Genomic DNA, 72089 nt, shown 5'->3' on the forward strand with positions numbered 1-72089 from the left:
TTGAAAAGTCAGCGAGCTCAGACAAAAGTTTTCCTGATCACGTTTTTTTTGCTCCTAATCCTGATCTGCTCTTAATACTGAGTTTCTACATAATACAGCTGCACAGTGTTGCTACAGTGATCTGACTCTCAATAAATATAACAGTACTAAATATTCGGACAGCTCGAGCAGCTCTACTTTAAAATGACAATTCATTATATTATATTATATTTTTCATATTAATGTGTTCATTTGTGTGGACGTTAAATTTTATTCATTGTTTTATTTTCTTAATCCCATTAATAAATAATGTTTGGGGCTTGACTAACTTTCTCGCGGGCATTATTATGTATTCCTATGAATAAACCTGGGGTTGTTTTATTTTTTCTGCCGACGCTGTTTCCGGTCGTCTCTCGGTACCTCGGTCCTCTTCACACAGTCGGGTGACAGCTGGGCAGCGCTCAGACGCCGCTCTGAGCGCCCTGTGAGCTCCCACAGACCCTGGTTGTGTTGGTGCTGACTCCGCCGTTAGTTTTACTGAGCTGCGTAGACATGGAGCCTCCGGACTTCGAAGCCATGAACTTCACGGTGGAGCAGGTGGCGCCGGCGTACCCGCTGTGTGAGGCGTGGAGGGACGGCTCGGAGGGCTCCGTGTTCCACCTCGCCAATATCTTCCTCTTCCTCGGCTTCATGGGGGGCAGCGGCTTTTACGGACTCCTGTACCTGTTCACCTTCCTGACTCTGGGCTTCTTCTGCTCCACTCTGTGGGCATGGTCGGACTCCTGCACCACGGACTCTTTCCTGTGGAGTTTCGCGCTCTTCGGTGTGAGTTTGGGACAAGTCCTGCACGTGTCCTACCGGCTGAGGAGCCTCTCCTTCGACAAGGACTTCCAGGATCTTTACCACTGCATGTTTAAGAAGCTGAGGGTGTCGCTCACACACTACGGGAAGATAGTGGCCTGCTGTGACGGGGAGATCCACACCCTAGAAAAGAACCACTGCTTCGCCATAGAGGGAAAAACCAACATTGACAAGCTGTCGGTGCTCCTGTCGGGCAGGTGAGTACATCAGCCCTGATACTGTCTCACACCAGACTGCATGGAATTAGTTTTAGTTAAGGATAAAAAAAAATAAATGAATAAAACATAGAATAAGTAAAACTCAGGGCAGTATTACAGTAATTTTTGGGCCAAATTCTGTCAATGAACCATTGACTAACAAGGAGCCTCCAGGTGAAGACACGTGGACAAGTTGAATATAAGACACATTTTAAACATTACGTGTATGAATATAATTAATCTGAATGGAAACTGCTGTTATCAATTTTGTTTCTCTTTATATTATGTCAGTAATGTAGGGTAATTGTGCACCAGATCATTCATATATATGTGTATATATAGATATAGATATAGAGATAGATATACTGCACATGCATACATGTGTTGTCCCTATACCACAACTGTAACAACATAATAGCTGAGACAGGTGGTCAGTGAAGGTAACTGGCCCCAGTGACCTACCTATTGTTATTTATGGGTTCAGTACATTGTTTCAGCCCTTTGACATATATGCAGGACCTCAGTAAACATAGATCTACATACAGAAGTGGGCAAAAGTGTTGGTACCCTCAGACCTCACTGAAACAATGCTCATGGTTTGGTTTGGTTTGCCATAGAATACAACAAAGACACTGTGGAAAAATGCTTAAAATGGCCAAAAATAATCTGTACCTGGTAGAAGTGGTAATAAATGGATTGGATTGGATTGGATGGAGGATTCCAGTATCAAGGTGCAGCAGTGTCTGAATGAAAGAAGACCCAGGAAGAGCCCACTTTAGAAAGAGAAACATGAAAAACTGGAGTTAAAATGCATGTTGACAAGCCACGGTGTTTCTGGGGGGATTGCTCTTTGGAGAGATGAAACTAAATGAGATCTTTTTGGAAAGTTACATCTGCTGTGTGCCCACAGAAGGAAAAATGAAGCTTTCAGAGTAAAGAACAGTTAGGTAATGGAGTTGCTTTGGGTTCTTAGAATCTGTGCAGGACACAATGAAATCAGGAGATTATCAAGGAGCAAAACACCCTGTCCAGTGTCAGAGTGCTCTGTCTGACTTACAGGTCGTGGCTCCTGCAACAGGAGAATGAATCAAAACTTTACATCTAAATGCTGTGGGTCCTGATCTTCTATGAAAATGATCATCTATGGAAAGAGCTGAAACTCAAAGCTGGGAGAAGGTACCATCAAACCTGAGAGGGCGGTTTGCATAGGAAGAGTTTGGCCAAACTACCAGCTGAGAAGTGCAGGAGTCTCGTTAAGAGCTACACAAGAGTTTGATTTTAGTTATGGTTTCAAAAGGATGTGCTACAAAATACTAAGTGAAGGGTCCCAATGTTTTTGTCCATGCCATTTTCGTCTGTTGTATCATTTAAAGTAATATGTTCCAGTGAAAATCAGAAGCAGCTTGTCAGTTCTGTTAAATATGGAACACAGAACAGCGGATGCCACTTACTTTTGTCAGTTTCAGCTTATTCCAGAGAAAATTGTGTTTTTCCCTTTTTTAAGTGGGACGTAGCAATAATTTTGGCCTCATCTTTACATGTTAACTTGTAGTGCATCAGATCTATCCATTTATGTTACAGCGTTTTCCCACTGGAAAGTTTAATAATTGCTGTTCATTCGTTCTCCCACAGAATCCGAGTAACAGTTAATGGAGAGTTTCTACATTATATCTACCCTTTCCAGTTTCTGGACTCACCTGAGTGGGACTCTCTCAGACCATCGGAGGAGGGTGTTTTCCAGGTTCATTTTAACTCATACACCTGCAAAAAAAAAAAAAAAAAAAATCAGGCATTAATAATTCAGGAAAGTCAATTCACTAATTCACCTGTGTAATCCCTTTAACCCCAAGCTTAGGTCCACAAATACTCATGACCCCAACAAACATGTCTTATAAGTCTACCAGGATCCTGGTATTGTGAATAGCTGGGTCACTAGAATGACTCAAAGGGGAATTTAACCTATTGTTAATCTGTAATTTCACTATTATGAAAAATTAAATGTCTGTTTGTGTCCAGGAACTATTAAGAACACATGTGAGCCACACTATTGCAGTGGGTGACACACACACACACACTGCAGTTTATTTTGACTGAATCCCACATGCACCATCCTGCTGCCCCAAATATTCACTAGCGCACCAAATGTTCATCACTGTTTGCTCCTGTTTGAGTAACATTTGGTAAAAAACAAAAAAAACCCCAACAGTGTCCAGTGGTTTTAGAAAAAGCTGTTTTAAAAATTAAAGGATGATGAGCTGTTGTTAAAGATTTGCCCCCTGCAGTAGGAACCAGTGGACTGAGAGCTACAGACCGTATGGAAATCAAAAAGTATTCACTGACAAACACATTGTTAGTTTTTTTTTGTGTTTTTTTTTTAAAGGGATTTGATGACAGAGATTGAAATCTGATTTAATTTACTCTTAGATGTAGATGATTAAAAAGTTAATTTAACTGGAATATTTGTCCTAAATTTATCTTTATAGTTTCTGTTTGCAGATCTCAGCACCAGCTTTTTTGATCATAACTGATAGAAATGATGGGTATAACTATAAGATAAGACCTACGTTGTAATAAACTGTAATTATCCTTTAATTTACAGACATGAAAACCAGTTTACGTCCTTTCAGCCTCTTTTCTCTGATAAGTGTTTTCCTCTCGGCAGGTGACCCTCCGTGCTGATGAGCCCTGCAGATATGTGGCGTGGAGGAGGAAGAAACTCTATCTGCTTTTTGCCAAGCATCGCTACATAGCTAAGATCTTTGCCCTGGTTGTGCGCAACGACATAGCGGAGAAGGTGTACTCCCTTAATGACAAGGCTTTCGACAGGTCCGGGCACCGCTATGATCTCCGCTTACCAAGTTACTGCCACATGCCAGGGACTGAATTAGAAAGGGCAGATGTCCTCCTGCAAGTGCCGGGGCAGAGTGGAAGGACTGCCTGAACACACACACACGCACACGTACACACACACACACACTTACACTCCTCTCCAGGCCTTAAACACTTGGAACTGACTCACTACATGTAGGAATTTGGGAATAGAGTCTCAGAGCCTGAGACATCTGAAAGGCTGCTTCACAGCAACAAGACCAATGTTACTTACTCCTTTAAAACACACAGTCCCATCCATCAGATGCTTTGGGCTTCGTAGCGCTGCTTTATGTGCTATGTTTTAGCTCTGTATCAGACTCAGTGTTCAAGTAACCTTGACAAATGATGCTTTACTCAAAAGCTCTGAGTCTAATGATTCTATCTGTGCAAAGCAGTTTAGCATCTCCACATATCTGCAACAACTGCTGACAAAGAATGTGCAAAAAAATACCCAAGGCTGGAAACACTGCTATATCACGTGTGTAACTTTGGTTCATTCTGACTTGTTTGGCTGTAAAGTTGGTTGTAATGTTCTCAACCGGTTCAACTGGAGAGGAACTTTAATGCTTTATTAACCCAAAACCACTGAAGCCAGAGGAAGCCTGAAAATGCAGCGTGTGAGCAGCTTTGATTGAAAATGAATGGGATCCATCTCAGGGACGTGGCGTCCAGGTCTCTTAATACATTGATGGTTCACAGTCACTGTGACTGGCTGTTGTTTGCCAAGAAATATCTCAGTCTGAGAAAGAAACAGGACACACTCATTACTGTGGCCGTACCCCACCACAGTCTCAGATCTTCAAAGTTAAATCTGATTCCTTCAGTCGAGTGTGCACTGATGAGACCAGCTGCTCTTCACTTTGTATCAGACAGATTTGTGGACCTGCAGTAAAATCCTATCTAGTTTCTGGTTTCCACTCCTTTGGTTTTACAGATCTAGCATTAAATTGTCACTTTAGTACAGTTAAACACAGCACAGTGTATTAAGCCTACATTACAGGCAAAGCCATGTAGGCAGTTTTAACCAGCAACAAAAAACACTTATGGCAACTAATATTATGATAATGTGTCTTGTTAATTTGTTTCTATAGCTTCAATTATACCCTGAAGTAGAACAGAGGAAACTCAGCAGACAGACAGGCAGGCAGACAGACAGAGACAGACAGACAGACAGACAGGCAGACAGACAGGCAGGCAGACTGTTTTCAGGTCTAAATTTTCTCATGCAGTCAAGCAGCATTAAAACAAATTAAAAATCTAAAGCTTTGACTGAGGAGCTGATTTGTCTGTATAACTTAGGAGAAACTGTGCAAGTTTATCTGTATGTTTGTGTGTGTGTGTGTGTGTGTGTGTGTGTGTGTGTGTGTAGGAAAGTGGTTTTAGTGCATGACACTTAAGATTGTTCTGTTCAGCTAAGGTTAAAGTGAACCTAAAGTCAAATATTTGTCCACTTAATTTTTAGATTCATGGTTTAATGGAAAGCAGATTCTGTGTTGGATGTATAGGTGTATTATGAATGTATAAAGTGAATTAAGTAGGAGGTGCTTATGTCTTAACCATAAAAGATTCTGTATTGTGTAACACTGACAGATTATATCAGTGACTGTGATCAGAGTAGATGTAAATAGGGTAATGGTGTCTTTACTTTACTGTAAAAATAAATTATACTTTGTTAAACCGTGTAGATTTTTCTTAGGCTTCTTGCACACACACACAGAGCAGTGTAAACAATATGATACAGGCGGTCTGGCTACAATATAATACATAGTAAACTGACCATGAAATTTATAGTACTTTGAAATAATTTTAATTCAAGGTGCTATAGCTCTTTTATTAATGCTTTCCACCACATCTCAGCCTCTACAGTCTACTGGTTGGATTTTTCTCCGTTGTCATAGAGACGGCTTTGTATATGGGCCTTGAGTTAAGTTTGATAATAAAATAAATGTATGTGTAACTGTAAGTTTTATTTAAAATGTGATTTGTAGTTTCAATCTAATTCCAGCAGAACTAAAAAAACATTTTTGTTTGTGAATAATATTTAATAATATTTACGTCTCGTCTTTTACACGAACATCAGATAAATCAGTACATTTGGCTGAAGACAACAAGAGGATGATATGCAATGAATTACTGGTAAATTATTGGCAAATTATTACCAGTGGGGTTTGAGGGACAGGTTTTTGGTCCACACCATAGACTGTATAAGACAGGTCCACACCAGCTCGTTACGGTGGCCGAGAAAGGCCAAGCAAATGCAAACGTCGCAACACAAATGCAAAAGCCTCACAAAGTTAAGTCACAACTTACTTTCTGGCTACGTGAACATGGACCGTATAAATGAATGGTGGGGGTTAATGTGTGCTCCGTCTCCCCCTGCCGGAGCGCTCGGTCACTGCAGCTACACTCTCCGCTCTCCTCCGCTCCTTCTTGCCTATTTTAGTCTCTGGCTGTCAGCCGTGTGGAATGTGCGACGCACATTGTGCAGACCCCCCCACCCCACCTCCCCGGATCTGAGGGGTCCAGTCCGCAGTCACCAGCAGCGTCTCAAGCCTTTCACCGAAATCATTCCTCCTCCTGCGCTGGACGGACACACACTCGCATTTTAAGCGGCAGCAGCTGAATCGGTGAGTGAGCAGGCGATTTCCTCTGCGATACTTTGGACGAGCAGTTAGAAAAGTTGTAGCTGTGAGAAATGATCTGAAAGTATGAGCACAGCTATTTTTACATCTGAGGGGGGGAAAAAGCAGCAGCAGGTACTGTTACAGCGGGAGAATATTAAGTCCTTCAGCTGGGAGTTTTTTTTTTTTTAAAACAGAATTTAAAAAGATAATTTCTTTGAGAACGTGCTTCAGTTAATCTTCTGAGGAGAACAGATACAGTCAGATGTTTACACAGCAGCTTCCATGTCCAAGCCCACTGTGAGATGTATGACAGGATGTACAGTGACACTGGACATAAACTGTTCTTTGCCAATACAGGTTGTTTTTTTTTTTTTTGATATATTATTCAGTGTAAATACAGTTTTCATATCTGCAAGGTCAGACAGACTTACAAAGTTAGTTAGATTTCTCCAAAAACTCCCACCATCAAATTCAGTTGCAAAACTATACAAGTTCATTCTAAGTCCAAAAAAAAGCTGACAAGTCTGTTATTTAAGGTATTTATCTTAGTGCAGCCCAGACATTAAGGAAGTGCAAGAACAATACTATAAATTAAGAAAACACTGTGACCTATTTAACACAATAATAACACACCTGTAACAGAGCAGCATGGGCCACAGTCAGCACACACACACACACACAGAGCAGAGTGTGTGCAGGCAGAGGGCTTGAATTAAACACTAAAAACAGCCAAACCAAAACCACTATGCAAAGAAACAACTTAGGTACACATTAGATGACATACACCATTGTATTTCCACAAATCCTGAACTGAAATTGCCTTTTTTTTGGCACAACTTTTTGTCTGTCATAATATTACAGCATCTGCTATACTACATGTGTGTGTCTTGTTAATTAAAGCTCCTGCTAAAACAGGTAACCCTGGACTATTGAACATAAGGACGTCATATTATTTACAAATTAAAACTGGCAACGCACAAAATAATGATTCCCAAATTGGCATCAAAGATGGTGGTGGCAGTAATATCTACATAAAAAAAACTCCAATTCATTCCATTCAGCTAATTAAAAGGAAAATTTGTTTGTATCTGGTTTTACTTCCTCTACAAATATATAACACAATAAAGATTTTGCCGATCTTGCTTATTTATATAATGTGACTTTGCGGCTGGAGGGAAACTAATTGCCAACTCTCAAATCTGGATAATTCCTTTCTGTTCTGCAGACGTTGCATGAATGCAGCCAAAGTTAGCAACTAGCTGGTGAACACTGTGGACCAGTTTAATGCTTAGAGGCCAGATATGTCTTGTTGGAGACCAAAACCAGAGCTAAACGTAGAGAGCATATTGGATTTAAAGTCATCAGGTGGACAACACAACTCCAAATGAATGATAATGCTGATCGTGTGAATAGGCAGCCCATTTGCTGACATGTTTGCCACAACAGCTTTGTTAGGTGATGATATGTCTGATGGTGAGTTTTCAGCTTGTTGTGCCAATGAATGCTGCTTCAAGTCACGTAAATTAAGAAACACACGAAATAAAAAAACTGGGTTTGTAGCAGGATAAAGATTTTTTTTGTGAAAACATCTTCACATCTTTGCTAACAGCATGTTACCTATAAACCCAGAACAATTCCTCCAATAAACATGTTCTCTCAGCTCGCCCTTGTCTGCAAGGTGACCCCGCTGAAGGATGTCCTCTACCTCGGATCACCCCCTCCTCCTCTACACCACAGTGCCCTCCTTTCTCTCAGCCACTCCAGGAATCCTGGCCGAGCCCAATGCTACCTTGTGCCAGGAGTGGGAGCAGGCCCACCACATCATCTTCCATCTGGGGAACCTGTCCCTGCTGCTGGGCCTGGTCATCCCGACCACCCTGGGTCTGCACATGATCCTGCTGCGCCTCCTCCTGATGACAGGTCAGTCCACAGTGCCCCCTGCTGGTGGCATTCCTGTGGTCATAACTCTGTGGCTGGGAATATAAGAGAATAATAAGAACAGCCTCAACAGGGGTTTTTACTGTAATCAAACCTGCAATCAAACGTGTCAGAGCATCGGGAAATTATTGCCACAGGCGTGTTGAGGTTTTGGTTTAGTTTGGGTTCAGAGGTGGATTTTTTTTTAAAAGCTGTTCTGCACAAAGAGAGAATCTCTTCAACAGAGCCGAGGCCCTAAAAGGCTCTCATAATGGCAGATAAAGGAAGGAGAGAATGGCAGATGGAAAAAGCACTTCCAACATGTTTATCTTCGGCTTGGAGAGAGAGTGGAGACAGGAAGCAGCAGGATTTATGGGAAATGCGGTTGTAATTTTGACAGTTCATTTATTTATATTGCCCTTTGGCACAAGCGAGTCTCGGAGGGTTTTACAGAGAAAAAGAAACAGAGTGAGGAGGAAGAGTAAACTAACAGAGCTACAGCACTGAGCCTTGTAAGGTCACTTTAAAACATCTTTTTAAATCATTTTTGATTATCGAAGACCACACAGGTCTTAGTTATAGCAATAAAAAACAAGCAAATATAAAATAAATAAATCAATTAAAATATTAATTAAATGAAGTTTTTAATATTAATTAAACTTTAAAAATAAATACGTTTTAAGCTGCAGTTGAATTAAATATTTGAATTTTTATTCCAGTTGAACAGTGTGGAGAAGGCTTCGAATCAGCGTTTTGAAAAGTTAATGTACAGAATATATCAGGCACTAAAACCATAGATGAAATTGTTTGACAGTTTTCAGGCAAACAGTGATCAGTGATCAGTCTTAAATAACTGACACATACACTGTCATTTATGAAAGTGACTCAAACTTAACATATTAAGTGATTGTTTGAATTGTTTAATTGTCTAAATCCACTTTGTTCTACGTCTTCCACCCTGACAGGATGTGCTCTCTTCATTGCGTGGGCCACCCTGTACAGGTGCAACCTGGATGTGATGGTTTGGAATGTGGTTTTCCTGGTGGTCAACTTCATGCACTTCTTCTTCCTCCTGTACAAACGAAGGCCTGTGAGTTCTACAGCAACAGCCACATTCTCCCTCATTCACATTCATCAGTCACTTCACATTCAGGCCATTGGAGTGTTTGACTAAATTGAAATACTGAACCTGAAAAAAGCTGTTTATTTATGCTGAGGCTTGGCAGTGAGTTTTTTCCTTCGCCGTCTCTGTCAGGAAGCAGCATATCCTCCTGGGTTCGGTCCTGCTTTATGCTAATAAGATGCAGGTTTGATGAAATCCATGGGTGCCACAGGGGGATTGAATGGAAGTAAGGGGGGCCTCCAGCAAACTGATAGAATCAGAGCAGGACATTTCATAATGAGACAGGAGACCTGTCCTCCTCAGACGCTGCTTCTTTACTGATTCACCTACTGGTTTCAACGTAATTCTCCCATAGACCACCGCAGCTTTACTCAAGTGCCGTTTTGATGTTACATTTCCACCGGAAAGACGAGTCTGTGGCTGTAGCTCTGCTCTCTGCTCTGTCAGATTAAGATCGACAGGGAGCTGCGGTCGGTCTACAAGCGGATGTTTGAGCCCCTCCATGTGCAGGAGGCTTTGTTCCAGAGGCTCACGGGACAGTTCTGCACCATCCAGACGCTGAAGAAAGGCCAGGCCTACGCCGCTGAGGACAAGACCTCTGTGGACGAACGCCTCAGCATTCTGCTCAAAGGAAAGTATGTGAGAAGGAGCTATGTCAAAATTAGAGAGTGTACCTTTACAATAATCTAAGTTGTTAGCATTAACATATAGTAAATTGGAAATACTGAATACATAAGCACAAGAGACGGCTACTTGCTCATGTAATATAAAATATATCAGCCTTCAAACATCCATTTAGGTTTATATATAATATATCCTAGTATCAAATAGCACTGAAAAATCAGTTCATTCTTTTGAAAACTTCTGGGACTGAATTTGGGATTTTTGGAGTAATTCTGATGATGAAGTTGAGACTTTTACATTAATTTAGAAAGTGAATGTGGAACAGTGTGAATATAGTTAAGAGCTGAGACATTTGGAATAAATTTGACTATACAAAATATGACTAACAAAATTACTATAGTAATTTCAGCACCTACTGTCCCTTAGAGGATCTAAGGCTTAAAATCACAATCAATGCTTTTTTTTGTTTTTAAGATTAATCCGATTAATTTTGACTAATCTATAGTTTCTCTATGACAGGATGAAGGTTTCATACAGGGGCCATTTCCTCCACAACATCTACACCAATTCATTCATTGACTCTCCAGAGTTCAGGTCCACTGAGATGCACAGAGGAGAGAAGTTCCAGGTAACATGAAAATCAAATGAAATAAAAGATGTGAACAAACCCCATTTGTGCCAGCACTGCTTAACTGAGTTAAGAAAAAATCAGTTAAGAAGAAATAAAACCTGCTGCTCCTTCTCCTTCAGGGTTAGCTCATACTCACCTTATTTTCTTGAAAAACTAATTTGCCAGTGTGTTTGAGTGACAGGTGACCATCATGGCGGAGGAGAACTGTAAGTTCTTGTGTTGGTCTCGAGAGAGGCTCACCTTCTTCCTGGAGTCGGACACTTTCCTCAGTGAGGTGTTCAGGTACCTCATTGGCAAAGACATCACCAATAAACTGTACTCGCTGAACGACCCCACGCTCAGCGACAAGGTGGGTCAAACTCTGCTGTCAGATTCTAAAGTTATTTTTTGGATGATTTTAGTTATTAACACTTTAGCACCATAATGTATGATGGCTGTGACAGTTCTTATTGTACGGATGGTGTGGATGATGATGGTGGTGGATCATGATCCCCAGGCGGTGAAGAAGATGGACCGTCAGCCCAGCCTGTGCTCTCAGCTGTCCATGATGCAGATGAGGAACAGCATGGCGAGCACCAACGACACGGATGATGTCCTTAACCAGATCCTGCGAGGAGGATCGGCTGGATCATCGCTCCGTAAGTCCCATCATCACTCAACATGACTGAAGCTGTTTCAGTTTTTCTGATGGGATAACATCAGTTATTAACAAGTGGCCAACTATTACAAAAACAATAACCTGAAAAACACAGGAAATAAGTACTCACTAAATGAACCCATGTCTGAGTGGAAGAGGAAAAAGTCTGTCCCCTACCACAGTGTCATTGGAGAGAGTCTGACAAAAGATTCTGTTGAGTTGCATTATGGGAAGTTGGGATATCTCAGCTTCTGCTGCATGGACAATTCATTTTTCACTCTCTCTCTCTGTCTCTCGCGAGTCCCTCACCTTCGTGGTAGCCTGTTCAGCTGTACCTGTAATCTGAATTTTGTCAGTGTGAATAAACATGAATGTAGCTAACAAGGTATGTTCAAACATGTTTGATGTCTCAAGAAGTTTTCATGTTTTAAGATAATTAACAGTTATGTAAAAAAATAAAATAACCCCATGCTGGCCTTGGCTGCATTTATCTAAAAATATCCTCTTCTTCCTTCAACAGCCCACATTTGTTGAACTCAAGTGACATCACTCATTCATATTCTCTATAAAACAGAGTGAAAGCATCACTTGCATTAGGGGCGGGGGGGGGGGGGGGGGGGGGTGCTCCAGAAAACCAAATATTTGTATCTGTGCTAGCCTGCGCACAGACTAAAAGCATCTGCAGTGGAGTGTTGCACTTCAAAATGCTTTGAGTCCAGAAGAGCACCTCCATTTCTGTTCTGCAGAAGGGCTCTCAGAGTTCTAATGCACCAACTGCTGGTGGTAATGGAAACACATTCACAGGCCTTTTTCTGGTTTCAGAGTATCTGCTTGTGCACTTATCCTCTGCTGGGGTCTGGAGGGTGTATGTCTCGCTCTCTCTGTGTTTGTGTGTGTGTGTGTACCTCCTCCTCTAGAGTAAATTGTTGTGAAAGGTTTTGTCCTCTGTGACATGTGACCACATTTATTTCATCCCTAACTGCATATATGCCAGTTATATATAAAAACATCTAACTGATTCAGCTGTATATAATATCTCTTTTTAGAAAAATCACCTGGCACCAAGACCTCAAAGATGAATCCCATCGAAGAAGGTATGGAGGATGACGTTTTCCAGGAATCTGCTCCCTCTGAGTCTCACCGTATGCCCAGCACGTCCACCACGGAGGAGGTGTAGCCTGCAGGAGAGGAACACACATCATCGGATGGATATTATGTAGGTCTGTTTAATAACCTGACTCCTAGAGCCTGACTGAACACCGACATGGCTGCTACTAAAAGACATGTGAAAGATATGTGTGCGGTCATTTAGAAAGAGTCTGTCCACCACAGAGCACTGACAGGTTTTATTTTAATGCTGTAAAATGTCACAAAAACCTTTTCAAAAGTTAATGTGTTTATTAAAACTAAAAAATATTAGCATTCACACACACACACACAAAAAAAAAAACATCTGGTGCAGCAGGTCAAGCAAGGGTCCATGTCGCTGGGGGTGTTTGACAGTGTGTTAATACAAAGGAGAATTCTGACTTGAGACCAATAAAACAGAAAGTGACAGTGCAGCGATGTATGACCTTTTACTCCACGGCAGGTTTGTACAACTCTGGAAAGGTCACCACGGCGGCAATGATGTCCGCAGTGTCTGGGTAAACAGCAGAACCTAACAACGCTTCACGGTAAACAAGAAGCTTCTTCCCGTGGTCGTCTTCAGTCCGATCGTCCACTTACGTGATTGGCCAACGCAGCACCTTGCCCAACGACAATCACATGTATTGCAGAAAAAAACTGAACCACATTTTTGAGGGAGCCTCTGTATGGTGGCAGGCACTGGTGAATGAGAGGTCAGCATTATCTCGTCCTTATCAGTCGCTGAGGGGAGCAACTAAAAAAAAGGGGAATGCTGACTTGGCTCGTGACAGAAGTTTGACTTGTTGTGCAACGTTATTGATTCTCTCACACATACACACAACATGCTGACATTACAGAAGTTGTGGGAATGGTTTCATACAGTTATATGAATGGTTATATTACATTACAGCCTGTGGTAACTTCTCACCAGCCAAACCCCAAACAGTCAGTCATCGCTCATCACACTCACTCACTCACTGGTGGTTATTGCCACATGGTTATATTACAAAGTGTGCACCATTCCTGTTAAATGGTCTTGTGCAGATGGACTCTTCGTCATTGTGTCTGCATTTATTCATTGTAACAGTGAAACAACAGTGCCATCATGAGGTCTAAATGGAAATTACAACATTTTGTAACATTACAATTACAACTGACTTATTGAACAGCCTAGCTCAGTGTGTAGCTCACCTTTAGGAGTGTTGAGGAAGAGACACTACTGCCCTCTCATTTACCACTAAGTTATTAAATCATTTGTTGGCCTCGACACAGACAGAGGCTCCTCTGATTTCTCAGTGGTCTGAATTTTTCTCACGCTTCCTGCACCACACTGGGATAACTTGTGGGCCCTTCACATTACATTTAATTATTTGCTCTATTGTTTATATAAAAATATTAATTAGTGCTGCTTTTAATTCTTAAATTTCAGTATTAGAATTGGTCTCAAATTCTAATATCAGTATCTGTATCAGTCGGGCTCAAACAACTACTTCTAACTTCTGACTATACAGCACAGTCCTGCCATCCAGGACAGATCACGCTCAAAACAGAATCATGTAAATTTTCGTTCATTTGTTTTTGGAAAACATAACTCTGTCAGTCTCTTGTCTTTGTGTGATATGATCATTGATGCAAATCCATTTTTATTATGCTTTTAATACATTTATGCACAAGCATTTTTCTGTTTTAGCCATAAGCTCATAAGTGTCACAACGTTCACCACAGAATTTTTGTTAGTGAGGATTTTCTTTGTAGAAATTATTTTATTTAACAATGTATTCTTTTTATGATGTTTGAAACTGAACACAGTTCACTGTGTGTGTTTAATAAACTATTGGTGTGAAATGTCTCGTCTTAATACTGTTTGCTGTTTGACGTATGTTACAGCTTTGGATTCTGGTCTACCCCACTGAGCTGAATTGTCAAAGTCAGGGTAAAGGTATCACAGTCTAGTATTTGTAGGATTGGAGCGCCACCCCGTGGACATAATGCGCCAACCATGCTTGGTTCATTACAGTGAAGTCAGTAAAACTGTAAACTATTAACCATCGAACCAAACTGATAAGTCTTTTTTTTTATTATTTAGTTCTGGAGACTTATGTTAGAAAAGAAAACTCTATCAAAGGTGTGACAAGCCTCAGTTCCTCCTAAATGTCTGGAAACAAGACAGGGACTTTTTATTTGTTTCCAACTAGGAATCAGTAATGAATCAAAGTCTATACTTAAGTATAGGGTCTGTGTCTAAGATCTCTGAACAATGTACTACTAAGGTAATTAAGCAGCAGCAGTTTATAAAAAATTTTTTTTTTAATAATTTCTTTGCATAAATGACATCAGTTTGATGTATGATAAAGGAAGCATCTGCATGGATTTATGAATATAAACAGTATGATAATTCATCTAAATCTGATCTGTTTCAGTTGTTGCTGTGAGACTAGCAGGGTGGTCTTGCTGAGTCATGGCAAAGGGAACTTTGTATCAAAAATGCTATATTGTTAGAAGACGTCCACTTGATCGGACTCTAATAACTGAAAGCTGCACATTAGCTTCATCTGAATTTTATAGTATAATATTTTGCACACAACGTGGTTCCTCATCACTTAGGCTACAATGGAAATGCATTAGAAAAAGATCTCAGTTGGAAATGTCTCTTGCATTGTTTGTGTGTGTGTTTCCTTGTACTGCTTCTTCACAGAGTGCTACATCTGTCCTGCTTCAGTTAGCATCATGAGCAACAGTGAAACCACTCTTTATACCGTTTCAGTTGTCTGACAACAGAAGCAGAAAACTAATAGAGTGAGAGCAGTTAAACAGTTTGTGTGTGTACATTAAAACACAAAGGTTGGTTAGATATGCTTAGCATGGGTGTTACTAACAAGATGGTAGAGCTTATCCACAACAACTGACAGAAAATTGAACTGACATCTTTTCCACAAGGTTATCATCACCATCATTAGGTTTTATAAATCAGAGATGAAAACTGACAGTGAAAATAATTTACATTTCAACTTTTAGGGAGTGCTACTGGCCTTCAGAGTTCTGTGGTCACTTCCCACAGTTCCTTGCAAGCAGGCTACAGCATGCTAAAACTCCGGACTTGCCCTTTAAGCGCCATAACCTGTGAAACTGCATCACCCACACTGCACAGGGCTCGAACGTCATCATAAGAGGAAGTACCAGAGACTGGGGGGCAGTCGTTTTAGGTGAATGAGCAGAGCAGAGTGGCAGTAAAAAAAAAAAAAAAGGAATGAGTGTACTGTAAACCCCTGTCAGAGAGACGGTTCCCCTTCTGCCAGCGCCCATGGACGACGCCCAGGAACAGCACAAACCACGTTAGGAACAAATAAACCCGACGGGTGAGGCTTTGTTCCCGAGGTTCACCCCGGTGGACCGTTCACCTATGATGGAACGGGCGATGGAGCAGCTCAACGTACAGCTCAACCGGCTGACCCGTTCCCTCCGCCGGGCCAGGACCGTGGAACTACCGGAAGGTAACGATACGGAGTGCTAACGGCTTTTACGCTACAACAGCGCGAGCCGAACACACGCACAGATCTTCACGTGCCATTCCAGTGACAGAGTGAGGTGTCAGAGCGCCCTGGCACGGCCTCTGTCACACACACAGTGGTGTTAGTCCACAGACTGGGTACAGACGTGTCAGGTTAACACACCTTGTTTGTACTGAGTCTGTGACTTGACAGTGTGACATACAGGAGGTTAGTTATCCGGTCTGACCCCTGACAGCAGGAACTGTTTTTTGTTTTGTTTTTTAAATGATTGCGAAACGTGTGCCTCTGTTATTCTTTTTACTGTGGTCTTATTATGACTCATTTGATACCAGGACCTGGGGATATCTGGTACAACTGAGCCACTGAAACGGATGAAAGATTCATATAAGCATGTGCAAATCCATGTTAGTTTGTGTAAAGATAAATTAGGGAATTATGTAGCATAAACAAATATAAATATGCTATGAATAATTCCTCTGTGAATTGGATACAGTTTTTGTCAGCATGTTTACATTAACTTATGAAACTATAGCTTTTAACTTAACATCAGGCACAATGAGAACATCAAACTCAGACCGCCCTCTCTGATCCTCCACTTCCTGTTGTTGCTTACAAAAAGCAGAATTCAACCCATACCTCTGGAATGTACCCATGCCTCTTCGCCGTGTTGTTTCTAACAACAAACTTACACCAACAATCACACATAACATCTCCGGTGTTATTTTCGGAGACCTTAACAACAGAGCCATCGTTACACAAGGTGCACACAATGGCAAATGACACTGATCAGTCCTCTCATTCCACTGTTCACGTACACAAGTCACATCATGGATACAGAACTTTAGAATGGAAGTGATGTGCTTGTATGTATGTATGATCATGAATGTACATGTGCATATGTGTGTGTGTATAATCCTGTTTCACAGCACACATATTATCATGTCATAGTATGAAAAGCACAGGTGTGAAAACATTACCAGTGGTTCTGTTCATGTGTCCCAGGTAAGATACCAGGAGCCTGGTATGAAGCAGCTACATCGAATGAAACCATCATTCATTATTATTTACATCTGTGCTTTTCTTTCTTTTTTTTTTTTTTTTAACGCACAGCATTACTGTAAAGAAACAATGTACCAGACAACATGGAATAACTGTGTGCTGTTTTGAAGAAATTCACTTGTAGTGACTCAGCTGCTCTAAAAAAAAAGAAAAAAAAAGAAAGGCTTTATAGGAAATGTGGTCCACTGCCAATGACCATTTTAGGAACAGTCAGTAATGTGCTATTACACACAATGTCTTTGGTTACATCTACTGGCAGTTTGTAGGAACTGCAGAATAAGAAAGCCACAGTCCAGCTCCACCTCCAGATCAGTCTCTCTACAGAGACTTTCTTCCACCAGGCTTTCTTCAGGCTTTTTTTTTTTAATTTAATTTATCAGTTAATTGCATCTGTGGAAAGTAAAAAGAAACAAAAAAAAAACGCTTTGACACGACCTGGGGATCACATCACCCACTCTTCTGATCAGGGGGTGACTCCCCCTCTCCCTCCAGAGCCACAGTCGCCCCAAAACTTTTGTCAAGTTTTGTCTGATAGTTTTATTCGTTTTCTCCCTCCACAGACAATGAGACTGCAGTGTACACACTTATGCCAATGGTCATGGCTGACCAGCACAGGCAAGTATTGTGGCATATTTACGTTTGCTTTTTTCATTCTGTCACCACTGCAGAGGTGTTTGTGAGTGCGTGTTGCTGTCTCCAGAAGAAATGATTTACTTCTTCCATCCTGTTTCTAAAAGGTCAGTGTCAGAGTTGCTGCTCAACTCCAAGTTTGATGTGAACTACGCGTTTGGACGGGTGAAGAGAAGTCTGTTGCACATCGCTGCCAAGTAAGATATTGTTCCTGCTGTTCTTATTTAAGAGTGAGAACACCCTTGGATTCTGTTAGGACTCTTCCTGCCGTCCAGCATATTTAAAAAATTGTTATAAAACAATGTAGTGGGAGAGTCGTGGGAGTGGCAGATGTGTTGAGGTGTCCTTGTGCCTGTGTAGTGTGTGATGACAGAGGGGTTCATAGATCTATACTGGCCAATATTAGCTTATTGCAGATATAACAGCATCAATATATCTGCAATAAGTCTTGTATAGTTTTGTATAGAACCCAGCAGCAACATGTTGTTTTCACACTTAACTATATTGTGAGAACACTCTGAAGTCCATGTGCTCCTCTGTGTTCACACATTGAGCTATATATAAAACTACACACCTGCTCACTCAGCTATTCAGATCATCCAGACTTATGTCCCAGAGTCAAGTTCAACTCAGTGATTAAAGGGTCAGTTCATCCAAATTGTGAAACATAGGTCTGATAATTGTGCTTTTTAAGTAGTAAATAGTAGTTAGCTAGTAACTTAGTAGTTCCAATGAAAACTGCCTTTAAATGAGGTCTATAAATTATCCATGGCAACGGTGACACTGTTTGGTGTGACCAGCCACACACTGAGTAGTATGTGTGTCTGCTCTCTCTGTACAGCTGTGGGTCAGTGGAGTGTCTGGTTCTGCTGCTGAAGAGAGGAGCCAACCCAAACTACCAGGACATCTCAGGCTGTACCCCTCTGCACCTCGCTGCTAGGAATGGGTATGAGCCACATACTACAATTTAATATCTGTTTACATGCTGGTGATGTGTTCAGCTCTAATTCAACACGGTCCATTGAGTTTGCACAGTTATTTGCTGATTCTTCTGATTTTGGTCATGTGTCATTGACCAATCAGCTTAAACTTAAAGCTGCCCTGAGGATTTTGAGAGTTTTTGAAGTATTTTATATTGAGTATTGTTTTTCTTTGTTTCTTATTGTTTTTCTGTTTTCTATGTCTTCTTCTTCCCTGGCTGTTGTTGGCTCATTGCTGAATTTCTTTGCCAACTGTAGATCAGTGGAAAAGTGCAAAATCATTGGCAGGAACATGGAACAACCATTTGCATGTGCACTTGCATAAGCAACTGCATGCGTGTGGATCAGGCAAAGAAAACAGGGCCACACATATATACAACTGCTCCACAGTGCTAGTTGAGGAAGAAAATCATCATCAGCTGCTTAGCTTGTCTGAGAGCTGTTGTGGCCTCAGATGTTACCGTTAGCTATGTTCCATTTTCCTTCTGGTCATTTTTATGCAGCTTTATGTAGGATTTCCAAAACCTGAAATGTCTGTGTTCATCATCAGTGACGAGAAAATAAAATAAAATCGTACATCTTGCGAACTGGTCAGTTATAAAATGGTAGTGCAGTGCAGAGCGTCTCTCCTGTTGTGCTGCTGTCATGAACACTCATGCACACTGGACGGCTGCAGAGGAGGTTATACCAGCCTCTTGATGTTAAGCTGAGTTCTCTAGGTTTTAAATTCTAAAAAAGAGTTCGAGTGAGTCGACTGACAAAATGTGAGTGGACTCTAGTGAAATGTTGCGACGACACTGATGCTAAACACCTTCCTCCACTGTTTCCTCAGACAGAAGAAGTGTATGGGCAAGCTATTGGAATATAACGCTGATGTCAACATCTGCAACAATGAGGGACTGACTGCTGTGAGTGGACTGTAATCCTCTGACTGGTTCATGTTGTGCTGAATGTTTTAAAATCACTGGATTCATCAAATGATTGTGGTGTTGTCTATGTGACTGCTGGGTAATTAACTCCTGTGGTCAGTATAGTGATGATGTCCATGTGAACCTCTGCTGCAGATCCACTGGCTGGCAGTGAATGGACGGACAGAGCTCCTACACGATCTGGTCCAGCATGTGTCCAACGTGGATGTGGAGGACGCCATGGGCCAGACAGCTCTACATGTAGCCTGTCAGAACGGACACAAAACTGTGAGCCAATTAGAACATTTATATATATATATAATATATTAAAAATATTACATGTATTTTCAGTCTTGCTAATTAGATCATGGGCATCAAGCCACTTTAATCCAGGTGGGTGTCAGGAGACGATCACATCCTTGTCAGTTCACTGCACCTGCAGAGGCCCTGCATGTAGTTAGTGTTTTCACCCATTAAATACATACATGTCACATTGTTTACAGTGATGCAGCCTTATGGTTAAGTATCTTACTGTGACGGTTATCATTAGCCAGTGAAAGCAGAGGGTGCATCCAAATGGACTGTGCTCACAGGTCGTGGATGTAGCTACCGTCAGAGCTTGTCCTTATGTGAAAAAGACAGAATTCAAAATCACACCTTTCAAATGCAGTGCAACATAATGCAAAAATATTAAGTAGAAACACTTCCCACTTCCATTGTGACCTGTGATTTTTGCTGTTTGGCAGAATGTTTTTTTTCCCTCAGTGTCAACGAACACGCCTTGATTCAAGTATAACTCTGTTTTCTGGTACAACGTCTTGTCTTATTTTTGTAGTTTCATATATCACTTTTAGTCTAGTAAAATCTCAGGAATTACTTTGATCAGCACAGTATCATCATAACTGATAACACAATTTATAGCTTAAACCAGGAAAATAAGACTTAGTTTGTAATAATTATCCTTTAAGAGCTATTCCCCAAAATAATCCTGGTAAATCTTAAAACCATTATTTAAATCCTTGTACTTGAATGTTGTTGATTGTTGTTGACACCTACCTGATTTTGTTTTCTTCTTGTTATTCAGGATGTCAGTGAAATATTTCCCAGCATGTGATGTGAGTGTGTGTTGTGTCCTCTCAGACGGTGTTGTGCCTTCTGGACAGTGGAGCTGACATCAACCGGCCAAACGTCTCAGGAGCCACGCCTCTTTACTTTGCTTGCAGGTGTTGTCATCAGTGATTCACCTCAGCTCTTCTACACGTCCTCTTAATTCTTGGGGAGAGGAAATGGCTAATTTAGGAAATGGCTTAGTTTAGCAAACAGGAGCTTTTCTTTTCACAGTTATTAATATTCTAAAATACCCACGTTTACCTTTGGATACCTGAGTGCCAGTATTTGACGGTCCATTACTCCAGCTGTATTGAAACTTGTCTTTCTCCCGTAGCCACGGCCAAAGGGACACAGCACAGATCCTGCTCTCTCGAGGTGCCAAATACCTCGCTGACAAGAATGGAATCACTCCTCTGGACCTCTGCGTGCAGGTGAGCGTTTCACCACCTTTTAAGCTTTCTTTTTCTTTCCTCCTTTTCCTCTTTGCGTTGTGTTTCTTCAGTTTATGCTGAAATTCTGTGGTTCCTGTTCCTCCTGTGTGCTTTCAGGGTGGGTACGGGGAGACCTGTGAGATCCTCATCCAGCACCACGGCAGACTGTTCCAGACCCTCATCCAGATGACACAGAATGATGACATTAAAGAAAACATGGTAAAGCCAGTTTGTCTCTGCATGCATTGATAAGACCTGTGCATACACTTCTATTAAGTGTGTGTGTGTGTGTGTGTGTAGCTCAGGCAGGTTCTGGAGCATGTCTCTCAGCAGAGTGACAGTCATTACCAAAGGATCTTAACCAGTCTTGCTGAAGTGGCCACCACTAATGGACACAAGCTTCTCAGGTACAGTTCTACATGTTTAATTCAGTATTTGCTTTGCTTCCTTTTGCTTATTTCTTTTATGTTGCACACGTTGATCTTATTATGTAGAACGTTTTCAGGACTATACATTTTCCACTGCAATTTTAATTGTACTTATTTAACTGTACTTAGTTTTATAAGTAGGAATCATTTGGGGAATCTCACTTACTTTCTTTCTGAGAATGAGATGTTCAGATTCAGGCGGCTCCTCCATCATATCAAACTGCCTCTTTCTCTGACTTAGTTGGGAAAGATCTTCTCCTGTTGATTCACTCACAGAAAAACCTGACACATGGAAGCAGTCACAAACAGAAAACACTGTCTTATCTGTGTCAGTAAGTTATGTATTTATTACAAATTGATTGTTGAGTAGTTGTCTTTCCTTTTCCCCCTGACCTCCCTCAGCCTGTCCAGCAGTTTCGAGGCTCAAATGAAGAGTCTGCTGAGAATCGTTCGCATTTTCTGCCATGTGTTCCGTCTGGGGCCGTCATCACCTAACAACGGCAACGACATGGGCTACAACGGCAACAAGACGCCTCGCAGCCAGGTCTTTAAGGTTAGTAGGAGGTCTACACACACACACACACAGACACACACACACACACACACACACACGCTGTGCATGCTGTGCATTGTTATTGAGAGCTGGATCTTAATGAATAGGAACCATGTGTGCATCTGTATGCGTGTTTGCATGTGTGAGCATCTAATTTTAGGGAAGGTGTAGTCTTTACATTTATTATTGCTTAACCTCTGAATCAGTCATTTTTGAAAATGAAAAGAATGATGATTAAAAAAAAAGTTAAAAGGACAAGCAGCTCTCAGACATCCATTTCAGACGTCACTCCTGATGGGATTTAAATTATAGCAGGAACAGCCAGTTCTCTAAAAACAGTAATAGGTAATTTTGGCTGCAGTTATTACTGGTGAGGGGGTGAGAAATTACCCACATTCACACAGTGGATAGGATTAAAACCACTGACCAGGGCAGGTCATAATAAAATCAGCCCACCTCCCATAGAGAAAGATATCCTGTCTGAATCTAATCTGCAGCCAATAACTCATAATGACAAAGTGAGTTTTTTTGCAAATTTCTTAAAAATGAAAAAGTGAAATCTCTCACTTGCTAAAGCATTCCGGCCCTTTCTGTTGTTCTCCAAATTATGGTCAGTTGTACCCTGATAGAAAAGTACTGAGAGCCTTAATTCAGGACCTTGTAGAAGCTCCTTTGACAGTAATTACAGCTTCACATTTTCTTGGTTAAGTCTCTGCAGGCTTTGCACATCTGGATTTGGCTTATCCCATTCTTCCAGGCAGATCCTCTCAAGCTCTGCCATTGTCAGGTCTCTTCAGAAATGTTCTAGGGGGTTTAAGTCTGGACTTTGGCTGGGCCGCTCATGGACAGTCAGATACTTATCCCAAAGCTGCTCCAGCATTGTTTTGGCTGTGTGTTTCAGGTCATTGTCATGTTGCCCCAGTCTTAGTTCTCCTGAACTCTGGAGCAAGTTTTCTTCAAGGACCTCTCTGTATTTGGCTGCATTCATCCTTCCCTCGGTTCTGACCAGTCTCTGTGTCCCTGCTGCTGCCACCACCATTCTTTGCCACAGGGTTTTTCTTCATGCTCTCACAGTCTTTTAAATGTCATTTGGCAAACTCCAAATGGTGGTGGGGCTGTTGACAGGTTTTGATCTGACGAATCAGGACCAGATTATTGCTGCACACCAGATGTTGGATTTCCTCCTTAGTGCGTCCTTGTTCGATATAAGTCCCATTACAGAGTAGATCATGACAGTGTGAGCCAATGAAAATACTGATTACTGCAGCATTACTGCAACTGCAAGAGGGCTCCAGGTTCGAACCGCCGGCTGGGCTCTTCTGTGCGTAGTTTGCATGTTCTCCCTGTGCCTGCGGGGGATTTCTTCGGGTACTCTGGCTTCCTCCCACAATCCCAAAAACATGCTCATTAGGTTAATTGGTGTGTGCGTGTAGGCTCCAGCTCCCCCACGACCCTGACCACCGGTTGCAGATGTGTGTGAGACTGACGGAGGTGGACAGGCTCCTTATCTTAGATGTGAACCATGGACGCTTTAATCATTTGCAATAAATCATAACCCTCGACATGTGAAATGCATTGACGTGTTCAGGTTTGGGAAATAGGATCTATGTGAACCCTGCAATCCCATAATAAGTCTTACTTGCTATTGTCAAGGTAGCTGAGCTTTTAAATGTCATCTCCCACAGAACGAAAATTTGATAGATGATTTACTCTGATATTTAATGTTCCATTTAAAATGATTGGCAGTGTTAGATCTGTGGGTTTGGACGAAGTTATGGTTTGGTGACATAGATATAATCTTCTATTACAGTACATGTAATTTTGCTTTGCAGTGCACATAGCTATACAATAAGCCATGTGATATTGTTATCTATAATTATATGTAAGCTACTGTACCTAGCTATGTAGATATAACACATTCAACTAAAAAACTGTTTCTTGTTAAAATGACTACATGAGACTTTGTTGCTGGCTAAACCAGCAAAAACATAGCTGACAAACCAAGGTCCTGTAAAGCTAATATTACAGCTGTGCTGTTCAGTGGTCTGCAACACTGCCTGCAGTCACCTGACACAACGAAAGGATCAGTGACTTAAGCATAGAGCTAAATCTCTGATGGTATAACAAACGTCATAGTATATATTTCAGTATCGTCCAGCCCTACAGCAGATCTTCATCCTCTTGGGGCTGGTACTCTGTGATTGTTTGATTTGCATTAACACCACTCTGGGTGATTTCACTTGCAAATACACACAGAGAGAACAAACTAGATACTGTAGATTTTGGGCTGTCAACCTAACCTAAGTTTGCACATCCATTTGCTAACTGTTAGGACTAAATAAAACCAAATTGAGTCCTCCTTTTTTGCTGCGGGTGTGGAACATTTGATGATTCTATAAATAACTTTTCTAAAAATGATTTTAGCACCTGAGTGGATTCTGCTCTTGTATAAACCAGGCCTATTTTTATATTTTATTTGATGTGTTCACCCAAGTAAGAGAAACACATTTAGCCATGCAGATCAATGTGATTCTGTTTGGCTTTGGATGTCTGTCTTTCAGATTTCTGCCTCCATCCATACACAGAAAAGATGAAGTTGATGAGTTTTCATAGAGACGATTTCACAGAGAGTAGTTGGAGTGAACCTCGAGCTGTGGATTATACAGGGAAACCACAACACTGTTTCTAAAAATAGATGTTACTGCTGATTTTCAGTGTTATGAACTATACAAACAGTACTCTGCTCACCTCCATTGTATTGATGTGGAGCCAAAAATAATCAGAGACGATCAGAGACGGATGTCCCATATAGATACTTAGACATATAAAAACATAAAGCTTTTGCTACAAAAGGTAAGTAAAGACATAAGCATTTTTGTAATCTGGATGAATTGGAGCATTAAAAGCAAACCTCTGTTCTGTGTATCCTCAGGTCCTTAACAGTCCTGATAAAGTTCCTTTGTATTTCTTCCAAATTCATCTTAATTCAGTTGCAGATAATGTTAAGATGGTTCTAAAGCCTTGAGTGAAGCTTTATAAAAACCTGCAGAGAATTTTGTAATGTCTTTATGGATCACTCTCACCTCCTGTCTGTCTCTCTGCAGCCATTGGAGTTGCTGTGGCACTCCCTGGACGAGTGGCTGGTGCTCATCTCCACCGAGCTGGAGAGGAACAGGAAGAACCCATCTTCCTCCTCCTCCAGCAGCGAGATAGCCTCCCTGCTTCTCAAACAACGGGAGGTTGACCACTCCGGCTCCACACCAAAGCTTCCCTCCTTGCTGGACCCGCAGATCGTCATGGAGACAGAGGTGTACGCTGACGGGGAGGACGTCATCTCCATGACAGCCAACCGGCTCAGTGCTGTGATCCAGGCCTTCTATATGTGCTGCTCCTGTCAGATGCCACAAGGGTCTGTGCTTAGCTTTCATCTGTTAGCTGTCGTAACTGAATACACAGAGAAGCATCATTTAATATAGATAGCATTAAATATTAGCTGCTACCACACTACTACTGTTGTTTCTGCTGTCACTGCTCCTACTGCACTGCAGCTACCACAGTTTTACTGCAGGTACTATTACTTTTACCACACATACCACTGGTGTTGCTGGCATTACTACCACCACTACTACAGCTGCTCTAATGCTGACAATAGTATTACTACAACAGCTACTAGTGTCACTACCTGTCAGTTCTACACTGCTGTTACTAATATGAAGCCAAGTCCATTTTATTGACATAGCGCCAAATCATAACAGAGGTTATCTTTGCAGTGTATATGCAATGTGATCTGATGTCAGATCTCTGTTCACTCTCTCTTTCTGTTTTTCATCCATTATCTATACCGCTTATCCTCTTAAGTAACGGTGATGGGGGGGTAGGGGGCTGGAACCAATCCCAGCAGACACTGGGTGAGAGGCAAGGTACACCCTGAGCAGGTCCCCAGTCTGTCACAGGGCTGACAAACAACAAAGAGACAGCCATTCACGCTCACATTCACACCTGTGGACAACTTAGAGTCACCAGTGAACCTAATCTGCATGTCTTTGGGCTGTTGGAGGAAGCTGGAGAACCCAGAGGGAACCCACACAGGCACAGGGAGAACATGCAGACTCCACACAGAAAAGCCCTGACTGGCAGATTTGAACCCAGAACCTTCTTGCTGTGAGGCTACAGTGCTCATATTGTATTTCCTAAGCTCCTTACTCTCTGAGTCTAACACTTTGTCAACACTGGCCTTGTAGCAAAAGCAGTGCAACAACAGCCGCAGCCTTCAGTCCTGTGTCAGTGCCACTCTGGATGTGTTCAGCCACATCACAGTTGTTGCCTTAGATGCGTTTTGGCAGCGCTTACAGCTCAAAACACAATCATTGTTGTTACACGCAGGTTGCAATGAAGTGAAACTCATTGTTTCTGTTACCCAGCAGGTAGGAAAAGCTGCACTGACTAAAACAGAAGCAAATCTGTTGCATCAAATGTAAGTGAGGTGATGAGTGAAAAAGGCAGCTGAGTGACAGCCTGGATTCCCCTGGTGAGAGTTGTCACACCTTAATCCCTGCTGTGCTGAACTTGGAGTATCCTTGTGAGCAGTGATGAGAACAGATAAATGCCGCAGTTGCAAATATCTCCATATATAATGTGGAAAACTAGTATTAATAGTACTACCACCACTGCTTCCCATAGACAACCAGTGTAACGTGACTCAGTGCTGCAGTGATCATGTAATCTGTCACCGATCAGAATCCTTCCTGATAGTATTGCAAGATGGATGGATGGATGGATGGAGGAGTCTAAACATCTAAATTGCCTAAAACTTTTGAAGAGTAATGTATATCAGGCTAATCCAAGGTGTCTCTGTGTCTCTCTCAGTACTTAGTTTGTAGAAAGTTGAGACAGCTCCCACTGTGACCAGCCATGTCACATCTACCTCCTGTTTTCTTCCACATTTATCTCTCTTTGTTTAAACCCTTCCACGGGTTAATAATTAAATGCAATTAGATCGTTAAAGATGCTTAATCAACAGCCTGTAATTAACATATCTGCTTAAATGTAGCTGACTTTCTTTCTGTTTTTGTTGTACTTGCGCTTTTCTCTCTGTTTTCCATCAGCATTATGGATAAGTGGGGTCTTCTGTAATGGTCCAGCATCATTTTCAGTGTAGACATTTTTCCATTTCAGACAGAAACAAGTTCTAATCGTAAAAAAAAACAAAAACAGATGCTGTTGCTGAGATGTTGCTGCTGTCCCCCTTCCCTTTTCTTTTCTCACTCCATCTCCCTCACTCTTCACCCTCTCTCTCTCTCTTTCCTTACCCAGAATGACGTCCCCTCGTTTCATTGAGTTTGTCTGCAAGCATGACAATGTGCTCAAGTGTTTTGTAACCAGGTGAGTCAGTGTGGCCCCTCTGCCATACATTAACCTCCTCACACAGTTCCTAGAGACTGGGTATTGATCCAGCACCTTTTTTCCTCTTCATTTATTTGCACTTTCTCTCTTTGCTCCCTCTCACTTCCTCCTTTCTTGTTCCCTGTCTCTGCTCATCCCACTGCGACGCCCTCTTTCCCAGGAACCCAAAGATCATCTTTAACCACTTCCACTTCCTCCTGGAGTGTCCAGAGTTAATGTCACGCTTCATGCACATTATTAAAGGACAGGTAAGACATGATGCATGGACACTAAGTGATTCCTTTAAGATTTTAGCTGTTACTCATTCTGCGTTGTGCCTTTGGACTCATATTAGCTCAGTGTCCTCCTCTAGAACATGGTCAGCAACAATACTCAGACAGACCCAGAAGTCACTCTCTGACACCTCAAGGTTTGATGTGTTGTTCATTCCACATCAAACCATTCATTCATTATTTTAAGGGCTCATCAACAAAAATGTGCTCACATAGGCAGGGGCACAATGTACGTACACTCTCCTTGCTACACAGACAGGGACGCACAACAGAGCACAAACATGCAAAACATTCTTACAACTTGGCAGATCTGCCATTATAATGGCAGTCCACCAAAGTGCAAGCACACCTGGCTTTTAAAGGGAATGGGAGACGGTACTTACACTCTTACACCCAAAACACACCCTTGCTTAATTTAACGACTAAGTACAAACCTGTATTTTGTCACAGTTTTTTTTCAAAGCTTACTTTGTGTTCACTTCTGTCTCATTTTTTTTTAAATGGTTGTCAACAAACATTTTTCATTATAATTTTTGTTTACTAAATGAACCCAAATTATAATTACATTTTTTATCACAAGCCTTACTGCTCAGTGTACTACGTCAAGCTAATCGAGAGTGACCCAGTATTAAAATTCTCCCATCAGCAAATTACACTGTGCCTCCAAAAGTACTTAGCTTATTTTTCTTTATTTTCTACTTTGGCAAGTGACTCTCTAAGTTCCTCTGTGTCTTTATGTTTGTGTCTTCAGGGACTTTACGGAAAGTGACTTTGAAAGACCTGTGTCTTCACTTCAGGATCATTTAACAGTGTTACAACCACGGCGATAACGCTTAAGTTCCATTTACACGGCTTCATAAATTTTAAGTGCTGCTCTGAGTTGTGTGTTGTTCATTCACTCTTCGGTATTCATATTTGAACGGCAGCGTTTGTGCCTCGTTACTCATGGATTGTGGCTTGCCTGGGAGTAGGCTCTTGTTTTAATTGCAGACTTTAACATGGCGAATCTGATTTCATCTTCTGATTCTTCTCTTCGTATGCCCCGCAGCCCCAGGAGGAAAAGCCTTTCTCTCTCTCTCTCTCTCTCTCTCTCTCTCTCTCTCTCTCTTCCGCACTCGTCCTTCGCTCTACCTCCAGTTCTTAGAGAACAAAGGCATATATTATGCAAATAGACCTCAGCTTCGTCTTTGTGTTACAGATGAGTATTTCAGCACTGAAGGCTTTCTGAGCCATCAGTTGAGGCTGAGAAATCCACAGTCTGAGCATTGAAAGCGCAGCGAAGTGGTAATTAGTTTAAGATAAGTGCTGTGCAATGTGGGAATGAAGTCTTGTTTTCCCTCTCAGCCCTTTAAGGATCGCTGCGAGTGGTTCTACGAGCATCTGCTGGCCGGCCAGCCAGACTCAGACATGGTTCATCGTCCGGTCAATGAGAACGACATCCTGCTCATCCACAGAGGTACAAACTATCCTCACCACCAAAGACTGTTTATGTATAAAGAGAAGATCACGCCAAGATCAAGTCCATACACACCTGTAATTTACTCTCCACAAATCCAGAAGAAGAAGAAGGAGTTTCTGAAGGTTGATATGTGCCAGTTGTTGGTACAGTGTAGACATTTTGTGTCACTTTAACATTAATGCCAGAACTGACACCAAAAATCCTCACGGAAAACCTTAGACTTACATCTGCTTCATGCAGGATGAGTTTTATTTTAAGCACTGCATTAAAAAATGCAGGTAAGGCTATGAAAAGCGTCTCACCTACCCTTTCCCATTCAAGTCTAAGGGAAAGTGGTCTCAGACTTTCTTCTCTAAGATAGTGCTCTGTTGGCAGCACCACTGTGCCAAAGCAGTGGTCTAATGGAGATGAATGAGGTCTTTTATGCAGTGTAAATATCGGTCTAAACAACTGAAGGCCTTTTAATCCGTAAGAGTTCATTCCTGGTTGGTTCTGGCAACACCTGCAGTTACTGGTGGTACTAAATAGAGCGGCAATTACAGAACATAGACACATTGAAAGGCTGTTGCTGAAAAGACACCAAGCATAGCTCCAACCCTGACGACTGCATTTCCCATCAGCCCTCATCTTCTTCTTCTCCGTTCAAGTTTTGTTGTGCACTCTACTAATTCAGTTTTTCGGTCTCACTGACAGACTCCATATTCAGGAGCAGCTGTGAGATGGTTTCCAAGTCCACGAACGAGAAGCTCAAACAGGGCATTGCTGTTCGCTTCCATGGCGAGGAGGGGATGGTGGGTTTCAGCTGCCGGCTGATGGACCAGCAGTACTCCAGTTCCATGTAGCTGTGTTGTGGATTGTGCTGAACTTTTCTGTGTGTTTCAGGGTCAGGGTGTGGTTCGGGAGTGGTTCGACATCCTGTCCAATGAGATCATCAACCCAGACTATGCTCTGTTCACTCAGTCAGCTGATGGTACGTGAAGTTTTCCTTACTGTGATAGCATTCGGTGCGGCAGGCAGACCTTGATCATGTGTAATGAAGGGGTGTGTTTGTGTGTGTGTGATCTACAGGTACCACTTTTCAGCCCAACAGTAACTCCTCTGTGAACCCAGACCATCTGAACTACTTCCGGTTTGCAGGTCAGATCCTGGGTTTGGCTCTGTACCACCGACAGCTGGTGAACATCTACTTTACGCGCTCCTTCTACAAACACATACTGGGTAAGAGAACACAGGCGTATGTGTTCCATCAGGTTTAGAATAATATAACCTCCTGGTTCCAGTGATCATGAATTTCCATACTATGTTCAATATCCGTGTGTCTTCCGTGTGTTTTCCAGGTATCCCTGTGAACTACCAGGATGTATCGTCCATCGATCCAGAGTATGCTAAGAACCTGCAGTGGATCCTGGACAACGACATCAGTGATCTGGGTCTGGAGCTCACCTTCTCTGTAGAGACGGACGTGTTCGGGGCGATGGAGGAAGTGCCACTCAAACCTGGAGGGACCAGCATTCTGGTCACCCAGGACAACAAGGTGAGTCACCACAATCGCAGTCAGAGTGAAAGGACAAAGCTCAGTACTTGGTGGTAATGCTTCATTTTACACATTTAAGTAAAATAGAGACACACTTTTTCAAACTAATTGCGCTCTCACTACACGGCCTGTCCTTTCAATGTGCCGTCAACATGCAGTGTCTTGTATCACAGCTCAAAGTTAAGTGTGTCCTGTGGGTTCTGTACTTGGTGATCAGGGGCCTCAACTGTTGCATACGCACAAAATGGGGCCTGAAAGAGGCACACGCCACTTCCCAAGCAAAAGTTTTGTGCAGAGTTGACAATGCCAGAAGGAGCATAACCCTGTATGACTGGGATCAAGTAGATGGGTGCAGACCCCAGAAGTCACTCTGTAGGCAAACATCAGTGACGTGAATATGAATCGGGTAGCCAGTGGAGGTCAATAGGCAGAGGAGTGATGTGCCCTTTTAGGCTGAATGGAAAACCAGACCCACCACCACATTCTGGACCATCTGTAAGGGTTTCCTTGGAGATGCGCTAGAAGGTCATTGCAGTGGTCAAAGCAAGAGATAGCCATGGCCTGTGCCAAGAGTTGGGTTACGTACTGAGTTAAGTAAGGCCTGGTTTTTCCTTATATTGTATAGTGCACAGCTGCATGAAAGAGAGACAGACACAACTTGGTCAGAGAAGGATAGCTGGTCATCAGATATGACACTCAGGTTTCTTGCGACCTTGGCTGGAGAGAGAGATGAAGAAGAACTTTAAATGGATGACAAAAAAGGACCTTTTTTTCACTGGTTCTTAAGTCGTAAACACGGGAAAGGAAACAGCTTAGATCAGACTTGTCTCTCAGGGCTTCTGAAGCTTTAGCTTAGATAAACATGTTAAATCAATGGTTCAGTCGTTTTTTTCTACATCTAAGAGACATTTCAAAGATTAGACCACTTCTGTCAGCCAAAAATCTGGAAAATGTTGTCCATGCCTTCATTACCAGTCGACTCAACTGTAGTTCCCTGCTGACTATAAATCCGTCTCCTGCTAACATCTCATCCAAAACTCAGCTGCTAGAATTTTAGCTGGTGCAAAGAAACATGATTGCATTCCCCCGACCGTGGCTTCCCTACTCTGGCCACCTGTTGCTCTTGGAATTGAGTACAAAATTTTACTGCATAATTCTAAAGCTCAGAGAGATCTTGGCCATAGTTATATTTCTGACCTTTTGTTGTCCTATGTCCCCCTATAGTCCCCTGAGCTCCTCAAATGCCTTTCTTCTCATTGTACCAAGGTCCAGACTCAGACACAAAGGTGGTAGAGCTATTGCAGTTAAAGCTCCTAGACTTTGGAATGACTTGCCTGAGGAGATCCAAGCTGCACACTCCGTTTCGTCTTTTAAATCTCTTTTTACAAATCCATTTTTTTTTAGAACTGCTTATCAGTGAATACATTGTTGGTGTTTTATTTAACAGGATTTTCATTCAGTTGCTGTTTTGTTCATTTTTAATCTTCTGTGTTCTTATTTGTGCCCAGCTTTTATTGCTTTCATTGTAAAGCACTTGGTGTTATTTTTATGGTGTCATGCTGCAGCAGTGTGGCTGAAAGGGGCCTTAGCGACAGTTGCACTTCATCCATAGTTGATCTTGTATGATCAACTGGTCTGTCTCCTCCAGGTTTTTGCCTGGAAGAGTCCTAATTAGAGAGCGCAGTGCCGGAGGGTTCCTGGAGATGGCACTGTCTTGTAAAGCAGAGGAGCAGAGAGGAGACCTGTGTATGTCTGTTTCATTGTCCATCAGTATTTTTGAGGATTTTGATCGTTGTGCATGTATGTGTGTGTGTGTCCTCCCTCAGGCCGAGTACGTACAGCTGGTAACGGAGCTGAGGATGACACGAGCCATCCAGCCTCAGATAAACGCCTTCCTGCAAGGATTCCACACTTTCATCCCGCCCTCACTCATCCAGCTTTTCGACGAATACGAATTGGTTAGTCGTCCTTCTCTGACCTTCTGGTCTCTCTCTGTCTTTCCTCCTCCTCCTCTCTTCCATCTTCTTTCACAGTTGGTATTCTCCTTGTTCCCCTGTGCCTGCCAGCCCGCTCGGCTCTGATGCAGGGATTGATTAGCCATGTCTGGGGTGGGGTGGTGGTGGTGGGGGGGGGGGGGGTCACCTTGAAGCTCCTCCCTCTTCTCCAACTCCATTAGGGGGGTCTTTTTTTCTGTGTGTCGGCAGATTTCATGTCCTCACTCCTGCGAGGATCGATAGTGTAGCACGATGATTATCCCGCCCTGGATTTGTTGGACATACCTTGGTCATGCTGTCATTGGAGGGCACCTGGCAACGGAAGAGCCTGTTTAGTGTTTTCACAGCACAGCAGTTTTTTCATTCTCACTCTGATCAGCTGCTTTCAGCAGTATGAATTTACGTAAAGATGCTCTAATTTTTTAGCCATGGTACAACTGCCTCCTTATCAAATCAGTTTAGCAAAGGCTTGAAGGCGTGAAGGAGAGATAACATATTTCAAGGTTAGGAAAAGACAGACCTCCTACCTGTCTGCGGGGGGTGTGTATGGGGGGGTCATTCTCACTAGAAAATTTACATCTGCCAGTGGATTGGTTTTGATCACAGAGAGTCTTGAAGCCAAAGGAATAGATAATTGTGTCCTTCTACGCAGTTCTTTTGTTTTCACATTTTTTAACCTCTTGTAGTTTGTCATGGTTTTGTCAACTGATGAGTATAATACAGTAAATTTAGACCGAAATATGAGTTGGAATTTCATCGTCGGTGTGACAATCACTAACTGGAGCACAGAAGACTTGTTCAAATTTATCTTATACCCTGAGATCGCACTGATTTTATGGATAATTTTTAGTGCTCCTGGCAATGTCTGTGGCACAGCGAGCAGAAATAATGATAAATCTTGTCATGTCATCTTCACCTCCATATGTCTCACCTCTTCAGAATTTTTTTTTTTTTTTACGGGTGGAATAAAACCTTTCATTGCATCCATAATACCTCATATCCCTAACAGTATTGCCATTCATTCTAACAAATTGAGTAAAAGCAGATTTAAACTGGGCGTATAAAAAGTAAAGTATTCAAACATCAATCAAGGAATGACTCCATGCAAAATTTGGGCTTACCTATCCATACTTGGATCAAGAGTGGAGTTCATGTTGCCCCTAAAACTATTATACAATCTGCAACCACACTGTGGCAGAATGCCGAGTCATACCAACCAAAATTACCTTGAAACAAGCAGTTCTGCTAGTCATGATATTCCCTGTTTTGATGATATGAAACTGAAGAAATTTTTGCACGTTAAAAAAGTCACATCCCCCTTTTGTTTTATCGGCAACAGAAGAGGCAACTTTGTATTTCTGATTTGCCAGTTAATTTATATCTTTTGACATTATCTGTGTTTGTTTAAACAAAACTATATCAACCTTTCCACTGTCAAGCTGATAAACTGCTGATGATTTTATAATCAGTCTACATTCCATGAAATAACGGAAGAAGAAACTGAGATTCCAAATCTCATTTCTAGACATTTCTTAAAGAGAAAAATGAAAAATGGCCCTTGAGGACCACCACCACCCAGAGTTAGTTTTATCACCATCGTGTAGAAATCTCTTCCATGCGATGCTGATGAAACTTTTTGAGTTTTATCCCCAGACTTGATGATCATCCAGGCTGGTTATGCCATTCTATTACAATCAGTCATGTGTGCGAGCATCCTCAGTTCATCAAATGATGCTTTCCTTTTCCGTTGCTCTGCTGGTCTGAAAAAAAGTTGATTTTATATCCTCTGTATTTCAGCCCCTCTGAGCATCTCCTTTTACATCTGTAAGACAAATACTGCTCCATCTCGCTTCAGAGCTGTTCACCCTTGGCATCATACGTCTCAGCCCTTTGTTTTGCCCATTTCTGTGTGTAATAGCAACCACGGGTGATTGCCCTAGTTCTTAGTGGCCAAAACGTTCGTATAACATGTCATTCACCAAGTCTCCCCTTTTCCATTCCTTCAAGCAGTCTGAGTATCCTCAAATTGAACTTTGTACTGTTGTTCTCAAGGGCTTCAGTTTTCTGGTTTAACATTTTTATGTCCTCCAGCAGTGTTTTTTTTTTTCCAGTTTGGTCAGTCTTATTTCAGTCTCACTGGCAGTCGCCTCAAGATCTTCCACTTTGGACATAAGGGGCATTACCTGTAGTTGAAACGTTGCTAGGATTTTCTTTGTTAGGCTTCAGGCTGGATTCAAGGCTGAGACACCAACTGGAAATGTTCAGATCATGCCATCAGACGTTGTTTTGGCTCTGTATCTACAGAAAAAAAGCTGTTATCATGACGTATTTCTTTCCCTCCTTGTTTCTTTTCTGCAGCCAAGGGCATACTTATTTAAAGGTTCTATTTTTCTCATGCAAGGACATCATTTATGTTATGTTCTTGCACCCTCATGTCAGTGGGAATAAAAAACCAACAATGAATGTATCCTACTAATAAGTACTGCATGTGGATCCACATCCCTCTGGGCCATAGAACCCTACTGTTGTCCAGAAATGATTAAAAAGTCATCAGTGGGCCACACTGTTTCACTGGGTGACACATTACTTCATTACAGTGAACACACACACACACACGCACAACTCAGTCTCACATACATTGTCCTGGTGCCCCAAATACGCATCCTGATCAGATGCCCAAACCACCTTATCTGGCTCCTTTAGATGTGGAGGAGCAGCAGCTCTACTCCTCACTCCCTCTGCATGTCTGAGCTCCTTACCCTATCTATGAGGGTGAGCCTAGCCACTTTACGGAGTAAACTCATTTTGGCTGCTCATATTCACGATCTCATTCTTTCAGTCACTACCCAAAACTTATGACCATAAGTGAGGGTTGGAGAATAGACCGAGCCTTCCGGCTCAGGTCCATCACCTGCATTACTGCTGATGCTGCACTAATTGGACTTAAACTCCTTCACTTGAGGGAGCAACTCACTCCCAACCCAAAGGGAGTAATCCACCATTTTCGTGCAGAGAATGATGGGCTCATGGCCTCAGTCCATGAAAATCACAAACAGGATCGGTGACATGGGACAACCCTGGCTGAGTTCAACACCAACTGGAAATGTGCTTGACTTGTGGAGAACACAGACACGACTCTCACTCCAGTTCTGTAAGGACCGGATGGCTCATGATAATGGCCCCCACGAGAACCTTGGTCGTTGTCCACGAACAACATGTAGGTTGGATGGGAAAACTCCTATTGGTGGTTTTCTGGGCACATGTAATTGGCAGGAGACCTCGGGGTATACCCAGAACATGCTGGAGAGTCTGCATAGCTCATCTGGCCTGGGAAGGTCTTGGATCCCCCTGGAGGACCTGGAATACATCACTGGTGAGAGGGACGTCCAGACTACCGTCCTCAACCTGCTGCCACTGTGACCCAACTTTGGAAAAGGGGCAGAAAATGGATGGATGGATAAATGGATGATCCAACTTTATAAATATTCTTTCTTAGTCAGTGTCAGTGCAACAATTCAGTGTTTCTGCTGTCATTTACAATTATAGCTTCAGTCACAGCAGCTCAGCTCAGATTGCACAGCATTCCTGGCCTCAGGTTACCTTACATAAAAATGATCCAGATGAATTCTGCACAGTGAGATTTACAGGTTTTAAATGTGAGAAGAAGAGAGCACTGGTATAAGATCAGTCCTCAGGACTGGTGGAAATTCTTAGTTGAGGTATCAAGATCAGTATCGTGAGGGAAAAGGTCAGATCTGTGCATCCCTAACAATCAGAGCAGGTAAAGAGTTTTCCATGGAAAAAACTGTATGGCAATCAAACTGCATTGTATTTACCCCATCAAATGAAGGCGGCTTTGGTTTATTAACCATAAAACTGGTTGATTTATGTGATAACAAAACAGCTAATAGCGTGAGTTAGTACCTATTTTCTCCTCTTGTAAGAGTCTAACTCTCAATTTGTGTGTGTGTGTGTGTGTGTGCAGGAGCTCCTGCTGTCAGGGATGCCAGAGATCGATGTGCAGGATTGGTGCAGGAACACTGAGTACACCAGTGGCTACGACCCTCAGGAGCCAGTCATCCAGGTGGGCTATTCCTCTGCCAGGCTGACGTGGACTGAATCCTTTAAGACTAGACAATTAAGTTGCACTTGAATCATCTGAGTTTTTAGTAACGTTGATGTTTACCAGGTAGGTTTTTGAAACTTTAGGCACAAAATGCATTTTTTGGATTAGTTTGAAAAGAATTCAAGAAAAGCAACATTTACCAAGCAATGACAAGCAGGAGTATCCTTTTTGTAAACTATGTCTAATTTTCAGTACAGATTCTGTTCCAAGCCTCTGACAGCAGGTAAAACATCAGGTTGCCTCCTTTCTCCTTCCTCAGTCTTTATCTCTGCGTATACATAGTTATAGAGCCAGATGTGCCCACAGGTTGGATCTTTACCACTTGACACTGACACTCATAGCTCTTGCTCATCAAGCGATGCTTCATTTTTAAAACTGTGAATTCTAAAATGTACCAGAGTCTACATATAAAATTGAATTGGATTTAAAACTCCAGTTTATAATCCTCCTTCATGCTTCTGTTGTCTATTTTCTGTATGAAGTAAATATGTAATTCAGCTCAGCACTTTGAAGGTTTGAGCATCATTTTACATTTTGAACACAGTTAAAAACAACCAAATATGACGGCAGCTTCTGATCAGATGCTCCCAACTTATAGAGCAAATACCACAACATTCAAAATAACTAATATCCTTGGAAAAATGATTAGGGTGATGTGGAAGCAGATGGGTAATTGGGGTGATATAGTTCCCCTCAGTGTCAGGACCGGTTTTATTCTACCACAGGTCAGACAGGCACTTTCCAACAACTTCTTTGCAGACAAACAAAACAACCTCGCCCTCTGGGTTATCTGATTGTGTCTCGTCGCTAGCCATCAGCTAATCTGTCTGCAAATCTGTCTGCATTTTTTTTTCAGTGGTTCTGGGAGGTGGTGAAGAGCCTGTCTCAGGAGGAACGGGTTCTTCTGCTTCAGTTTGTCACTGGAAGGTTTGTCTGCTAGATTTACACTATAGTTATTGATGTTAAAAAAAATATATGAATGTCTATCGTAATAATGCATCCTTCTCTATCAGTTCCAGGGTTCCTCATGGTGGCTTTGCTTTCCTGATGGGTGGCAGCGGTTTGCAGAAGTTCACCATTGCTGCTGTGCCATACACCTCCAACCTACTTCCTACCTCTAGTACCTGGTAATCCCTCTATTTCTCTGAAAGTCTCTATCTATTGACTTAGTTCTGTTCAGGCCTGTAGTATGCGAGTCTGGTCTTGGTCTTGAGTCCTTTTTTAGATGTTTATTCTTTTATCCTTGACTTGTCATGGTCTCGTAGGTGTGGGTCAGATTTGTTTTGGTCTTGGTCACAGGTATCACCTGTTACAGTCTTTGCCCTCAGCAAAGTCCGTTGTGCTTTTTATTTTTTTTTGCCTTGTCCCTTTGCCCACCAATCTCTGGCCACTCCTGTAGCAGACTGTCTGTCAGTCAGCCATGAGTTCCCCATAGAGACATTCAATCTCTTAATATCTTTATTGACAAGTGCAGGTGCTGCATAGTTTCCTTTGTCTGTCTTTTCCATATAATAACAATAATTTCCTATGTGGTTTTCTAAAAATAAATATGTAATTTGGTATTAAGGACATATTATTGGCATGTAAGACAGTTTTAAGAGGAAGTTCTTTAGCTAAACTGTTAATGATGGAAAAAAAAGAAAGATCCATTTATATATTAGTTTAAGCTGGCTCTGCTGTGCACTGACTAAAAGATGGAGCTCCTACTTGTAATAAAGTGAAATTCATTATTTGGAAGTGTACCAATTGAACACTATCTCCATTTTTCCTGGAACGGTTATGAAATTACGTTGTTCTTCCCAAGAACCTTCCTTTGAATTACATATTCATTTCCTTCTGGGAAAATATATGTACTGTTGTGACCTGTAAATGTTTGTCTCATCCTAATTTTTAGCAAATGATACAAAATTTAGGCCAGGTTTACTTACAGAACGTCTCAGTTTGTATTTCAGAGGGAACATTAACCTTTCAGCCTCTGAGTCAAACCAGCTGATTGTGGTCTGCATTCACAGTAGTTGCTTAGGCAACAGCAAGAGGTGTGTCGCTTTGCTTCGCTTTCTCCCTTCAACCCTGTTAAAGATGAAGGAATGACTAAACAAACATACGGAGACAGTCCAAGTCATTCTACAGCCTTAGCAGAGGGACAGCTGATAAATATCACTGAGCACCAGAGGGCAGTATGTCTCTTCAGTGTTACTGGCATGAGGTAGAGGCATTATCATACACACACTGATGGCACACTTTAAAAACAGGGAGCGATCTCTGCATGGCGGAATGTGCATCAGGTAAATTCATATCAGCACTCCTCCGTCGGCTAGATATGAGCCATTATGACCACGGTGTCACGCAGTTTTTCACCCCCTTTTGTTTTCTCTCCTTTCCGCAGTATCAACATGCTGAAACTACCAGAATACCCAAGTCAGGATATCCTGAGAGACCGGCTGCTGGTAGCTCTGCATTGTGGGAGCTACGGGTATACCATGGCGTAAACATGGCATCAGTTCCTGCTGCTGTGAGGGCCTGCACACTCATGCAACATTCCCGCCTCCACAGATACTCTTTTTGTAGTCAGGCACTGCTTTTGACAAAAAGGAAATCCACGTTCTTATTAATGAGCTGCTGGAGAGGCACAACAGACTAAACGGAGGCCACGGGTTCTGGATCTCCACTCATACCTGTGCCAGAGCTTCTACGTTTTTTTTTTTTGACCGAAGCTGGTATCTGGTAATTTATGCAAAGAGTAATTTAATATCTTTAAATTCGACTATTTTCATGCCTACATTTGTTTAAGAAAAAAAAAAACAGCATTTATAAAATGAGCTCTCTACTTATAAGACAGGATAGAATAGAATAAAACATATTCATGTAAGCTTACTGAATGTCATATATCGATTCAGGTTAAAGAGATTTCCAGATAGAAGCAGTGTAGAATCGATGAGTTTCAAACATGCAATCAATCACAATTCATCATATTCATATCACAGGTTCACAGTGCACATTTCTTTAAAGGGCCTGCATCAGGCCCACATACCAGCACACTGGTATAACAGATGTAAAGTTTGTTTTTGCCTCAATTTAAGACCTATTTATTTTTTTCATTCTTTCCTGTGTCCATCTCCCTTTTCTTTTGTAACAGTCCTTGTCCTTTTATTTTGTTTAACAAAATAAGCCAAATTTCCCAGACGCCCCGGTGGTAAAATGCACGGTGTGCTGCTATAAGAGCCTCCACTCTTCTGGTTTTACATGCTGTCTTCAGCTTGGCTGCAGGGATTTGCTCCCATTATGTGTGGTCCAACGCAGATGCTGGATGATAAGGCCTGGCTTGCAGTCGCCATTCCTGCTCAGCCTAAAGATGTTGGATGTAGTTGCGGTCAGGGCTCTGTGCAGGCAAGTCAAGTTCTTCCATAGCAAACAACACAAAAGATTCAGTATTTCCCCCACCAGAGTCTGACGACTGTGTGTGTGGACGAGGATTACGTAAATAAATTTACAGAAAGCACAAACACAATTCATTGAATAAATAACTATAGTCTTGTGCCCACCCACACAGATATTGCACCAATCAAAATACAGTAAAGACGTTGTCACTTGGTAAAAATTGATGCCCAGTGGAGAATAGGGGGCGCCATAAGTGCAGGGAATTAAGTAAAATGTTTTTTTTTGTTGCGGGGTAATTCCAAATTTTACAAAACAAGTCTACATATTGCAATAAACACCAAGGATAAATATTCATTGTTTTCTGAGCAAAAATAACTTTTAATTTACGTTTGACTTCAGTGTATCAAGGACAAGGCTTTTCTAGCTGTGTGTTTGCAGAAGATAAACCGTAAACTATACTGATGTTTTGGAGATACTGTATGGCCAAGGTGTTTTCCATTTTTCTACATAGCTGCCTGAACACGCCCCTTCATCCCGTAGCATAAAATGCATGTCATGTGGTTTACTGTGAAATTCTTTGTCATTTTTGAAGTCAGTATTTTGCTGTCATCTGTGTTTGGGCTTCATGAATAGCAGCTTTCTTTAGTGATAGCTTTCTGTTTGTATTTGTCCCCCGTTTAGTCGACTTTTTGGAGGAACAGTGTAACATATCTACATATCTACAAATGTTTGGCTGACAGTGCCAAAAAGTAAAAGCTGGATCCGTTTAAATATGTTGTTTTATTTGTATTTTGTTTATTATTTGAATATGTGTTTAAATTCTGAAAGAAACGGGGATCATGTCATGAATGTATCTGCTGGCTTAGTTTCCCTTCTTTCCATTTGTAAAGGGAGTGTATATATTTATTTAATATGTACAATCCCATTATCTAGCAGTATTGTTTTGAATGCCTCGCCTAAAAGCTTTTTGTAAACAGACTGTTGTTTATTGAAAATGGAGCATTTATACATACTTCTGTAAATGTTTTCAGTATCAGATTATGTAGTTTACTATAAATATGTGTTGTGCTTTGAGATTTTATCCAATAAAACTTGTTTTGACAAGCCAGGCGATTCAGTGAGGAGCTGCACAGGAGACCGTGTCTCGTGTTTGTGCGGGGATAAAAAAAAGGGAGGTATTGTGAGCGAGGAGAAGCCACAAGCAGCTGATGTGAAGCCCTTTGGAGTGTGTGTGTGTGTGCACACATAGCTGTGTGTTTGCCTGGATAGACATATGTGGCCGCAGCGTGAGTGCTGTGTTGGGTCACCAGTTTAGAGCAGCAGGTCTACTGCTGCTAAATGGCCCCTAACCAGTGTTTAGCGAGTCCAACATCTGCTGCAGCTCTGTTCTGACAGCAGCATTACACTGGCTGCAACCTCTGCCTTGCTCCTCACCCCCCTTATAATATCAGACCAGTATTGATACCACTCCAGAAAAACAACATCAACCGCAAGTCCAAACAATGCCCTGTAACAGAAATGAATGCTATGCAAGGTCAAAAACTCCTGCAGATTACTATTAAAAGGTGACTGAATAAAGAATAAAGCATCTATGGAAGCAAGTAATGTCAAAATAATAAATTATATCCTGTTATCAACTGAATACCTAAATGTGAATAAATGCTACCGAATACTTAACATCAGCTGAAAATTTATATCATTAGGTGAAAAACTGAAAAATCGAACTTTCGGGCTAGAAAGGGTCAGTGTTGTGCAGTAGCGCATTAAATAGTAGCATGTTACAGTAAGGTGATTACTTTTTTTCAGTAATGAGTAGAGTAATATTGAAGATTTTATATGAAAAACAATATAAACAACTTAAACAACTATTATTTAGCCATTTGTCATAAATTAATTAATTGTTTTTCATTGTGACTTGAATTTTTCCTGCCACAATGAAATAAAATACCAGCAGACAGTGAAGAGGTGTATTATGTTTCAGTGCAGAGGGCAGCAAAGACACAGTGCGTTGTACCAATGTAGATATTTCCATCTACATTGAAAACTGTTTACAGTACGTGTGTAATTAAGCCTAAGTTAATGCAGGTATTCATGTGTGGTAGCCTTTGCACCAGTGGGAGGATCTGATGATATTACTAGAATCAAAATTTTGTATCAACATACTGACCAGGACACACAGGAATCACCAAGGGTAACAACCAAAGCGATAATATTTGATTCTAATGAAAGGCTGCTCTACTGGTAAACCCATCTGTCTAAGCTTATTCTTCACCAGAGTACCTGGTCCCCATGACAACCCTTCCCTTTCACCAATAATGGACTGCACTCTTCTTTAAATATAGGATGCTTGCCATGGCAACAACTTTCTCACAACATTAGTCTGGTATTGCCATGGTCACAGCTTTTCAAGTGCTACCTGTTCCCTGCTGGCAAGGCCTGAAAGGAGAGACAAAACACACAAAAGTCAGGCCTTCACTGAGGTCTGACATCTTTGTCACAACATCCTTGTACAGTCACACACGGTCACAGTGTCAAAGCCAGCATAGTACACCTTCAGTTTTACAGAGCTACGCTCTATCTATCTATCTATCTATCTATCTATCTATCTATCTATCTATCTATCTGTCTTATTATGAGTTGTTCTATTTAGTTTATGAGTGAGTAATGATTGGTTGAAATATGTGCTTTTGCTTTGGGTGAAGATTGTCTAAAAACAGAGTCCATGTGTGAGCTATGTAAGCAGAGCAGTCCTCCTCAGTTCTGTTATCAGCTCACCTTGGCCAGTTCTAAAGCTTTCACACCTTATTTGTTTGGTTTGAATTAACAGCTGTTTGCCACTTTGGTTTGGTTCTTTTAGTGTGGTGAAATAAAGGAATTAACCCTTTGCCACCCACTTTAGTTACTGTTCCAACACCTGTCCAGCTTTTGCACCTGGTGCATCAATCTATGGTGTTTTCAACAATGCCAGTGAGAGATATTCCAAAGGAAATAATACCAAATATCTGGAATAACAGTTCTGAAATATCCCAATGATGCAAGTGTCCCTTATTCCATTCCCATTATCTAAGACGTGTCAGCCCATTGCTAGCAAAACTGAATTATCCCATTTTTCCATTTGGTTAAAGTGTGCCAGGATATTGCTCCTGCATCATGGGTTTGATCCATACACTGGCTCTCATAAAGGCACAACAGGAAAGCCCGACCAGATCCTGTACAAGTTTGCCACAACTTGCAACCACTGTTGCAGTATGTATTCGCTCAGCCTCAAATGGTACTCAGCTACCGAGCTCAATTAAATTAAACATAAGTGACTTTAATTAAAATTTATACTTATTAGTATTGAATTCATTCAATATTAAATCAATATTTTATTAAATATTAAAACATTTGCCAACAACTGTGTTGCTAACTACTGTTCTAGCTATGCTGGCATTTTTGTTGATTTTCAGGGTATCCAGCACTAAGTCAGGGTAAATAATAATCTCTACATGGATTCCATGGTAAACTGGCCCAGAGTGTCTCCTGCTGGATCTCCATTAGCTTAATGAACTGTCCTCATAAAGAAATAAGAGTTTTTGGTGACTGTGACAGACTAGAGGGCATCACTGACTTTTGGACATATTTAAGCAGCGTGTCCCACATATAGCTCGATATAATTGGCCTAATTTATTAACTTGTTTAATCTTGCCCTCCATTAATGAAGTTTTAATAGACTACTGGCCTAATTCAAAGAGTGGCCATCAAAAGGGGCCCTTCAGCCACATTTCACCGCAAGCACAGAAAAGTGAACGGGGGGTCAGTACGGTCAGCACACGTGGACTTCACATGAGGGAGGAAACCATGTTTTGACCCATGCTGCTTGTCACCCATGTATATTAAAACCACATGGGACCCACATCATTAGAAGATGCATTAGAACAGACATTCATTGATATATTTTGAATTTTAGAGACATGTTGCTGTGTAACATACTGTGCACCTTTGCCACATTTCTGAGACAATACAGTCAAACCATGCAACCATGCTCACAGAGAACCTGCCTCTTTGGCTGTAGATTCCACACAGGTGATCCACTCCCTGTGCCTGAACTACAAAACCTCTGCTTCTTTATCTGCTGGCTGAGTTTTTTTTTTCCTGATTGCTCCATGTTTTCATGACAGAGATAGATTCACTTCTCCAACTTTCCCAAGTGGAGTTATTGCCTCTGCATCCACATACACTGATTACATCTGTTCAGCGCTGCACTCTCACACACGGGTACACACTCTGCTGCTGCTCCCCTGTACAACAACAACCTGTTTAATTTCACAGAACGCCCTGTCTTGCTTCTTCCTCCACATTCCCTATCTTCTGATTTCGTTTTTACACCTCCCCTCCTTATTTTATAACACACACACATAAACACACACACATTTTCATACATTCATGGCACACATATATTCCCATACCCTGGAATAGTGCAAAGTAATGAGACTGAAAATGTGGTAACTCCCTTGTCTCAGTGGCAGGACTTTGGCATTTTCCACAAAGGCAATGACCTAACTGGAGGAAAGGTGAATTTCACTGTTGGAAATGTGTTCCTCATAGTAGATGTGCAGTTATTTCAGAAATTGGTGCCTCATGGCCAGGGAAGACTAAGAAGACGGTATTGTACATTTCCCAATTGTGCTAAGGCAAGAAATCCCTCAACATCCAGAATGCATTGTGCACAGTGCCTTCCAGGCCGCTCCCAGACCACTCCTATTATGAGCAGTTTCCATAAAGCTTCTGCTGGTGGTGTGTTTATGAAAGACAGGCAGCGAATTCGTTTCGCAGACTAACACCCAGTTTAGCAGACAAGTTGGCATTGACCAACATCGTATCTCTTTGCTAAGCCTGTGTTCCTTTTCAACAAGTTTTTTTTCTCTCATTGTGGAGTCCAGTTGTACAGTTGGACTGTACTGGAATGAGTTATGCAGATCATTGCAAATTTGCAGAATGCTGCACTGCTGCTGCAAGTACAGAATACTGAGAACTCAAAAACCTCTGCAATGTAAATCTGCAACATCCAGTACAGCTTGGTTTGGGAGACAAAGTTGAACGAGGGGGTGAAAAACCAAAACCTTCTGTTCACATGTACGACAAAGAACCGGGATCATACAGGAAAAGAGTGTGACAGTCAGAAATGAGTCACATCTGTCCATCATGTATTTGCTTTGATCCTTTGTTGTAAATAAAATCTCTGTTAGTAATTTTCTGGGTTGAGGCATTTCATTCTTCAACACTGAAATGCACCCATAACACTAACGATTTTCCTATTTAACTTTTGCTAAAGCTTCATTAAAATAATACTAATCAAGGCTTCTCCATCTTTGCTTCCCAGTGCTCACTGCTGCAGAGTTTCTGTGCTGTAATTACACAGATCAGTTGTCAGTAAATCCATGAAGCCGCTGCCGAAGTCTCAAACTTTGATGAAATGCTCGTTCGTGGTGGCTGCTGCTGCTGCTCATCTTAACCACTCAGTTATTCTATTTATCCCAAAAGAAAACTTTAAAATGCAGAACACACTGCTTTAATTCCCAGGAAAGACCTGCTGGAAAGTCTTTTAGAATTACAAACATGACAGCTTTCATGAACTGGCTAAAAGCAGAACAATTAAAGGACCTTTCACATTTTTTCAAGTCTTTCTTAAAACAATAGTCAGGTGCACATATGAACACCGCAACAGGTTTTGTTTGCTGTAATTATTCCTTCTGTTCAAACAGACAAGGCAATTAATAGATCAGTTTCAATGTATGTGAAAGGGGAAAACTGCTCTCGCAGTCTGTGTTGGAGACAAATTAAATGTTTATCTTCGAAAGATAGAGTCATTTTAACACAACATTCCCTCTTTGGGACTCTATCCCTCCATCCACTGTCAGGGGAGACAAAGATTTTAAACTAAAAACATGGTTACTATGGAAGATATCCACCTCATTTATTAACTCAGGCTGCTGAAGCCTCATATTAGTGTCAGATAAACTGTGAATACAATGAGGAATACAAGAAATGAATACAAGCATGTCTTGTTTTAATGTACATTTGAGCAAAAAAATTTCGAACCTTTCCTTTAAAGTATTGTAGCAGCTGAAAAAAAAAGTCACTGAATAGTTGATTACAGCGAAAAACCTCAGGCCCTTCTTCTATTTTACATCTTGGAGATAATTTCTACATTTTACAGATCAGCAGCCCAGATATCAGCCATGTTTGATGGCACAAGTCTCAAACCATCACACCCAGTAATTATTACTGCAGGCAGCTCGCTCCTCGCAGGGGAGGAATGAACGGTTATTAGGATTCACCTTGTCCCTTTGATACCCTTGATTGGATTATGGGTGAAAGATGCAGGGGTGCATGCATTCACGGGAGCTTACTAAGCATTTAGGAGGCTAAAATGCATTATGAAAGTCAGCAGGAAACTGCTGGTTGATTTAAATTTTCATACACTGATCATAGGCCTCGGGATCATCGCACGACTACAGCAGGCAAATGTATGATGGGAAGTGCTGAGCAATGAAGGAGTCAGTTAGTCAGTTAATTTATAGAGCATATTCAAAAACAACAGGGTGTTGACCAAAGTGCTTTACAGACCAACTAAAAGAAGAGTAAAAGCCAAAGGCAAACAATAACCAAGAGGCCAAAATAATAAGAAGAAAGGTGCAAAATTACAAAATAGGAATTTTATAGAAATTAGATCAAAAAACGGACAATTAAGTTGATGCTTGATTGCTGTTTTGTCCATGTTAACAATATTAACGTTTGGTGTTTGAATGATATTGCCGTTCCTAATATGATACTTAATGATATGTCTGACATTCATGAACAGTGGCAACTTTGACACTACTAGAAGACATTACCAATAGAAGAGTTCGGAGGGGGAGTGTCTACAGGGATCATACTGACCTGGTGGCTTATCAGCTGATTTAGGTTACCAAGAGCAATCCCTCTGGCCCCAGCGTTAGAGAGGGAGACTGGGAGAAGTTGTGCCGTGCCAGTGCCAGTACAAGTCGTCACCACACTTGGGTTCCTAGCAACAGGAGCCTTTCAGCGGGAGCTGGCTGACAGGTTGGGCATCTCTCAGTCATCCCTGAGCCGCGCAATGCCAGCCGTATGGGACGGCCTAATCCGGATGACACCCTGATATATAAAATTTCCCTACACTGTGGCTGACCAGGCAAACATTAAAATGCAACAAGCCGATTTCCTAATGTAATTGGAGTGATTGACTGCACTCACATTGCTATAAGGGCACCATCAGAAAACGAATTTGTGTATGTAAATGGGAAGCATTTTCATTCTATTAATGTGCAAGTTATCTGTGATAGGCAAATGTGTCTCACAAATGTAGTGGCACGTTGGCCTGGTTCAACTCATGATTCATTTATCCTGTGGAGTAGTAGTGTTGGGAACAGACTTCAAGCAGGGGCTCTGCAGGATGGTTAGCTTCTAGGTAAACAGCTTTTTTCTGTTAATTACCAAATTGATTTATTGAATTAATTGATTTATTAATTTAACAGACTTAAATTACTTTTAGACCGTAAAACACCTTTGCTTTTGTGTTAACAGTTTTCAAATAGAAATTGTTATCGAGGAATATTCACAAAATGATTTACTGTGACTGTGGGAACCCACTGATTACCTGGCTCCTCACGCCACTAACCAACCCCCAAACAGTGCAAATACCACAGGGCAGCTCAAAGAGCGCTGGCGCTGCCTGGACAGCACCGGTATACAAACCACAGAAGGCTTGGTGCATTAAACAGCAATTAAACAACATGTTGGAATCTTGGAAATGCAACCTCAAATAACAGTAACTGTAAGCCATCAAAGTTTTACAGTGTGAAATCAAAATAGTAGAACAGTTAATCTTGTTCTAGAATGTGACATCAAATTGTAGAACATGTTTTCCTGAATGTTACATCAGAATTCATCAAGTCTTCTTCCAGAATGTGAAATCACAATTGTAGAATGTTTTATTCTAATTCTAGAATTTGATATCACAATTGTAAAATGTTCAGTCCTGTTCTAGGATGTTTAAATTGTAAAATTAAACATGTTGGAATCTTGGAAATGCATCCTCAAACAACAGCAACTGTAACCCATTAAGATCTTGTTTTAGTATGAAACATCAGAATTCTACAATGTTAAGTCTGATTCTATAATTGTAGAATGTTAAGTCTAGTTCTAGAATGTGAAATCACAGTTGTAGAAAGTTTTTATTCTAGTTCTTGAATGTGATATCACAATTATAGAATGTTCAGTCCTGTTCTAGGATGTTGAAATTGTAAGATTAGTAACATGTTGGAATCCTGGAATCCTTCAGACACTGTCATATTCAACCTCAAAAGAAGCAAGACTGACCAGCTTGGCCTATCCCAAACGGTCTACCTGTTCCACCTCGATTCTTACCTCAGTCCCTATGAACCTATCCTCCAATACATCAACACTGGTCTATCTCTCCACGCTACCCCTCTTTACCACCGAGTCAGGTCTAGTCATTACCCGGACCTGGTTTCTTCACCACCTCAGACAGATACTCGCCAAATCAGGTATTCCTCCCAATTCCTTCTCGGGTCACTTACTCAATACTAGGTAGTTCCTCCCTTTGCTCTCAAAACAGCCTCAGTTCTTTGTGGCATTGATTCCACAAGATGTTGGAAACTTTCCTTTCACACTCTGCTCCATGCTGACATGACTGCATCACATAATTTCTGCAGATTTGTTAGTTGCACATTCAAACTGCCATTCTCCTGTTCTACTACATCCTAAAGGTGTTCTACTGGATTCAGCTCTGATGGCTACAGTAAGTGCCATCTTTGGAGTGTAACAGCAGGGATCTTAAGGTGCTGACTGTTTTGTGTTAAGTGTAGACTCCTTGTGACTTGAAGACTCTGGTTGGACGTTCTGACGTGTCCAGCCACTTTCACTTTGTTGTCATTTCACTGACGACGTTGAAAAGAACCCACAATGCTCTTTGATATTGAAAATCTCCGAAAACACCCATCTGTAAATTAATCTACACTTTGGCAAAAATCTCCCATATGCACAAAGCACTGTTTTGTTTACATACACAAAGAATTCCTTCTGTCCCTTAAGCTATTTCTGCGGCAATTGTCTCTCTCAGGAGCTCAAATCTCTCTGAAACATCTTCAAATCTCCCTGAAATCAGTTCTGTTGACATGACTGTCTCCTAGAGACATGAATTATTCAAAGCAGCCAGAGAGGAAATAGAAAATGGTACTGCAGCTGTACTCAGGTACATATGTCACCCATACATCAGGGCATCGACAGCAGCGATTAAAACAGCTGGATTTTGAGACTTTCATTGATTTTATGGAAAAAAACACATGAAAGATCAGAACCATTTTAAAGTGGAGACCCAGGAGCAAAATGAGGACTAGTTTAGTGAGAGTTTAAGAGTATAGTTCACTAATTACAGAATGTACTACCATAAGACTCTACGCTGCCACAGCATCAGAAATGATCTCATATAACCTCACCCCCAGCAGAGATTTCACTCCAGTCATACAGAGAGATTCAACAGGCTTTATGGGAAGTTTGAACCAAGCCTCACATCCATACAGAACAGCTGATGAAAATGCAGTCTCAAAAACAATGCAAAACTGAGCATCATAATTAGTGGATAAGAAAACAATTAATATATTTAAATGCTTCATCTTATCTTTTACATGTAGGTCAAGAGAGTTGCGAACATTTCCATCAGCAGAATTAGCAATAAACATTCACTTTTTTAATCAAAGATAACCACAGTCTTTCCCTAACCTTAACCAAACATTTTGTTGCTTATCTATGACCATACCAGGAACCAAAAGAAAAATTTCTATGGTTCTCAGTCTGGGGGAAGGAGCCATGAGGGGCAGAGATTAATCAAAGGGATTGTAAAAGGATTTGTTTTGCCAAACAAAAGTAGGTTTATTTCTCTAACTTTTCTCTAATATCTAATGTGTTCCGTCGAATTCAGATCTGGTCACTGGGGAGGTCACTGAAGTACAATGAACTCACTGCCATGCTTTATGACATGGTGCTGACTCGTATTAAGGCCCAAAGTGAGACAAGCTGTTGATGCCAAATTCTGACCTGACCACCTGCAGCTTCAGCAGAAGTCCAGATCCATCAGAACAGGCTCCAGTTTTTAATCTGTCCAATTTTGGTGAGCCTGTGTCCACTGCAGCCTCAGATCTCTGCTCTTGGCTGACAGGACTGGAACCTGACATGGTCACTGCTGTTGTAGTCCATCCACCTCAAGGCTGGATGTGTTGCTCATTCTGAGATGCTTTTCTGTTCACCATAGATGTACAGAGTGATTATCTGAGTAACAGTAGCCTTTCTGTCAGCTCCAACCAGTCTGACCATTCTCCTCTGACCTCTCTCATCAACAAGGTGTTTCTGTCCTCAGAGCTGCTGCTTCACTGGATGCTTTTTGTTTTTGGCTCCATTCTGAGTGAAACTCTGGAGACTGTTGTGTGTGAAAATCCCAGGAGATCAGCAGTTTCAGAAACACTCAAACCAACAATCAGGTCACAGTCAGAGTCACTGAGATCACATTTTCTCTCCATCCTGATGTTTGATGTGAACATTAACTGAAGCTTCTGACCTGTATCTGCATGACTTTACACTTTACACTGCTGCCGCATGATTGACTGATAATTGCCTGAATAAGCAGGAGTACAGGTGTTCTGCTGAGTGTATAGTACCTTGTTATATTCTAATGTAGATTACTGTTACATATCTTGTGATGATTTTTTTATTCTACATTTTTATGTACTCAGGCCTCCCTGGAGAATGAGCTCTCAAACTCAGTGCATATTGCCTGGTTGCATATTTCCTCCAGTCACCCTAACACAATGACGTGTTCAGCTTTGGTCTGAGGACACAGCATAGATCCATCTTCTGGTGCTCCACTGTACCCTTCTTTGTTAGAAATGTGCTTTGCACACAGGTGGTGTCTGCAGCAGATGCAGGTATCTGCTTTTACCCCTTCAAATTCCCCTCCCTCCCCCTCTCCAGCTCCCCCACTCTGAGTTCTCCTCATTGAAGCAGACTGCCGCCCTCACCGCTGCTTACCAGGATCGGGCTGCAGCCTTAACATGCTCTGGCATCCTCGTTACAGGAGCTGCCTTCGCTCATTAATTCACTCAGAGCCGTGCCAAGCCAGGCCTCCGAGATAGGGCCAGTGGGGGTGGAGTGGATGGGGGTGGGGGGAGGGGGTAGAGGGGTTGAGTCACAGCCCTACAAGGTAACAAGAAAAACAGGCCTTGCCACAACACAGCATTGTCAGTCCTCCTGAATATTCAGAATGTGTCAGCTTGTCTGAATAGCACTTGCCACTCCATCTGCTCACAGTCAAAAGAGAGTCTCCTGTTGGTACACAGGAGCCAAAACCAATGTTTTAATGCACACACACACACACACACACACACACACACACACTCACACACACACACACACACACACACACACACACACACACAACTTAATTTCTTTTCTACCTTTCTACTCGTCTTGTTGAGTCCATGTCATTCCCATGCAGTAGAAGCCTGAACAGCTTTGCTTTTTGCTTCACCAAACCAGTAAAAGTCCAACCATCTGCACTTCCAGTATGTACAAACAGTACTAAACTACTAATACAAATGCAGTTTTGATCCAGCAGCAGCACTATGACACTGTCCTATGCTACTGTGTTCATCCTAAGTACGGTGCTGTTCTCATGTTTCGACACAAGTCTCTTCTTATATATTTTGCCATATTGTCTATCGCCTAATCAATCTTGGCTCTGTTGGAACTGACAGCCGTGTTGTCCTCACAGCTACTTTTGAATGTAAAAACTGAAACGCAGTAGCATGAAACACAAAATTCATTGCAGAATTGTAGGGCCGAGAGAAAACCAAAGCTCCCTGGTCCAGTGATCTGTGACTCCAGGTGGCAGCGTTGACTCGGAGGATCATGCGTGGACACTGGAGGTCGTAGAGGGAGAGTGAACACTTCAGGTTGTTCTTTTATGCATGGATCCTTCTCCTCTTCTTGTGCCTCTGGTCTCAAAGGAGAGGTCAGGGTTGCGGTCAGGGTCACTCTTCTTGTGTTTTTTTTTCCCCTGCCTCACAGCCCTATGAAAGGGTCGGCCCATCAAAGCACAGATTAACTACTCTATAATGTGTGTATGTGTATGCGTGTGTGTGTAGGTGTGTATGGATTCTCTGGCACTCTGGCCTTGCCTCTTTTTGCTTTGCAGTCATGAATACACATTAGTGCGTTCGAGAGGTCAGTAGTTCAAAACAGTAATCATGTTTCTGTATTTGAACTCTCTCCACCTCTGTTTGACATTGGCTCTGATGTTGCCTCTCGTGGAGTGAGCTGGGTTGCCGTTTCGTGCTGCCACACTTGCCGACACCCACCCCTCATCTGTGGAGCTGGGCCTCAGGGTGTCTTCATCAGGCCTGCGGGCTGCTGACATACCATATTGATCTTACAGCTTTCTTTTTTCAGCTTCATGTCAAGCTATCACATACAGCGAAGACCTTTAAGGCCAAATTCTCTTCCACCCATGTGATTGGCAGCGGTCCAGCTGAAATATGATTACTGCTTTCTTGCTATTTAACTTTTATTTTTCTGCAGGATCCATTCTTTTCTTCGTGATTCTTTATGAAACTCTTGCAACTTCAATGTCATTTGAGATAGGCTTTAGAAATAACAGAGAGGCAGGGGTCTAGACGTCGATTTTCAATTAGCATATGCAAGAAAATGATAGAGCCTCAATGCTCTAAGAGAGATAACAGACCGCAGCCTTTGACACTTGTTTCCATGCAGTAAAAAGATGCATTGAAGTCCTTCCTTTCTTGTTTTCTGGAGACTAATAAGCTTACTCCTGGAGAATGGAGCGGGGAGACGTAGTGTACCGTGCGGAGCAGTGATATCTGGCGCAGCACTTTTGATCCATTGAGATTGTTGCAGAACTCAGATAAATCTTGCCACTGGCCGCTGTCCTTGGCTGCGGTGAAAACTCTGCATTAAAACACTGCCGCTCCTTCTCACCAAGGTGATGAGTGGGTGGAGGGTGTAATTGGGCTTTAGAGAGAGTGACACCCGCTGCTGCCACGCTTTTTCTCCCCCTCCTTCTCAGGGCTTTGGGTGAGATAAAAAGCAAAATGGATTGGTGCAATAGTAATGAAACAACTGGGCTCCAAAGGCTGAAGATGGGCTGAAGATGGACTTGAGAGCAAATGAGTGACAAAATAAGTGAATTTCGTTGCGTTAAATCACCTCTGGTTTGTCTTATTTTCCATTTCTCATGGGGTTTTTTTCAGGTTTTTTTTTTTTTTTTTTTGGCTCATTACCTTATCATCAGTTTCCCTGAGAGAAAAAGTAAAATATGCTGATGGATTCTCTGAGGTCTCTGGAGTTTTTGGCAGTCTCAGGAATTTTGCGTCGATCGTTTACCTTGTGAAGTGATTATGCAGCAACTGGCCCTTTTGTTATCTTGGCAGGGCAGTCTGTTGTAAATAGTTCCGAAGTTATCTGGGCAGCACAGTCACTCGGAAAAGAGTAATTGGATAATTAATTTAGTCCTGGACAGGTGAAACGCATTTTCGTCTCTTCTGCCTGTCTGTGGCTCACAAGGTCCCATGGACATGTGGCTGATGTGTGCCGCCACCAAGGGCTTCATTTGACCCCACACAAAGCATAATGGTTAATGATTGCACATGAGATGTTACTGGGATTAGACCAATATACATATGTAACACGTATCCAGACAATATTGGCCTTTTAACCCTGTGAGCCCGTACGTATCATATATGATACCCACATTTCTGGGACTCATTGCATCACCATCAAGCATAAACTTTGCATTTAACCCTTTTAGATGAACTCTTATGCTCGTATACTAACTCCTGGTGGACACTCCTCACTTTCCAAATGTTTTGACATGTGTTTTTTCTTTCTTTCAAAATGGCTGCCTCGCACTAGCACACATTTGTGTTTCTCAGGGTCAAGAAAGTTGATCATTTCATGGTTTATGGTGAGAATTTCTTTGAAACACTTACAATATTTTTTAAATGAATAGTTAGTTTGTCCTTAAAATGTTGTATTACTCAGTTTTATAATTACAGTTAGTAGTTATATCGAGCAGAAAATCGGTGTATAAAATATAAAATATACTTAGAATTTATTTTTTTAATTATTTTTTTTTACATTTTGTCAAAGGGACAAATAAAGAGTTCATATCTGAAAAATTAGAATTTTCTGACCATTCTTTCATAGTTCAGGTCTCACAGGGTTAATAAATTAGATCAGTGTGTTCCACCTGTGATAGTTTTATAGGTTGCAGTATCATTGATTCAATGTTTAGCACATTATTGATCAGCACCAGCTCCAGTAATTGTATTTAAGAAGCACTTGATGAAGGGACTCCACACAATATTCAGTATTCAGTATTATTATTAATAGTATTATTTGAAGCATACCCTTTGATTGGAGAGTTTCCAGTGAGGGTATAAATTCAGTTTTAGAGGATGTTTCAAAGTTGACAGAGTCCAACAAGTCCTCAAAAACTAAACAACACAATACATTGTTTCTTGTTGCCTTCAAAAAAACAACAACAAAAAGCAATTTATGATCTTCGACACCTTTTTTGTAGAACAATGTAATTTGTTGGTGCCTGTCAAAATCATTCCAAATCAAAAATGACTCATATGACCGTTTCCTGCTGCTATGGGGTTTGGTTTGGTTTAGGCATAAAGAGCGAAAGAAAAGGAACTGTTGTGATTTGGCTTAAATAACTGCTTGTAAAGGTAAAAGATAAAAAAAATTAGCAGGCTCACAATGACAATATTAACATGCTGATTTAAAGTGAGTATCATCACCATCTTTGTTTACCATGTTAGCATGCTAACATTTGTGAACTAGTACTTAAAGTAAAGCCGAGGTTGATGGTAATAAAAAATTCAATGAGAGTCCTCACATTTCAGTAGGTACTGATGATGCCTGCACTGACCAAAATGTATCTAATTTAGGAAATTACCCCTTGCGTCTGTGTTTCATGTGGTTATTTCTCAGTACGCCTGAAACATATCATCCGTTGTCCCAGGTATTTAACCTCCTGTGCAGTCGTTAACACCTTGAGAGTCGTTGAGGTTACATATGAGTCACTGGCCCTGTCGTCATGGTCACATGAATCATGGTGTGAATAGGTGTGAAACTGGCCGGGGAGGGATCTCAAGACTGTGTTGTAAGTGGCTGATAAGTGTTATTGTAGGCCACGTCTTCTGTTTAGTGATGGTGGTTCCAGTTTGACTTAGATGGCTTCTTTCACTCTTTTTTCAATCCATCTGTCTTCACAGGGCCAAAATGTTGGGGAAACAAAACAACTGCTTCACCAAGTCAAGTCCTCAAGTCAGGAATCAGAGCAGTCCCGAAGAAGTCTTTTGGATACAAGGTGAAACATTTTCAAGAACCTCAAGTAAGACCAGTTGCAATTAGAGACACCATGGATGACTGAGAATCTTCACAGACATCTTCATGAATTTGCTCCCAAATGCTCTCAAAGTTCTCATTAATAATTTCCACAGCTGCCTCCATAATTCTCGACTTGAAAGAGGAAGCCCAGATAACTGAGATGATACATTAAAGTGACATTTCTTGAAGGATGATTTTTAAAGGTATAATCAGCAAAATATTAGGAACTAGGAATTAGGAACATGTAGTGGCAAACCATAACCCTCTTTTTTTTTTTTTTAACTAACACAGTTGTGAGGCTATTTGTGTTTAAAATGTAATATTTCTTGTTGAAAAGTTTAGCTGTTAACTGGGATGCACACTTTACTGCCATTTTATTTTTCACTGACATTTAAATTAGTCAGTCAGTGTGTTTTCTATATATTAAGATTAAAATGTAAAGCAGTCCCGGCGTTTGTGAATATGTTGCAGTTCCACCAACAGATGGTGCCTTACAGTAAGTTGGGGACTAGATGGGTAGAAAAAAATACTCAAATAATGTGTTTTGTCATTTGTAGGAAGAAGCCATCCTAACTATCCTAACCTTAGCAGCAAAGAAACATGCTAGTGGATTATAGTTTCTAGTATATGTGTTAACTCTGCAGCTTTTTTTTTTATTAGTCAAAAAGTTAGTGACTTGGTGATGAACATAGTGGAGCATTTAGCAGCCAGTAAGTGCTTGCTCTGGGGTCAGGTTCTGGGTCTCTGTAAAGCACTTTGAGACAATTTTGATTGTGGAAGGAGCTATGTAAATAAAACTGAACTGAATTGAATTTTCTTAGGAGTTGGTGGAGACCAAATCAGAGGTAAAAAGAGAGTGAATGTTGGGTTTCCATTCGTCAGGTGGACACAACCATGACAAGAAATGAAACCCAGTTTGTCCTTTTCTGTTGGATTTGTGTAAACAGGGAATGGTTTTCTATGACAACAATTAAGTAAATTCTCAGTTGGCAAATTGATTTTACATTTCAAAAGTCACGATATTCACTTTGGTGCCATCTGAAAATGGTGTCAAGAATAATACTGTGCAGATAAAACTGTATGCCATCAGAATAACATATAACTAAAAGGAAGCAATAACCTTTCATGTATCAGTTGTGTGTGCTGTGTCCTATTTCTAAACATTAACTTGACTCCCCTTCTGAAAAACAGTCAATGCACATGTGTTGCACTTCAGTTGCTACTTGGCTGCATAAATGCAGACACTACTTCCAGTGTTGGCGCTGGAAATTGGTACTGGACTGTCAATCACGCACAGCGGGATTATCCAGTATGGTTGTAATTACTGAACGCCGGGGTTCAGGCCACTTTTTGGTGTTGAGGTACAGCTTAGCATTGACCTGCAACACTTGCAAGTCCCCTGCTAACATCCTCATATGCTTATTTTGTTCAAAGGACCTGTATAATAGTTCTCATGACACCTTTAAGCAGTTTTTTTTTTTTTCAGATTTTCTTGCACGCTGGCATCATGAAACTCTTTTGGCATGTCTGGGTTTCATCCCACTCTCATCTCATTAGGCAGAATAAAAACCAGACCACACAGGAAGTCGTGAGGCTCCCCGGTGCTCCGTGGCGTGGCTTGGAAAGAGGACTCATTAAAGTGATTATTCTGATTAGTCTCTGAATGCATCCTGGAGTGAAAAGCTCTAATCATCACACACTAATGCATCCAGCCCTGATTGACATCTAACCCTCACAGTTTACACAGAAATAATACCTACATCACTGCTGAATTTGGGAAATTAGCCAAGTGGACTACTCATTAAATCCCTCTATTGAAGGAGATACAATGTAGAGGAATCGCAGGTTCAGTAGATCAAAACAGAGCTGTCTCACCGGCTTATTAGTTATTTTGTATTAATGATTTCACTCAGTGAGACAGAGCAAAGATCATGTCTTATTCTGCAGGAACGTGACACTATGTCCAAGCATTAATTCACTGAGTAATTTATGTTCTCTTTTTTTGAATAACAAATAGAACAGATATACTGATTGATGCAAACATTGCCTGAGTATATTGCTATGTGTGAAATACCACCCACCAGCCTTAAACAAGAAGGAAAACAGCACTGGGAGCACAGGTGGTGCAGACGTGATGTTCCCATCCACAACTTAAAACACTCAGGATTCAATTCCCAGCAGCATTGGCCATTGTTTGTGGATGAGATGCTGGTGAGGGGTGGCCGTCTCTTTCTCTGCACAGGCAATTATCTATCGCTGGTCCATGGTTGTCTACACCATGGTAGAGAAGGGGACGATGAGAACAGCAGCGTAAATGGGGACACTGAGTGTTAGAAATTAGAATTAGGGAAAATAATATGGAAAAACTGCACACAGAGATGAACAGAGAAGAAAGATGCAGATAACCGAGGCTTCTCAAACATAACCACTGCCAATAGTTTCAAAGGCAGAGTAGTGCTTTCAAGTACCACAGTCTCTGCATCCCTGTCATGTCACACAGAGTTTGGACATCAAGTCACAACCAAGGAATGTTTTCAAATTCCCTCAGATCCAGAACCATATAAGCCCATAAAATGTCACTAATTCTCTCACATGGTCGAAGGACACTTGGAAGCATAAACCAAATTATGCGTTTATCAATGATGCGCTGTAGGCCTCATGTTGTATAAGGTCCCCGGAGTTGCTATTAACTGCCTGCATGTAATGCCCAAGAAACCGACCTATAGCAATACATAACGTTTTTATTTTCATTTCAATAATTAGTCCAATATTGGAGAGAAAAGGATGTAGACAATTATAATGAGTCCCACATCTTTCTTGGGAGGTCCAGCTAACCTTGTGCTGTCTCATGTCCAAACACAGAGAAGTCCCAGTGAGCCTCGTGATAGCAAACACACACACACACACAAACTCAGGGGCACATATTCACATTCCAGGTCTAAAAGCATGTGCCGTTCTCTGTGGCTCTGGTGCAGGGAAAATTACCCTCTTTCAGAGCGTGGCCTTGATGTGGAGCTGCAGTTGGAGGCTTTTAGTGTTTTTGTTGGTCAGATGTAAAAACAGTGGAGGTGAACACAGGTAAGGCCCGAGCTGTACAGTGCTGACGCTGAGGGCTTTTAATCTCCATTAAGGCTGCATAATGCCACATTTCAGATGTGATTTGATTTGACGTCTCTCGCCTCGGCCCTAATCACCCGCCTACAGTCACCACCCGGCAGGAGTGCTGACATTACTCCCCACTGAGCCCCACAGCAGCAGCTTGTAAAAGCTGGAATGGCTTTCTGTGGAACCACACCAGATTTACTGTTAGAAATGTTTCCGACCTGCTGGCCTCAAGTATGAAAGAATTCTTTAAGAAACAGACATATTTTTAAAAAAAATTAAAAAAAAAAAAAAAAAAAAAAAATTAAATACATGATGTGAGAATGGAAAAAAGTAACTGAAGGAATGAATAATGGATGGACGGATGAATGAGTCTGTGAATATATGCTACACATGGTGAATGAGTAAATACTAGAACAAATAAATGAATGCATGAGTCACTTGGTGCATAGTGTAAGTAATAAATAGTGACTGAGAGAGTAAATAAATATAATAATATAATAATCAATAAATTCATACATGAATAAGTAAATGAATTATAAAAGTAAAAAAGAAGTGAAAACCAGAAAACAGATGAAAGAATCACTGAGAAATTAAAGCAACTAACTGAATCTATCTATCTAACTGAAAAAAAAGTCAGTTGATGAAGGTGTGTGTGTAGTAAATTGTACATTAATTAGTGAATAAGTAAATACATGAAATATGTAAAAGTCAGTATTAATAAATGAGGAATGCATGAATAAATGAAAAATAAACATGAATAATTTGAGCAACTTAAGCTGTACTTAAGCAAATTATGAATTCATAAAAACTGGAAAGAGGAAAACTAAAATATTTATTGAAAACTTAAAAAAAACTAAATTAGTTATTAATGCAAATAAATAAATTAGTAAACAAATAAAAATAAAGGAAAAATATCTGAATTGAAAACTATGGATAACTACGAGACTTAGCCAGAAATAAAAGGGAATAAAAGAATGAACAAATGAATGCATGAATTCATATAAATGGATGCTCTACAGTTCCAATGTATAAACCAAGAAGCACTGGTCAAAAACAGGAGAGCAACACTGCGTTCTGAAGCAGAGCGTGGTTGAAGTGTAATGATGCCGTGCGGGTCGGGCCGCAGAGAGATGTGTTTCACCCTGCATTGCTGACTACTGTGCTTGTTAACAATCAAAAGCAGAGATTAGGTACACAGCAAAACACGAGATTGTCTCTGTGGCAGCAGCCAGCCTGAGAGGAGGAGGAGGAGGAGATGGAAGAAGGAAGAGAGGAAGTCCTTGTCCTTGGGAGAATAAAACACAATGACTACATCTGAGGAAGCAATATTGCTCTGGTAAACACACGTTTGAATAAAGAAAACATGCCTCTGCCTCATCACACCCTGCTGTTCGGAGAGACACATGAGACGAGGCGGGGACAGACGGAGAGAGGTAGAGAATGCTAAACACGCTCAGTTCCCGCGACTGGATGACACTTAATCGAAGCTAAGCAATTGTAAAACATTACCAGGGATTTTTTTTTCAGTAAGGACGACTCATGTTGTGTCTCATGCCTCAGCAAATTCATCTTATTTACCTAAATCTTTAATCTTTGAAGTGTCAAACATTTACCTCCTGTAGATATAGTGCAGTTAGAGTGGGTCCTAAAGCTGAGAGGTTCCCATCTTTCAATCCTCACATGCAGCACTTTGAACTTGTGTGTTGATTTTTGAACAGTGGAGTCAGGAAAACTGCTCAGTCCTAGCTGACAGACTCTTGAGGCATGTCTCTCAGTGAATGCTGGGTATTGTAGGAGTGACGGAGAAAAAAAAAAGCATTTTGTGAGTGGTCTGTTTCTTTTTTCTCTTCTTTCTTTCACTTTATAATTCTTAAGCTGTTATGTTGTTGCTAGTACATCCTGTTGTTGGCCAGGGGGGACACGCAGACCAGAGAGTGGTTTGGTTCTGAATACTGGTGAGCTGCGGTGAGCTGACATGCCTCAAGGACCACGGGTGGAGCTGCAGTCGTGACTCCACCTGTGTGTGAAAAGTACATGAACAAAGTCATATTTGTGTGGTTGTGGTTCTTCACTGTTGAAGGAGTGGACTTTGTGAAAAGCAAGTTTTTTTTTCTGGCTGCTAAGTTTCAGGCTGCTTGATCTGGAACCTTGAAGTGTTCAATATTAAACAAATATATATGTAAAATATATGAACATATGTATGAACCAACAATATGTGAAATAACTGAGGATATTATTAACTTAACTCATTATCATGAGGTCTTCTTTTGTCATTTATTTTCTTAGTAACAGCGTTTTACTGGATATTATTTTTTATTTTATTGTAGATATTTTTTATTGAAGAAAATAGTGTATGAAATAAACATGTAACTGTAACCTGGGAAATCACTACGGCCACTGCACGTTTATGAAGCAGTATTTCAGGCTTTGACTCTATTTTCTGACTTTCACACGACACCACACTGGTTCTAGCTAGAACTACATTGTCTAGTGGGTGAGGTTTTTATTCAGTTAGCAGATGCAATGATCATGCCCACATACATACCATACACTTACACATACACACACACACAAGCACGCAACCCCTAATTTTACTGGCACGTATGTCTCTCTCCCTCTCTCTCTTCTCTTCCCTTGTTTCTGCATCATAATCTGACTCTCTAATAGCATTAGATTCATACATGGATGAAACCTTAGCCTGTAATATTTCCAGGTGGTTTCATTGAGGTTTTTGGCCATATCAGCAGAAAGCACTCACATTATCCTTACATTATGATTTCATAAAGTTGTCAACATATTAGAAAAAAGTTAATAGTGATATTAAAGCATCCAGCAGACACACATCGTGACCTGATGCAAGTGTACAAAGGGTCTATCAAAGCTCTTTCACTGAAAACAGAGTAGACATTGAGGTGTGGAAAGCTAAACAGGAGCTAAAAGATACCAAAAAGCTCTACAGAGCTCAGGTCAACTGCAGAATTCAGCTATAATTTTCTGTTGGGTTCATCACTATGAGTAATGCCTTTCACATTGTCATTTAAAGAAATGTTGGGCAACAGCTTCAGAATCAGTTTGACGGGACACATGTAACTTTAACTGCTTGGACTCAGAACCCAGCAGAATTTAATTATGGAGGCACCACTTGTGGTTGCAGAGGCTGCTGATGCTGCTGCTCAGCAAAAGTTACTTAATCCTGCTTTAATCTGTTGTCTTATTGTTTTTTGAACTGTTCATCAAAAGTCTAACAATATTATTGGAGTGCTCTATTAATAGATGCTAACTCGTGGTTTCCTCTCATAGTAATGAAAAGTATTAGCATAGTATTGAAAACTTTGCTTGCTGCAGTGGAGTTTAGCTTCCAATTCAGTCCCTATCTACCGACCACTGTCACAACTTTTCTTTGTAGTAACTCCGCAACAGTTGTGGCTCCAACAGCAGCAGCAACCACAGCTGAAAGGACTTTGTGATTAATAAAGATTCATAAATGAAGGTTTATTCATTGTTAACGCAACTTTGGTGAACTTAGCTCAGCTTTTCACATCTCATGAGCCGAATTTGTACAAATTATTTAAGCTTAGTTTTGTTGACTCAAAGTTTTAAGGCAGCAGGGAAACTTACTTTTCGACCTTGAACCAGATCGAACCAGTCTAGTTGTGGCTGTCAAAGAAAGTTCAGGTGCTCACCAAATCAACATCATCATCCTCTGGGTACCACAAAAATGTTCACAGAAAGTAGCACTAGACGAAAGGTCAGGGTGTCTCCAAAATTATGAGGAATCTTCCTCTGGAGAGCATCCTCAGCATATTTTACAGCAATCTTTCTAGTCATCCGTCAAGATATCTTGTCCTATATAAAAGTGCTGGACGACTGACCAACCAACAAATGTCACCGTTCTTCAGTGCTGTTGATAGCAGGGGGAAAACCTTTCAGAGAATGTGCATTTCATCTGCATCTTTATCTTTTGATATGAAAATGATAAAAGACTCTGTCACACAACTTTAGTATCAGCTTTCAATATCCTAACTCTCTATTTGCCTTATGCTAGTATGTTCTTTGTAACCCAAGATGGTTTGTGCATACTGTACATACACATACACACGAGTGCTGTGCGGTGTTTCATGTAGCGAGTCAGACAAAGAGTGGCAGCTGCGCTGTGGACCTCAGCAGTAAGAGCTGCACATTTATGTGCAAATGCATGTATTTGCCGATGTGAATCTCCCCCCCTCCCCAACGCCGGTGATTTTATTCATGGAAAATCGATTCCTCTGAGGTTTGTGATGGCTGTTGTTAGTGCCTACCTTCTGAGTTATTCATAGGCACATCAGAAAGCTCAGCGTTATCAAAAAAAACAGTTTGTTCATAACTTGCACCAGCATCAAATGGCCAACTTCAGCCTCTCCTCTCCTGTCTGTGCTCCTCTCACTGCGCTGGCTGAAGCTTAAGGGGCCGCTGATAAGCGACCTCGTAGTAGAGCGATTAATGTGAACAGTCTAACCTTTCATTTCAGCTTCCTAGAGAAATCATTGCGACTTCATAACCTGGGTCATCAATAAAGGCTCAGCTCATGAGCCATTTCAGAAAGGTTAATAAGTATAACCCTCTTTTCCCCGACTCTCCCTGGTCGAAATCATGAGCCCATCTGATCCCCGTCTCATGCTTTTTCTCCTGCAATTAATGTGTTCCTCCATCTTCATCTATTTGTATTTTCATTAAACGTGTGTCTTTTATGAGCCTACCGCCACTTGAACAAATTGATTGATCTGGACAGACACTAGGTAGAGAATGTCGGACTGGATCAAATACATTCCTTTTAATGAGGCTACAGGGGACCAGGTGGAGTGACTGGCAGTCAGTGATTTCCTCTAGCTTGTGCTTTGCAGGGGTTTGAACTTCTTCACCTGTGCCCGGCTCTGCCTCTGCTGAGTGAGATCAGAGGACAACTGCACTCTGCAGAAAACATTTAGCCTAATATTTAAGATTTATGTGTTTTAATTGCAAATATGATTTCCATCCACAAATGAATAAACTTAATGTGATGCATCTCTGTCAGTCAAACTTAAACGAAACAAGTATTAATGAGATTTATGTAATAGCACTAATAAATCCAAGATGTTTCTAATGCTTAATAACTAGGTTTATATTGCATAGACATTCCAGGAGTTCCAGGAACTAAATTCGCCTCTTGTGCAAAGACGTGCTCACATAGTGGTTATAGCAGTCCAGTGTATCTGGGAATTAAATCAACGTTGGACTGTCTGCATGTTTGTCTCCCCCCGGCGTGGGAGGAGATGTGGTTAGATGAATGTGACAAGAACCTATATTGTGTGTTAGAATAGTACATACGGCCATCACAAGGAGCAGGGACAGTACAACTAACAGTGAAAAGCTGTCTTTTTGTTTTCAGATAGAACCAACTGTAACAGGCCTTCAGCACATGTAGTTAGAGGAAGAGGTTTGACATTTTTTTTTCGTATGTGACAGCATAGTGCACTCAGAAAGTTTTCAGACCCCTTCACTTTTTTCACATGCAGCCTTAACCCTCTGTACACGGTCCCTGAGTGGCCCAGCCAGAGCCCCGACTTGAACCCAGTCTCTGGAGAGACCTAAACATGGCTGTCCACTGACCGTCCCTGTCCAAAATGACAGAGCTTGAGAGGATCTGCAGAGAAGAATGGCAGAAAATCCCCAAATCCAGGTGTGCACAGTTTATCGCATCATACCCAAGAAGACTGGAGGCTGTAATCACTGCCAAAGGTGCATCAGGTAAGTATGAAGTATGGGGTCTGAATACTTAAGTCAGTGTCTTTATTTCAGCTTTTCCTTTTACTAAGTTTGTAAATTTCTGTTTACACTTTCTCATTACAAGATGTTGAGAGTGGACTGATGAGGGCAGAAATTAATTTAAACAATTCTAGCTAAACTAAAAGTGAATAAAGTGAAGGGGTCTGAGAATGAAAACATTGTATTTGCCACATTGTCATCTTGTGGTGTGTGTGTCCGTGGTTATTGCTCTCTGTTTATTAATCTCATGTAAATTTAATGACACAGTTTCATCTCATGTTTGCACCTGCATTTGTCATTTCATCAAGACAAGTTGTGTTTGGGTTAATAAAACAGCTGATGGGAACAAAGTGTCCACCTGCTGGAAGCAAAGGACACTGTTATTGTCCCAATAATGATGTGTTTCAGTGAAGGACCCTGAGGCCCTTGGTTTGGGGTAATTTATACCTTCCACAGAGCAAACTGTAACATGCAGGCGAATAGGCTGATCATTATTCATCTTTCTGTGCCTTCCTTCTCAAACTCGTCCCCACAGATTGCCGATACAGATACAGCTTGCTTCATTTTGCTGAGCTTTCAACTTAAGTGGAGCAAGGCAGACAGATTAATCCTATGAAAACAAAGATTTCGTTTTTTTTTTGGGAAATTAAATGACAAGACAATTTTCCACCCCACTAGATTGGTACAGCGGTGGTGGAGGAAGCAGACGGCAAGGCGATTATACTTTTCCCCTCTGTGGTGCCGGGTTGGTGGTGGTGGGGGGGGGGGGGGGGGGGGGGGTGTGGCAGCACTCCACACGAACACTCACCATGCACCATCTGATTAGCTGCAGTCAGAGGAAACAGCAGAGAACAATGCAGAGCAGACTTCCCACCAGTCAGCAGATCTAAAAACAGCTCTAGTTTTGCATCATTGTAGATTTAATTCATACTTTGTAGAACTGAAGGCTGTCCATCATGAAAAAAAGTCCGGTGGTTTTGGTAAGGGTTCAGGATGACTGCAGCTCTTCTGCTCATCAATTATTTGATAGTCTCACAGCACACTTTCCTTATTTGTCCATTATTTTGTTCCTATATGAAATTAGATCCTAACAAACACAAGAGAAATCATTTTGTCTCCATCAACAATGCTACTGCTTCTTTTGGGACACTTAATAACAAAGCACTGCAAACACAAGGCAAAACACTCAAAGGGCGGTTGGGGTCTGTGGTGCACTGCATCGTTAACGATATCCAAATTACAACTACAAGTTATCTCCTCTGAGAACAGTGTGTGTACAGTGCAGGGGCCTCACACCAGGATACAGCCTTTACTGCAAAACACAGGACAAAGAACAAAGGATCATGTTTTCATACATTACCACTGACCCGGTTTATTGCACGATAACCTAGTCTCTTTCATCTGCTAATTAGCTGTTGTAACTAAAGAAGCCGATCGATTTCCTTTTACATCTGAACGTTGACGACTGTCTGGACTCCCTCCATCGCTTCACACACACACACACGGGGCCCCGCAAGAGATGTAAGGCCCAACCCAGTTGACAAGCCACGAAAAATGGGGCCGCACACTTCCACCAGCTGCTGGATGTGCTTTGGCGCTGTTTGGTGCCAGTTTGTTGTCTTACATTAGTTGTGAGGATACTTGTTTAAATAACACATTTCCTAACCCCTTACTCTAACCTTAACCATCACAATTAAACGCCTAACCCCATCTACATCTTCCTGTGGACTCTGATCTAGTCCAAGTGGACCAAGTGGAGTAGTTGTAATAAGAACAACTCTGCATCCTTGGTGTCTGCAGTTGTTAATGTGCACGTCGGTAAGGGCCTATAATTGAGGCTACAGCCATCGGACAGATTGCTGCTCAATTCATCACCTGACTCTACTCCTTTAACTATACCTGCTCTTTCCCCCTTATGAAGCTCCAGTGTAGCTTACACACTGGCCATGATTCTCTGCTATGTTGCTTTTCCGTTGTTGTGTTTCCTGCCTGTCATCTCCACCTATTAAATCTGTCCCTGCCTGTTCGCTGACCATTTCTTCCAGTTAGGTCCCTTTAATTCAACCTGCTCTGTCTGCATGTGTCTGTATTTGTATCCTCTTCCTTGTTGCTCATGCTCAGACTGTTACAACATGAGTGGATGATTGAACACACTCCCTTGCATTAACCGTGTTGACTCATAGTCTAGTTAGAAATCAAGACTGCAAATGGTCACTTCATCACCATAGTTTCAGCATCACCTGTTTCAAGAGGTGGTAGCCACTTGATTTTTAAAAATAAAGTTCTACAGGACATAGACTTTAGATATATCAGGCTGTGACTATACAAAACTTGTTTGTAGGATAGATTCAGTGTTGCTTTTGCAACACTGAAAGGAATTGCTAATTTTAATAAAAAAGATAAAATAACCTTATGCTTAAAATAACACATATGCTCTACATACGCTTTCAGCCACATGCAGTTTTCAGCTACGTACATTTTCTTTACATTATATCTGCAGAGAAGCTGCAGGATTCCCACCCTGTAAAGCTGTCATCTGCAGTTCCCATCTTGACAGATATAATGAATATGTCATGATGAGGATGTGGACCAATGCATGGACATTATGCTTTTGAGAGGTCAGCATCTTAGAAGTGAGGCCACCGAGCAGCTGTTCAGCTTCATGACAAATTTACACACTGCCAAGGTATGTACCATCTCATTATGCTAAAAGTGGAGCAAAGGAAAGTTGGTGAAGAGCGAGAAGTAGAAACTTTGGACCAAAAGAAAAAGAAAAAATAATCAGATTATAACTTCATTAATGGATGTGACCATTATTCAAACAAATGTTGACCTTAATTTCTGCATCCTTTGAACTAAAAGCCACAGAGAACTGCAAACCTTCAACGACCTGCCTCAACCTTTTAGTTCAGTTCAGTTTTGTATTTGACATTGGCAGGAAAATGAATGAAGCGGAAGGACTTGGCTTTTGATGGCAGATGACAAGGTTGTTGGTCTATAATTTATTTAGTTTTTGTTATATACTATATAATAAATGGATAATCATATATGTTTTTTATGGATCACAAAGTGACCTTAATATCCTTCTATTCTAAGGGTCCTGTTTGACCTTTCTTCAGGCGGTCACAAATAATTATTAGCACTGAAAACATGAGAAGTTTTACACCATTTTATTGTTGGTGTTCAAAGTGTTATTATAGTATATAATATTGTATTATATTTCATTCCTATGTGGGCAAAGCAAGGAGATAATACCAATCTGTCACACTGGCCACAAGATTATCCTGCTTTTGCAAGAGACTGCTGACTCGGGGTCAGTGGGTCGATGTACCTACACTTGGCCACAGTATGTGAAAACACCTGGAGCGCTTTCATTTGCCAGTCACATCCTGTTTATGAAGCCCCTATGGCACCTAACATCTCCCCTCCTCTCTGATGCATCCAGCAGCACCTGTACGAATGAAGAGCGAATGAGTTGTCTGGCCCAGGGTTACACTCACCCCCTTGGTGGACTTGTGTAATGAGAGCTTCTCTGTTGCATCTCTGTCCAGGTGAAGGTCGGGAATAACAATTCTGTCCAAAGGGCAGAAAACCAGCACGTTTTTAGTGAGGTTATGTTGTAATGTGAAACGTGGAGCGGGGACAAAATAACAACAGTATTTTCTGTCATTGTTCAGAACCTCATCGTCCTCTGAAGAGGCTTTCTTTTCTGTTCAGCTAAAAGGTAACAAATGTCTCACAGAGGTAAGAAAAACAGCAGTGATCTTTGTGGGACTGTGGCAGACATAAAATAGTGTCAGGTGTCTGGGTGTTAACACGTACACCAATTACTCTAATCTCACCTCCTTTTCCTCCTCCTCCTCTTCAGCTAAACACAAAGCCACGACATGGCCCACAGAACAGACAGAAAATTGGTCCCTTCGGGGCTCCCGTGGCCTTGCTCCTAAGCCGACCGGAGGAAAACTCACACAAACACTCGTTTACTCCCTCACAGGCCCTCACAGTCACCAGATTTATTCAGAACTCCAAGAGCTGTTGCAACATTTGTCTTATGTTTGTTTCCATTACTGGACACCTAATATCTTCCGCTGCCATCGAGTCTGGAAGCCTAATTTCCTTTCCAGCTGCTGAGTGTCCAGATAGCCGCTGCCAAGCTGATGATTGAACATCACCCAACTCACAAGGCCAGAATATTCAAATAACATTCAACAGACAAGCCTGGGACAAGGGGATACCAGAGCGGGCTTTTGCCATCAGCCTAAACTGTACTGATTACAGCAGTTATCAGAGATGGACAAACTCCAGACTGAGACCCACAAACAGTCGCTCCAGGATCTCACATAGTTTTGTGAACATTGCAGTCCAAAACAGCTATTGTGATTTTACTAAAAGATTTTGGAGTCATGTTTGAATAAAGTGCCAAACTGCAAAACTGTGATGATTTAAGGAATTCACGATACATTTACGTTCAGTCTGGTGATTTGTGAGCAGCAGAACAAACTTAATATGGCTAACACATGGCAAACAAACCCAGTGATAGATCTGCAACCTGTCCAGGGTTGGCTGAACAGGATAAGTGGTATAGCTGGATGGATGTTGGCAAGCAGTTGCCTTTTTATGTCTGTAAAGATTCTCAGTCACCCAGGTCATGGTATTTCCAAAAGGTATACAAAGGCAACTGGACTTGCTTGAGGTTCTGATACCCTAACCCTAACCCTCTCATCCAAAAGGCCAGAACTGAAGAAGCCTTTTGGACTTCTATCACAAATTTAAGGCAGATTAGTCTCTGGGATTGGACAATTTGGATGGAAATATATAGAAAACTAGGTCTGGGCTCATGGCTAAACCCATGTCACATTATTAACTTAGGTCTAATGGAAGGAGTGTGCTTACAAACCAGGAAACTTGCCAAGGTCTATTCCCAAGCAGGAGAAACACATTTACAGGATCTAATAGGAGGCCCATCAGTATTCTCCATGTCCTGAGGGGTAATTCAATAACAATGGCTGATTCAGAACAAGCTAGTATTAAATGTAAAACATGTACCATGTCTATAACCAAGCACATTTTAGCAGGTTGTGCAGTGCGTGGTTTTGAAAATTCAGATCTTTCAGAACCGAGCAGCTCATTCATTCAGACAGGAGGCTGAGGGAATTCAATTGGTCTTAAACAAGTCAGTTAAACACAATTAACACACTGAACCAAGAACATTCTAAGATCATGTCACATCATGCTGGGCTCTGGCTTTAGTGTCTAGGCACAAAAAAAAAATTCTCCCCTGAAAGCCTCTAGCACTAACGTTTAACAGTGTCCTCTGACACTCTGAATGCTCCAGCCTCACTGAAGGATAACAGCACTACTTGGCTGCAATACCTTGTTTTATAGCCACACGAGAATGATTATTCATTTCAAAGCAGGAGTTTAGTAACCGAGTGGGAATGCTTTCTCTCCATACTCCATAAAACATACAAGAGCAGCTAGTGAGGAATCTTTACAGTGTGCCACTGAGATTGTACCAGTGTAACTGTGTTGGTTTTTTCAACAGGTCCAGAGAAGATGACGAGGACATTTCAGTTGTCAACGTCAACTAATTTACTACACAATAGCAATTATAATAATAGTACATTTTATTTAATGGTGCCTTTGATGGCACTCAAGGTCACCTTCCATCACATAAGACAAGCAATAAAACACACAATAAGAAACAAAGCACCAGTATTAAAACATCAGTGAAATCAGCAAAAGGAGCATAGCTCAGCGATGAGTTAAAATGAGTAAGATAGTTTAAAAAGATGATATTTTAAGAGCAGTGTAATGGAGTCCTGTATGCAGATGTGAGGGGTATTTGAGTTCCAAAGTTTGGGTGCAGTACCAGAGAAGGCCCTGATGGCTGGCAATGACAGCAGACCTGTTGATGAAGACAGCAAGGAACACGAAGGAGTGTAAATCTGAAGGAACACAATCATGCCGTATTACTTCTCCCTCCACTCATCCATTCAGCAGCACTGCTCTCTCTGTCTGTCCTTCCATCTGCATCATCCCTGACCTCTGTTTGCCTTTCCTTCCCTCTCTGCTCCTCCTGGGAAGGTGTTCCACACATCAAAGTGTTCCCGCCATCCATTCAGGGACAATCAGCAAATACGGGATAATTGGGTGCTGTTGGAGGTCCCCCTCAAGCCCATAGTGCCTTTCTGACAGGAAAAGAGCATAAATAAAAGAAGAATGACAGACTCGTAGCCTGAAGCAGAGGAATGACAATGAAAGCCAGGACCGGCGAGCGATGACATGCATATCAATGGTGCCTCTGCAAGGTAAACAATGACTCTTAATTACCAGGCCAAGTTTTAATTAAGATGACGGCAGAGTAATTATTTCCCCTGACAGGGATCATTGAGCCAGGGAGTCCATGTTCTGATTAGGGAACTCATCTGGATGCTTCCCGTCCTATAGGGAGGCAATAATGACATGACCTCTTGTTTTCAGAGGACAGCTGGGTGGCACAGGGAGGGAGTCTTCGAATGCTCTCAGTTCCTCTTTTTTTTTCTCACATGGCTGAGCACACTTCAGGAACGAATTCACACAGCAAGAACAGCACAGGGCAGAGGGTCAAAAAGATAAACTCTGCAAACTCCTGGGGTGGCCTTTTTTCTTTCTCCGTTCTTTGTGGTGGTAGTGTAGTTGGTGATATTCTGTCAACAAATCTCTTGTGCAAACCAAAAGCAACAATAAACTGATCCTAAAACAAGTACTGTCAGTCATCAATCTTATTCCCCTGTGCAAGTGAGAGAGCCCCCACTCTTGTCCAAAAATCAAGGAACAATCACATGAAGCCATTCCCTGTGCACAACCTGCCAAGAGAATGCCAGCTCTACCATTTGTCCGGAGTTAAGTCATTGTGTCTGTGGAGGATTACAGGCGTGGAAATCCAGCCAGCAGCTGCAAAGAAATGCATACAGTGCTACCTGTGTTCTCTGTAACTTTGAAGGAAGAGCATCCCTTTTGGTGAATTGGAGCCATTGTCAAGTCTGGGAAGACTTGCTGCCAAAAACTCAGCAAGAGAGGCCATCAGGGTTAGGGAGACTGTCCCGTGGCAAGAAACCATGTAGTGCACAAGCACATCCATAATGCCTCTTTTAAGAGCCATCCACACAATTACTGTTGAGCAAACCTCCAGCAAGATTAATAGACTGTATATCAGTTACCAAAATTAATGTACCTGCGATTATCCATGTTAGGTCATCTATTACTAGTCATGTATTTTACATCATTGCCAAATACCACATACATAGCCTTGCTAGCTTGGAACTTGCACTGTAAAAAGGTAAAGACTTGTAGCAAGCAAACCTCA

General features: G+C 41.5%; 3 protein-coding genes across 6 annotated transcripts; all 3 read left to right on the forward strand.

Moving 5' to 3' along the window:
• The first annotated feature begins 419 nt into the window (after positions 1-419).
• Positions 420-5674, forward strand: popdc3 (popeye domain containing 3). The gene is made up of 3 exons (XM_041043426.1): positions 420-1037; positions 2670-2778; positions 3700-5674. Exons 1-3 carry the CDS (start codon positions 532-534, stop codon positions 3976-3978), a joined length of 894 nt encoding a protein of 297 aa, XP_040899360.1. The 5' UTR covers positions 420-531; the 3' UTR covers positions 3979-5674.
• Positions 5675-6407: 733 nt separating this feature from the next.
• Positions 6408-14437, forward strand: bves (blood vessel epicardial substance). Of its 4 annotated transcripts, none has more exons than XM_041045381.1 (9): positions 6415-6535; positions 8203-8452; positions 9415-9539; positions 10020-10207; positions 10716-10824; positions 11009-11176; positions 11324-11465; positions 12511-12684; positions 13056-14437. In XM_041045381.1, the coding sequence occupies exons 2-8, from the start codon at positions 8227-8229 to the stop codon at positions 12639-12641; spliced, it is 1089 nt and encodes a 362-aa protein (XP_040901315.1). In that variant the 5' UTR covers positions 6415-6535; positions 8203-8226; the 3' UTR covers positions 12642-12684; positions 13056-14437. The 4 variants fall into 4 exon arrangements, with proteins under 4 accessions (XP_040901314.1, XP_040901315.1, XP_040901316.1 ...); XM_041045382.1 differs by having other exon boundaries at positions 12511-12680; XM_041045380.1 differs by having other exon boundaries at positions 6408-6535; positions 8193-8452; positions 12511-14437.
• A 1375-nt stretch (positions 14438-15812) lies between these two features.
• On the forward strand, positions 15813-39905 carry hace1 (HECT domain and ankyrin repeat containing E3 ubiquitin protein ligase 1). The gene is made up of 24 exons (XM_041044921.1): positions 15813-16083; positions 17721-17775; positions 17898-17987; positions 18632-18736; positions 19603-19678; positions 19835-19966; positions 20819-20901; positions 21123-21219; positions 21337-21438; positions 21520-21626; positions 22050-22200; positions 25305-25609; positions 27514-27582; positions 27764-27851; positions 29220-29331; positions 30028-30125; positions 30217-30304; positions 30403-30552; positions 30672-30868; positions 32695-32826; positions 36848-36946; positions 37845-37915; positions 38002-38115; positions 39375-39905. Exons 1-24 carry the CDS (start codon positions 15993-15995, stop codon positions 39475-39477), a joined length of 2715 nt encoding a protein of 904 aa, XP_040900855.1. The 5' UTR covers positions 15813-15992; the 3' UTR covers positions 39478-39905.
• The last annotated feature ends 32184 nt before the right edge of the window (positions 39906-72089 follow it).

This window comes from Toxotes jaculatrix, chromosome 8 (assembly GCF_017976425.1).
Source record: "Toxotes jaculatrix isolate fToxJac2 chromosome 8, fToxJac2.pri, whole genome shotgun sequence".
Taxonomy (NCBI): domain Eukaryota; kingdom Metazoa; phylum Chordata; class Actinopteri; family Toxotidae; genus Toxotes; species Toxotes jaculatrix.

What these genes read in the sequence shown, in the direction of transcription:
- popdc3 (XM_041043426.1), top strand. Translation starts at nt 532, where the DNA reads ATGGAGCCTCCGGACTTCGAAGCCATGAACTTCACGGTGGAGCAGGTG. An exon ending in TCGGTGCTCCTGTCGGGCAG is followed by an intron (nt 1,038 to 2,669) that starts GTGAGTACATCA and finishes GTTCTCCCACAG; the next exon opens with AATCCGAGTAACAGTTAATG. An exon ending in CGGAGGAGGGTGTTTTCCAG is followed by an intron (nt 2,779 to 3,699) that starts GTTCATTTTAAC and finishes TCCTCTCGGCAG; the next exon opens with GTGACCCTCCGTGCTGATGA.
- bves (XM_041045380.1), top strand. Translation starts at nt 8,227, where the DNA reads ATGTCCTCTACCTCGGATCACCCCCTCCTCCTCTACACCACAGTGCCC. An exon ending in GCGCCTCCTCCTGATGACAG is followed by an intron (nt 8,453 to 9,414) that starts GTCAGTCCACAG and finishes CCACCCTGACAG; the next exon opens with GATGTGCTCTCTTCATTGCG. An exon ending in ATCGGCTGGATCATCGCTCC is followed by an intron (nt 11,466 to 12,510) that starts GTAAGTCCCATC and finishes ATCTCTTTTTAG; the next exon opens with AAAAATCACCTGGCACCAAG.
- hace1 (XM_041044921.1), top strand. Translation starts at nt 15,993, where the DNA reads ATGATGGAACGGGCGATGGAGCAGCTCAACGTACAGCTCAACCGGCTG. An exon ending in TCCATGGCGAGGAGGGGATG is followed by an intron (nt 30,126 to 30,216) that starts GTGGGTTTCAGC and finishes TGTGTGTTTCAG; the next exon opens with GGTCAGGGTGTGGTTCGGGA. An exon ending in CTTCCTACCTCTAGTACCTG is followed by an intron (nt 38,116 to 39,374) that starts GTAATCCCTCTA and finishes TCCTTTCCGCAG; the next exon opens with TATCAACATGCTGAAACTAC.